The following is a 62,279-nucleotide window of genomic DNA, read 5'->3' as shown; positions in this document are numbered from 1 at the left end:
GAGCCAGCTAGATGAAAGGGGCACCAGGCCCTCAGTGCTGCTTTGCTTGGGAGCTGGAGAGTTCTCCCCGGTGTCCTGGGGCTGGATGCTGTCCCTGGGCACCTGGAGACTGAGGCTGGGAGCACCCCTCAGACCAGACCTTTGATCTCTCGCTGCGGCCCTTCCCAAGACCAAGCCCTGCTCCTGTCTGCCCAAAACCTGCTTCAAAGCCAGCTGGGCTGGATCAATACAGATGCTGGAAACAGGAAGAGCCCTGGTGTGCTCAGCTTCACACACCATAAACCACACAAAGACCCCAAACTTCTGAGACCTCTTCGTCTCTCTCTCCCTCTCTCTTCCCATACAACTTCACAGGCACCTCCAATATGTATTCCCTAATTCTTAACATAAACAGGGAATCTGATCATTTTAAAGTCACTTAGCACTGCAGGGTCCATTTTGTCTAACCCCGACTTTTCGAGACAAAGAAAGAGAAATCCATCAAGATAGAGAAGCTTCTACATCTGCAGTCACACTGCATTTAGAGAGGTGGCCAGGACCTGGACCCAGGGCGGCAGGCTGAGTCCACTTCGGATCCCGCACCTGGGCCCCTCAGGTGGTGTGGACTCAGGGGGTAATCAGAGGAACCTGCCTGAGCTGCGTCCCACCTGTGGACGGCGTCCATTCCGTGTGTTCAGGAAGTGTTCTCAGCTGGCCCAGGCAGAGTAGAAGCATGGGGTGGGGGAGATTTTGAGGAGTTTGGGAGCATACTTACTGTAGAACAAAAAAATGGTAAAGTGAATTGCTCTGGGAGTTATAAAAAAATAGAATAATTTTGTTGAGGAAGATGGGGTGATTTATGAAGTCTAGACTGCACACCCCCATCACCAACTAAACTAGCCCCCGGCAGTGGTTATTTCAGGTAGGAGGGGCGTCAGGCTCTCCAAGATCCACCTTGGGAAATCTACTTTGCACTCCTTCCCCCACCCCAACCTCCTATATCATTGCCTTCAGGACCAGCAGATGGGGGGGAGGGGATGAGACACGGGAGGGGCAGGCAGCCTTCGAGCTCACCCCCATCAGAGGAGGGGGCCACGTTTGCTTGCTCTCTCTTGGAGAGATAGAGTGACAACAAAGACACTGTTACCCTTTCTCGAAGGGTGAAGGTCTCCTGTCCCAGAACAGGTGGCTAAGCTCAGGTCTCTTTGTAAAACCCTCCTTCCGCAGAGGGAACAGACAGGATGGGGAAAGGGCTGGGGATATCGGAAACGTTGAGGGCAGCAGGTGGGAACGGTGAGGCTCCTGCAGTCAGACCTGACCTCATTCCAAACTCTGAGGCTTAACAGTTTGTGGGGATGAGAGTCTCAACCTCTTTGAATCTGTACTCTGTGAAATGGAGATTTCATCTGGTGTCATAGGGAGGATTAAGGAAGATAATTCTAGAAAGCTCATGGCACATAGTAGGTGTTCAAGAGATGTGAGTGTACCCCTCTCTCCCCTCAGAGACAGAAGGACTGCATTTTTACCACCACAAAGACATAAGAAAGACAAGAGATATGAGAGACAAGACAAGCACCATGGAAGTGCTGTTATTTCTAGTTACAAGTTAATATTGGTTTTTGCAAAGCTATATAACTTTTATTCCATTTGCTGTCACTTCTCCACTGCTGTCCTCCTAATCTTCCAAGTAGTCCTGTGAGTCTCGGAACTACACTGTTACAATGAAAAAGAAACACTGCTTACCCACAGAATCACTGCAATCCACTCTCACCTGGGGAAAAGAGTCTTTTGAAGGGAAATGACTTGTTCCCTGTATGTACATTTAAACATCCCTCTTGTGGCAACCTGACCTGCTAATGTTAAAGTGTACCTGGCCCTGCCCCTCCCACAGCCCCCTTCCTGTCCTTTATTCACCTCTCACCTGCACGGGAAGCCAGGCTTCCAGAACCCGAGCTCCTTCTCGAATTCTCACATCTGTCTGGGGAAGATAACTAGGTCTAACGGAGCTATTGACAGAGACCGGCGTTGGTGGCCGCTGGGCTCCTTGACCCGCGCGTCCATTCTTTCTGCTTCAAAAAGCCTTTGGAAGTGCTTTTACTGTAAATATTTGAAGTGTGAGTATGGGGCGGAGGTGAAGTCTGGATTCTCATCCCACTCCCTTGCTCAGACAAGGGAAGCCCTTTCCTCCAATTTTCCAGGAGCTGCAGGCAGCAGAGAGCCTGCGTTTTCCAGCCTGGGGCCTGGGGCTAGCAGGATCAGTGACCGGCCTCGGCTGACTCCCGCCCGGCTGGGCTTCCCAGGGCCCAGATGGGTGCCGTCTTCTGCCTGCCCACGGGCGGGTGTCCCTCGGCAGAGGAAGAGCTCTGTAATCGAGGACCATGGCGAGTGGACGACGTCTCCAAGCCGACCTGGGTCCTGCAGGCCGCTCGCACCAAACTCTCACCTAGACCGGGAGGACTGAAGGCGCGGGCTTGTGGAAGGCAAGCTCGCGCTCGGGTACACGTACGCCTCACTCCCCCACAAACAACACCTGCAACGCACAGAACTTCCCCGGAAAGGTGAGGGGGCTGGCGACAGGGACACAGACCCCTCGGGCGCAGGGCTTGGGGACCAGAACGGTCTTCGCTGAGCTGCCTGCACTGAGCAGAGCGACTCGATCTGGAAGCAGCGTGGGCTCTCCTTGCAGAAGTGGACACGCTCAAGCGCCGGCGAGGAGGAGGGAGAGGACGCACGCTGCTGGCTCTAGGTGACACGAACTCAGACCCGGACAGCGTGTGTCGCGAGCTGGACTCCGGCCGGGGAGCCCACACGGACCCCGGGGGTTGCCAGCCCCCGCCGCCAGCTCAGCGGCCGCAGGAGGGCGAGCAGGCACCCCAGGCTGCGCCTCCGAGTCTTCCAACCCCTGTCTCGGTCCCCGCCCCGCCTTCGCGGCTCGGCACCCTGGGCTGTTTAGGACCCCGCGGCGCAGGGGCGGGGCGGCGGGCGACCGGGACGGTGACAGGTGCGCCCCTCGGCCAATGGCGGGGCCGGAGCCCCTCCCCAAGCCCCCGCCGAGCGCGCCAATCGGCGGCCGCGCTGCGCTTCAAGTGCGCGGAGGGGCGCGGGTCCCCAGCGCGGCGCCAGCGGCCTCGGCGCGGTCGCCTGCGGGCTGCAGCGCTGAGCCGGGCTCTCGGCCCCGGCGCGCCGCGCACTCGCGTGGGAGTTTGTGCGAGAGCGAGTGGACGCGGCCCGGGGCGGGGCCCGCACGGAGGAGGCGCCCGGACCATGGTCACCCTCGGCTGAGTTTCCGGCGGCGACTTTGATTACTGGCAAATAATCATAACAATACCGAGCCCCGGGGCTGGCCGCCGCCACGCAAAGACTCCGCGGGCCGGCACGCGGCCGCGTCACGCACCTCCCCGCGCTGATCGCCAACCCCTAACGAGCCGATGGAAAAATCCAAAAATTTCCGCATCGACGCGCTGCTGGCCGTGGACCCTCCGCGAGCGGCCTCGGCGCAGACCGCGCCGCTGGCCCTGGTCACGTCGCTCGCGGCCGCCGCAGCTGGCCCCGGGGGCGGCGGCGGCGGCGGCGGGGCGAGCGGCGGGGCGAGCGGCGGCTGCAGCCCCGCGTCCTCGGAGCCGCCCGCGGCGCCCACCGACCGCCTGCGCGCCGAGAGCCCGTCGCCGCCGCGCCTGCTGGCCGCGCACTGCGCGCTGCTGCCCAAACCGGGCTTCCTGGGCGCTGGCGGCGCGGGCGGCGGGGCGGGCGGAGGCGGAGGCGGGCCCGGGGGGCCCCACCACCACGCGCACCCCGGCGCCGCCGCCGCCGCTGCGGCCGCCGCAGCCGCCGCCGCTGCCGCGGGGGGTCTGGCGCTGGGGCTGCACCCGGGGGGCGCGCAGGGCGGCGCGGGCCTCCCGGCGCAGGCGGCGCTCTACGGCCACCCGGTCTACGGCTACTCGGCGGCGGCGGCGGCGGCCGCGCTGGCCGGGCAGCACCCGGCACTCTCCTACTCGTACCCGCAGGTGCAGGGCGCGCACCCCGCGCACCCCGCCGACCCCATTAAGCTGGGCGCCGGCACCTTTCAGTTGGACCAGTGGCTGCGGGCGTCCACCGCGGGCATGATCCTGCCCAAGATGCCGGACTTTAACTGTGAGTACCGCGCAGCCCCCGAGCCTGCGGAGGGAGGAGGAAACGGGGGAGGGGGAGTGTTGGCAGAAGGTTCTCCCGTGCATCCTCCTCCACCTGGCACCTCCTTCCGCTGGTTCTCTGCTCCGAGCGAGCTGTGGCAGCGCCGCGAGGCCGCCTCGGCTCCGCCCGGGGCCTGCGAGGACTCGCGCGGGCTGCGCGATGTGGGATTGTCAGCGAATGATTAAAATGCCCACGCGCGGACTTTGCTTCGCTTCCTCTCTTAATGGGAAGGGGCAGCTGGAGGTGTGAGACTAAAACCTAATGATTAACCGGCAGGCTAGAGGAGCAGGAAGTGGGGGGGGAAGGCGAGCCGGGGAGCGCCCTGGAGTCAGGTGTGCCTGGGAATCGGGGGCCACCGAAACCAGGGGTTTATCCTCAGGGAAATGGACGTGACTTTGGTCCCGCATTCTGGGTTCTGGAGTGACTCCCGGTCCCTCCCAGGAGAGGGAGCGCTCCCAGAGTTAGCGAAGGAGAAATGAGCTTCAAGAGGCCCAGGGACGCAAGGCAGGGGCCCCGGGCGACCTCCTGGCCCTTTGCGGGGCTCTTCCCGCCTCTGGAAGGGCGCTGGGTCCGGGGTGCGATGCCCAGGAGGCGGGTGGCCTGACTTGAACAGAGAGATGGCACGCTCCGGAAGGCCGGGAGATGCGCCCTCCTTCAGGGGCTCTAAGCAGCAGGTGCCCTCCTCCGAATTCAGGGCGCCCAGCACAACGCGCACCCCTCCCCAAGACCGCAGCGCGGGAGGGCTGGCCATCCCCAACCCGAGAGCCGCCCAACTGTGGGCGGCGTGCTCGCCACCCAGGCGGGACACCTGGCCGAGGCCTGAGCCTCTCTCTCTCGGGCTTTCCTGGCGCGCGCGGGCGGGCGCGCCGGAGTGGAGCTCCGGAGATTCTGGATCTCAGGTCCGCTCGCTCCACCCCGGCTCCGCTCAGAGGAAGATGCTTGAGGCTTAACGATTTCAGCCGCCAAACACCCAAACAAAGAGACCCCATTGTTTCCGTCTGAATGGATTTGTTTAGACTGGGGAGATGCAGGCATGGGAAGGGAAAAAAAGCAAAAAGGAAAACAGAAATAAACATTTGCCAGAATTCAGATTCCTCTGCTAGAAGCTATGGTCGTGACTAAACAGAGAAAAGCTAGGATCCCAGAAGGCTGGAGAAGTCACAGCCGGGTGAGAAAATCCCAGCATGTGCGCTGTTGGCCCGCGGCCACCCCAGGCTGTTCCCGGCTCACCTCCCAGAAGGCCCTAATGGCCACCCATCCCTTCCGTTGGAGTCACCCCTCCCGACCCCAGGCAAAGAGGGCAAGCTTGCTCTCACTTCTGTGGCTTCAGGCATATCTGAGCTCCTGATCTGGGGTCAGCCAAACCCAAGGCACCCTTCCAGGCCTGGCCTCAGAGCCCAGCAAACCCCTTCTGATGGAATGCCACCCCACGCATCTTTCATTGTGACCTGCATCTCCCAGAGCCTGGCAGGCTTAGTCTCCCACCGATGGGGGGGAGCAGGCAGCAGTGATCTCCACACAGGCCTCCCCTGGGCGCTGGGTTCCCTGGCTACCCGGCTGTTTACCCTGGCCTGCGTGGAGCCCAGGATTGCCCAGAAAATTGACTAAAGCCACATCCCTTTGCCAACACACTTAGTCCATCTCTTATTCCTAATCTCGACCCAGAGTTAGCTAATTAAAACCCAGCCAGCTTTAAGTTCAGAAAAAGAATCTGAACACCGAATCCTAAAGGGCAATAACAAACAGGTGACCATGGCAGAATGGGCTCTGGGAGTCCCTCCTCTGGTCGCTGGAAACCTGTTTGGTTTCCTTTAATTGGTGTCTCAGCCATCAGATGGCATTTCCCAAATGGTCCCTTCAGAGCCAGTGTTTTAATTAAAGTTCTAATGTATTGTCAAGTTGGGAATTCGGGGCCTTGTTTAACTAAAGCGGGGGGCGTGGGCCTTCCCATAAAGCAAATTGCCCATCCCATGGGAGCCTGAGCTTGTCCTGCCCGGGGCTGGCCTCTTTTCTTTCCTTTCCTTTCTTTTATTGTCTAACACTTGTCAGGCTCCTGGGAAATCAAGGGAAGTCTCGCTTTGAGGTCATAAAATTCTCTGTGATGTAACCGTGTGAAATTATGTAAATAAAGCCAAGAGACCTCCTTGAACACGTAGAAAGCTGGATCCCCCTGTGCCTAGGCCTTTAATTTGCGTAATGAGAATTGTCCTGAAAGGCTTCCAATCTCCCAAGGCTCTGCCCCTCTGGACCCTGGGCAGGCGTTGTCAAGAAAACATTTTACATGGGGGAGAGTCTCTGATGAATACACATATTTAGGACCAGAATTTGGTCCTTTTCTTTCTTCCTTCCTTCCTTCCTTCTTCCCTTTTCTCCTTCTATTCCTTTTGTACGTGAGGAGGTGGCGGTGGGAATCCTGCACCAGTTCTTCGCTGGGCAGGAAGAAGTAGGAAGTGGTTCCGGTGGCCTGTGTGGATTGGGCCTGAGTTGGGGAAGGCGCCGGGAGGAGTGGGGAGGAGGGGGCCCCTGGGCCTCTGCTACTTGCCTTTCTGTCCACCTGCTTTCTACCAACGCCCACCCAGGTGGAGAGGACGTGCCTGGGTGATAGGCTCTCTTTAATCAGGACACCCGGGCCCCGCCTGGGATGAAAAGACTTGGTCCCTCTAAACCCAAACCATCTGGGCCCACCTGGCCGAGGGGTCCTGGGCTCCAGGGCTTCCTTGGGGAGGGGGCGCTGACACTAAAGAAAGAGCAGCGACTCTGCAGGGCCGGCGAGCAGCGGGCAGCCTGGCGTGAGGAGTGTTGCTGGCGCTGGGCAGCAGCGGGCAGTGGACTGATGTGGGCTCACCAGCCTCTCCCACCCCAGCCCAGGCGCAGTCCAACCTCCTGGGGAAGTGCCGCCGGCCACGCACCGCCTTCACCAGCCAGCAGCTGCTCGAGCTGGAGCACCAGTTCAAGCTCAACAAGTACCTGTCGCGGCCCAAACGCTTCGAGGTGGCCACGTCCCTGATGCTCACCGAGACCCAGGTGCGCTGCTCCCCCCGCCCTCAACGCGGCCTGGCCTCCCAGGGACACTGTCGCTTCTGCTCTCTTGATCCTCGGCCTTCCTGGGCACCTGGAGCTGTGCCCATTTGACCTTTAGGGTGTGGATTAACATCCCAGCCAGAGTTCCCATCTGCCCCCAGGGTTCCTATACTGGCACGCAGAGGTCTGATTCAGCTGGTTCTGTTGGGCCCAGGAATTTGCACCACCACCCCCCCATTCTGAAGCAGGTGGTCCCCAGGCCACATGAGAGAGATTCCACTCCAGAAGGAAAGGAGGGGACATCTTGAGATTTACAGACAGGTACCCCAGCAGCCCCGGCCCCTCGCACACACACCCGTGCGTGAGGGTGGAAGACCGCGGTGCTGGGGGTGGGAGGTAGGGGTCTTCGTTTGAGCTTCCTCAGAGCCCCCAGCCGGTCTTTGGGTTTTGCTGATGCGCAGGGTGGGAAGCGCCATCCCCCTGGAGCTTCCGAGTCCTCTAATGGGAGCCCCACGCCCGGGCCTGGTGATGGAGGCGCGCGCACGGCGGGTGCAGGCGCAGGAGCCCGGGGACTCGGCGGGGATGGAGGTGGCGGGTTTCTCACGCCGCTTGTGCCCGCAGGTGAAGATCTGGTTCCAGAACCGGCGGATGAAGTGGAAGCGCAGCAAAAAGGCCAAAGAGCAGGCAGCGCAGGAGGCCGAGAAGCAGAAGAGCGGCGCGGGCGCGGGCAAAGGCGGCGGCGCCGGGGACCAGGGGGACGAGGAGCTGCTGGGGCCGCCGGCGCCCGGGGACAAGGGCAGCGGACGCCGCCTGCGGGACTTGAGGGACAGTGACCCCGAGGAGGAGGAGGACGACGACGACGAGGACCATTTCCCCTACAGCAACGGCGCTAGCACGCACGCCGCCTCCTCTGACTGCTCCTCCGGGGCCGACTCGCCTGCCCCGCGGCCCGGCGGGCCCGGCCACCAGCCCCCGCCCCAGTAGGGGCCCCGCGGCCGGCGGGTGGCGGTACGGCCTGGATGCTGGGACCCCTCCCATGGCCCCCAGGTCCGCCCCCCAGGCCCGCGAGCGGAGGCGGCCCGGCCCTGGGGGCTGCCCTTGTGGGCCCCAGCAGCCGTCTGCTCTTCAAGGGACGGAAAGAGGGAGGCCCGGCAGGTTCAGACTTGAACTCTGGTTCTTTTTCGTTTAATTTGGTTTGCGCTGGGGGGAGGTGTTTCTGAGAAGGACTGAGCGTTCATCAGGGGAGGCTCCCAGTTCCCCTCCTGCCGAGTGGAGAAGGCGGAAACCTGCAGTGTTAAACCACCCCCGAGACTTGAAACCTCTGGACACGCCATTCTGAGTGCTGAAAAAAGAAAAAATGTTTTGTGCTGATGTATCTTGGGGGGAGGGGGGAGGGATTTATGCCATGAGCGTTCAAACTGCTGGAAACCCCAAAACTGTATTGTCTTTATTTTTGTATATTGTATTTATAAATATATATATAAAGAAATGTCTACTTACGCATGCTAAATTATCATTTAGCTTCTCCCATCGCCCACGATGGAATGTAAAATAAATTGTTTTTTTTTTACTGGATGAGAGTGCAAATCTTTTGAGGGGAGTTGTGAAAGTGGGGTTTACTATTTTTGTCGTTGAAATGATGGGCTGTATTCCTCAACTGACAGCAGAAGGTGAAAATCAGAATCGCGAATGGGTGTCAGGACCGCCACCTCTCTGGGCCCCCGAGGACGGTGAGGAACTTGATTCCGGCTGCTGGGGAGTCGCAGGTACGAAGTGTCGGTAAAAATACCCGAGGCCAGGTGTCAGCGCGCGTCTGCATGCTGGTTCACATCTGTCCCGGATGCGAGGATCTCCAAGGAGTAACTTTGGACGCCGTGTACTTATTTTCCTCTTTCTCTGAGGATCTTCTTGCTTCGCCGGCGCTCCAGAAGCGAAAACACACTATTTGAATGTTTCAGAAAACAAGCTCCAAACCACCAGACTTCACTGGTCTCTGGGGTCCGTGCGGCCCGGGGCGCTGCTCGCGCGCCTTTTCCGCATTGCCTCGCGTACCGCGGCGCTTCTCTTTCTCGTCAACCCCGGCGTCTCTGCCGAAAAACCTTCTCGGGCCGGCCAGGACTGGTTTTTCTGGATCTGGGCAAACGTCTGCGAGGACAGCACTGGGCGACAGGAGCGCTCCAGCCAGGCCGCGATGGCTGTGGGTTAATAAAGCTGGGCAGCGCGCGCCATCCATCACCCGGGCCGAGCCGGGCCTTCGCCCTGTGCTGCACGCATGCCGGGCTCGCCCTCCGCGCGGCTCCCCTTCCCCCACCGCTTACGCGCGGGCCTCTCCTGGGCCCGGAGGAAATAGGTGAGCCAGGGACACTGCTTCTTCCTCCTTCCCTCGTGCCTTCCTCCTTCCTTCTGTTTTTCATTTTCTCACCAGCAACTGGGCCGGGGTGCGCCCCCTCCCCTCCCCCTTCTCTCCCCTCCCCCTTCTCTCCCCTCCCCCTTCTCTCCCCTCCTCCTTCTCTCCCCTCCCCCTCCCCCTTCTCTCCCCTCCCCCTTCTCTCCCCCTCCCCCCTTCTCTCGCCCCCTCGTCTCCCCCTCCTCCCAGCTGATAAATGAGTTCAGAAGGGCCCGGAGTTTCATTTGGGTGATTACCGCGCAGGCGAGCGGGGCCACTCCTCGACTTCAGGGCCGGGGTGAGATTAATATCCTCTCTGGCAGCTCATTATCACCCCGGGCTCCTTCCATAAAATCCAACCTCAGCCAAGCCCGGGGGCGCGGCGCTGCTGGGAGCCCGGGCAGGAGCAGCTGTCGGGCGCGGGCGGCAGGGCGCGGGCCTGGCCGCCTCCGGGTCCAAAGGTGCTTTGGGGGGACGCGGACCTGGTTTGCAACTGGTGGGAAAGCCCGAGAGCCCGAGGAAAGGGGTGGGAAAATTAGAGAGAGGGGATGGGGAGGGGGAGAGGAGAAAGACAGATGCCTTTGGGGGTTGAAAAAGATCTGCAATCCGTGTGTATCTCGTTTTAATTTCTACCACATTGGGGAAGTTCAGCCTGAAGCAATCTCTGCCCCGGCTGGCTCCACATCTGGGGGTTATTCCCCGCCGCCCCCCTGCTCAGATGGTCCAGCGTCAGCGCCCCTACCTCAACACTGGGCCCCCCGGGGACCGGCGGCGGCCGGGGAGGGGGTGTAGCATCCGACCTGGAAGCTGGGGCGCCGCCGGCCTCGGCGGAGGGTCCGTCCCTCCACCCCAAGGTGCAGACCCTCCTGAACCAGGGAATCGTTCGCTCCCTCGGCGACAAGGGGCAGAGGCGCATTAAAGGAAGATAGAATGATTGTGACCCCCGCCCCCGCCCTCCAGCAGAGCGAGCCCGGGTTTGGCGCGGGGACTTGGCGGCCGGGAAGGCGGGACTCGCCCGCGGCCCCAGCGTCTCCAGCCAGCCGCTTAAGCGCGACGGAATTTATCTCGCTAATAAATTTAATGATCAATTCGTTCTTGTCACAGTAGCTCTTCCCCAAATCAATTATAGCAAATTTAAATATAATCACCGGCTCATCCTCACCCACTCCGGGCACAGCGAACAATTCATTCCGCATAATGAGCGGCCGCCAGCCCCGCCCCGCCCGCCCACCCGCGGCCCCCGCGCGGCGGGGAAGGAGCCCTGCCGCCACGAGGACCGGGTTCCCAGGACCCGGAGCCAGGCCCACGCAGCCCAGCCCTGAGGGGGACGAAGCACTGTTTCCAGACCAGCCCAAGCTTGGCCCTCGGGCAGCGGCGCGGGCCTCCGGCCGTGAAGCCCCAGTGCCCGGCGGTCTCCCTGCTCTCCACCCGGCGGGGGGCGCCCTGCCGACCCGGCGGCGCCGGGACACGGCGACCCCAAAGCGAGGGCCGCGCCCAAAGCGGACCCGACCCTCTGGGAACCCCGCCCGACCCCCTGCCCACCCCGGCGCCACCCTCGGCGCGGGTTCTCTTCACCTTAATGGGGGAGTCCTCCGTTCTCAGAAAGGGTACCTCGTCGTGTGCCAGGGTCTCCAGCGTGTGCGAAGAAAATGTGGTTAAAGACCTTCGTGTGAGGAAGAGACCAATCTATCGGTGCCCTCCAGGCCACAGTCCAGGGATCACCTGTCCAGCCCTCGCAGAGCTCTGGCCCAGGGTCCGAGGGCCCTGACCAGATGCCTTAAGGCTTGGAGTCTGAAGAGTGCAGAAACGCCTAGAACGTAGACGAAATGGGCCTGTTCCTTTCGCGGTTGGCCTTCCTGCACCCTATATCCAGGCGGAAGTCAGCTTGGAAAGATCCGCGGGAAAGACTTTTCTATGACAGCAAAAGCAAAAACAGGCAAATGGGATTATGTCAACATTTAAAACTCCTGCGCAGCAAAGGGAACAATCAACACAATGAAAGGCTACCTGGGAAGGGAGAAAGTACTTGCAACTCAAATATCTGATAAGGGATTAATATCCAAAATATATAAAGAACTACAATTCAACAACAACAAAAAGCCATCCAGTTAAAAATAGGCAAAGGAATGGAATAGACATTTCTCTGCAGGAGCCGTACAAATGGTCCACAAGCACATGAAAAGATGCTTAGCATCACTAACCATTAGGCAGATACAAACCACAACCACAATGAGCTCGCACCTCCCACCTGTTAGGATAGCTGTTATGAAAACAAAAACAAAACAAGATAACAAGTGTGGGCGAGGATGTGGGGAAATTGGAACCCTTGTGCACTGTTGGTAGGAATGGAAAATAGTGCAGCCACTATGGAAAATAGTACGGAGGGTCCTCAAAACAAACAAATAACAACAACAAAAACATAATTACCATGTGGCCCAGCGACCCTACTTCCGGATGTATATCCAAAAGAACTGAAAAGGATCTGGAAGAGAGATTTGCACAGCCATGCTCATTGCAGCATGATTCACAATAACCAAAAATGGGATACAGATGCGCAGTGGAATAGTATTCAGCCTTTAAAAAGGAAATTCTGACACCTGCTACAACAGGGATAAGCCTTGAGGACATGATGATCGGTGAAATAAGCCAGTCACAAAAAGACAAATACTGCATAATTCTACTTACATGTGGCATCTAAGATCGTCAAATTCTTAGAGACAGCACATAGAAGGGAGGTTGCCAGGGTCTTGGGAGGAGGGGGAAAAGGGGAGATGTTTAATGGGGAGGGAGTTTCAGTTTTGCAAGATGAAAAAATTCTAGAGAGCTGTTGCCCAGTAATATGTATACAGTTAACGCTACTGTACTAGCCACCTAAAATGGCTAAGGTGACTAAAGCGAGGACAGACCTTCTTACCTTCCTCCCTCCCTCCCCCTCCTCCTCTTCTTCCCTCTCCCCTTCCCTCCCCCCTCTCTCCCCCCCCTCTCTCCCCACCTCCTACTGAAAGGGCAGACTTGCTGTAGAACATCCAAATCCCGGAGAAGGCTTTGGAAGGGAGCACCTGGCCCCCAGGCCGCCGCGGACCTGAGCGGGCGCGGAGTTTGCGGGTCAGCCGCTGCCGTCCCTCGCGGTGTGGGGAGCCCGACCCGCTCCGGGCTGACTCTACGAGCACCTCCAGGTCTGCGGGTTAACTGACCCCTGCGGCCTCCCCTACGCTCCCACCCCCCCGCCAGGCCCCAGGCGCCGCGGGGAAGGGCCTGCGGGGGGGGGTCCCCGCAGGACGTGGGCGACCCCCACCCCGTATCAAAGTCCTGCGGTGCCCTGTGTCTCCCTCAATAAAACTAATCCCTTTGGAGGAGTGACTCAACCGAGAACGCTGCAGTGTTCCAGACTACAAGGCAAATATGTTTTTCAGATTTGGTTTTTATGGTCGGATTAAAGTTTATTTTCCATAATAGGCACCTAATAAAACTCATAAAGCCGGGCCGGGGCTCCAGCTGGTGGCCTCATTTAACACTTTCACTTCGTAAATCACTTTACGACGTGCCAGGTGTGTCCCAAACCGGACGCCAACGAGAACCAGCCCCCCGCCGCCGCGCCCAGCACACACACGCACACACACACACACACGCACACACGCACACGCACGCACGTCCCGCGCCCGCCCTCCGGGTCTGGGCCGCGGTCCGGGCGAGCGGGTGCCGGGCTGGCGGGTCACCCATCCAGGGTTCGCGGCCCGGCCCCCTCCCGTCCCGCACCCCGAGGCGGGGGGGACCCTGTTGAGAAGGCGGGGTTCGGAGGCCGGCGGCGTGGGGCGTGGGGAGGGGGTCTCCCGCGCTCCCCCCACCTGCCGGCCCTGCGCCGACCCTGCATTCCGCGGCCGCGCACCTGGCCGCCCCGAGTGTACACAAGGTGCCGGACAATGTGCGGCTCCTCGGGCCATTGTCCGCGGCGCTGGGCGGGACAAAGGTGCCCCCCGGCCGGCGGCCTCGGCGAGGGGAGGCGGCGCGGTTTACCCAGCTGGGGGCGGAACAAAGGGCCGCCGCCTTATCGCGGCCGGCGGGCGGGGCGGGGCGGGGGCGCGGGGTCAGGCCGGGGGCGCGGGGGAGGGCCGCCCGCCAGCCCGAGGGGTCGCCGCGGCCCCATCGCCGCGCCGCTGCCGCCCGGGGGCGTCCCTGCCTCGCGGCCCGGGCCTCGGGAAGGCGCGCCCGAAATGCCCCACGGGGATCCCGGAGGCGGGAGGGGAAGGCGGCTCGGTTCGCGGTGGTTCGTGCTCCGAGATGATCCGGTTCTAAAATGCTGGGGGTTTTCGCATGGGGTCACCTTTCCATTAACAGCCTTGCTTCCAAGCATGTTTTCTTCTGTGCTGAAACAGCATCTTGTAAAAGGATAAACAGGAAGAGTTAGGGTCGTCCTGGCTCAGGGGCTTGCGAGGAGAGAATGGCCCGCTTTCCCTTGTCCGTCCTAGGGGACAGGCCAGGTGTCCCTCTGGGGCCGGTCCTTCTAAGGAGACGCGCACACCTAAGGTTCTTAAAACAGAGACACCAACTCTGTGAAGTTTGCCGTTGATTTTTTAAATAGATAAATCTGTAAAGGGAATGTAAGTTGTGTCTGTTTCTTTCCCCCCGTGGGTCTGCAACCAGGCTTATTACCTTTCACCACCCTGCTGCATCCATCCTGGTGATTATTTATTCCCAGGTGCGTGGGGGGGGTGTCATCAGATTCCCACCCACGTGCCCTCGGATTAGGCACCTGTGTGACACTGCAGCCTTTTCACCCATGAAAGAGATAACAGCCAACTCAGAAAATCCATCCATCATGCATTCATTCAGCCAGCTGTTTTAGAATAGCTGCTCTCTGCTGGGCACCGTTCTGAGCACCAGGATGCATGCGTGAATAAAACAGACAAAAATCTCCACCCTCCTGGAGTTACATGGTAGTGGGAAGAGAAAGACAAGACAAACAGACACTAAATATGTGCCTTACCTAGTGTAAAACATGCATGAATCCATGAGGTTAGGTGTCAGGTAAAGTAAGAGTGAAGGAGGAAAGAGGTCTACAGCCTGAGCACGTCCTCACCGGAGGGCCCATCATTCTCAGCATCACCTGGGATGCAGGACTCTGACCTTCTTGTGCATGATGGGAATGTGAGAAATCGGGTTGTAGCTGCCTGCCTTTAAAGGGGTTGGAGGACAAGAATTAGAGACCTCTAAGAACTGTAGAGGGGACTTCCCTTGTGGTTCAGGGGTTAAGAATCTGTCTGCCAATGCAGGGGACGTGGGTTCAATCCCTGGGCAGGGAATTAAGATTCCACATGCCACGGGCCAACTAAGCCCGAGAGCCACAACTAGAGAGACGCCCGTGCACCGCAACAAAAGATCCCGTGTGTCGCAACTAAGACCCGATGCGGCCAAAAATAAAAATAAATAAATATTAAAAAACCACAAAAACTGTAGAGGATATTTACCCTGAGTCCAAGTGATCAAATATTCACTTCCTGATTCACAGTGTTCCTAAACCTGTTGGTAGAATAAATATTCCAGAAAACAGAGATGCACGTGTGCATGGTGGAAGTGGGAATTTGGGGACAGAAATAGATTACATGTATGATTTTTTCTTCCTTCCTTTCTTTCTTTCCACTGAGATATAATTGACATAAAGCATTATGTCAGTACATTATAATACATAATTGTATTAGTTTTAGGTGTACAGTGATTTCTTAATTTTCATAATTCAGGCATTTAAGACCACTCTGGAAAATAAAAGAGAAAACCGAAGTCTTCACATAAAAGGTCCAGTGTCAGAGAATCCGACCCCGGGCACAGAAGCTCACGGGTCCACGAGGGCTGGGAGTGGGCTGCGCCACCCTCCTGCACTTCAGGTGCCCTGTGCACCTGCCTGGGGCTTAGGTGCCTTCCCTTCACACACAGGGCGTCCCGTCTCCACACATCTGCACAGGCCGTGCTTCCCACTGGACTCACGTCCCCCTCATTTCCTGAGTCCCGTCCCTCCTCCCAGGCCTGTCACATCCCCCCCCAGTGGTCTATGCCCAGAGCAGAGGGCTGTGGAGAAGGGCAGGGACCCCAGAGCGTGGGCTGGCATCCCGCCTCACATAGTGTGTGGCCAGGGCAAATTCCTTGACCCTGTGCCCGTGTCCCCGTCTGTAAAAGGGGGACTGGGTCAGTCCCGGTCTCCCAGGGAGAGATGAGGCTTAGGCAGCAGAACGTGTGCCAGGCTCCACATACAGACTCAGGGAACAGTTCAACACACCAAGGTCCTCGCAGCTCTTCGTCTCTACATCCACAAGGCACAGGGGGCACCCCGGGTCCACGCGCTCCAGGGAGGGTCCTCGAAGTTGAAGTTCCAGGCTAATCTGGGGAAAAGATGTGGTGGGTAGGGGTGTGAGGGTGGGAGGAAGGCTTCGTAAAGACTCCTGGGGACTCACAGGAACCCAGGAATAAGAGCCAGGGCGAGAGTGCGTGGGTGAGATCCTGGCACTTACTGACTGGGAGGCGTGGGGCAAGTGACTTGCCCTCTCTGTGCCCCACGGTCCTCTGCCAAGTGGGGAACGGCAGCCCCTGTTTCGCAGGGTGGCTGTCGAGAAGCACACGGAGCAGGAGGGAAGGGCCGAGGGCCGCCCCAGAGGAGGTTCCGCCACATCAGCCCCTCCCACACAGAGCCCGGTGCCTTCTCGCCCGTGGTGTCCCCATTCTCCACTCGCTGCCCTCCTGGGCTTGCCTGTTGGCCGGCACGTGGACCCAGGGCCACCCTTTGTCCACACCGGCATGATCACTTCTCTTGGGGACTCCTGCAGAACGGAGAGAGAGGCAGAGAGACAGAGACAGACACAGAGAAGGAGAGAGAGCGCGCGAGCCGACAGCTTCCCGTGAACCTGCCTCTCTGGCCAGCCTGGAGCCCTGGAGCCCAGCCTCCTTTTGAGCCATGAGGCGTTTGCAAGTGGGGTGCGCCTGGACCCTTGAAAAAGGCCCGTCCGCCTGCTGCACTGGAGAGGCACGGGCGAGCTGGGTAGATGCGGGCGACACGCAGGTTGACCGCAGCCACAAGAGAGAGTCCCAGAGTCCCACCGGAATCGCCAGCCCACAGAAAGATGAGCTGACGGCTGTTGTCACAGGTCACTGCGTCTGGGGGGCTGCTTACACAGGAAAATCCAGCTGATCCAGTATGTGCTACGCACGCAGCTCAACCATCCAAACCACGGCCGCACAAATAGCTCCGCGAGCTCCCGCCACCACCTGCTACCTGGACCCACACCTGCCTGATCTAAGTGATACTTAACTGAGTAACGCTGCTGTGCCTGACACAGTACCAGGCTCTGGGCAGAAGCAGAGAACGGCAGACCATGCTCCCCGTGCCGTGGGCCTCAAGCTGGAGCAGGTTGGAGGCAAGATGCCCAGGAGGGTACCCAGGAGTGAGCAGCGCCCTGGAGATGTCCACAGACCGCCGTACCTGTTGGTAACCGTGGGGTCTTAATTCTCACCGCCGTGGGCTGCGCCCGCTGGCCTGTTAGCTACTTCAGTGCAAGGGCTGTGTAGGCTATTGTATCAGTTAGGACCCGGCCGGCCACACGCCGCAGGAGAACCAAAGGAACAGTGGCTTTCACGGACAGAAACTCATTTCCTCTCCTGTAAACCCGGGCTGCCAGGGGCTGGTCTGGTGGCCCTGTGACCCCCAGTGGCCACGGCCCTTTATCTCGTGGCTTTTCCTCTGTGGTTCAAGGTAGGGCTTGGGCTCCACATCCCGACCAACACGACCAAGGGCAGGTGCGTGTGTGTCCTCCCCAGGGGTTCAGGTGTGGCCCCTTCGCTCACATCCCACTAGCGAGAAGTCTCTCTCTCTCTTTTGTTAATTTGGCTGAGCTGCATGGCTTGTGGGATCTCAGTTCCCCGACCAGGGGTTGAACCTGGGCCCTGGCAGTGAGAGTGTTGAGTCCTAGCCACTGGGCCACCAGGGAACTCCCGGGTGAGAAGTCTTAACATGGCCATGCTAAGCTTCGCCGGAGGTCGGAAAGTGAGTCTTTATTTCCATTTGTCCACAGGCCTCACTAAAAATTGGGGTTCTATTCCGAGGGAGGATGGGGTATGACTGGAGGACAGCTAACTCTGCCCTGGGTATTTGTTTTGGTTCTTTGTGTGTGTGCGTGTGTGTGTGTATGTGTGGCAAAAAACACATAACAGTTATCACTTTAACCATTTGTAAGTGTACAATTCAGTCGCACCAAATGCATACAGCATTGTGTACCAACACCTGTATCTATTCCCCAACTGTTTCATCACCTCTGTCCCCATTAAACACTTACCCCCTTCCGCCTCCCCTGGGGAACCTCTACTTTCCAGCTCTGTGAATTTGCCTGTTCTAAGTATGTTTTGGTCCTTTTGTGCATTTCCCACTGTACCCAGTATAGAGACGAGCACATCAAAGGGCTCCAGTAAATTAAGCTGGTTTTTCCCACTTCAGCAAAGGTACCGCTCTCCTCCTAGGCATTTGAACCAAAGGCTCTGGGTCACACTCAGTGCTTCCTCTATCCTCCTGGCCCAGCTCCCCTGCGGCCGAGGCTGCCCGTGGGACACACACGCTCCAGGGACCTGCCCCAGCATTGCCACCTTCACCATCTCTCCCCCGACGCCCCAGGCTGCCCCTCCCAGGCGCCAGCATCTCTAGATGTGACTCAAGTGCATGCTGCTGACTAGGACACCCCTCCCCCCAGCAGGAGCCTGAGGGCGAGGGAGCCAACAGAGCCCCGTGGTAGGAGTCAGAGGCCAAACATCTCACTCTGAAACGTAAAACCAGTGCACCAAAAAATGTAAGTTCTCTACTGTACAGCACGAGGAACTATACTCAGTATTATGTAATAACCTGTAAGGGAACAGAATCTGAATCTCTATATGTATAACTGAATCGCTGTGCTGTACGCATAAAACTTACCCGGTATTGTAAATCTACTCCAATAAAAAAATTTTTAAAAAAAAGTCCTCTTGCTAAATTTAAAACCAGAAATTCAGAAATCCTTCCGGCTACCTTGACCTATTTCCTTTACCGACTTTCACAGGTAAAGGAAACACCTGAATCGTCACACACTGCACTCTTGGCAGCTTTTCAAAATTGCTTGAAAAAACCAGGGGTGCTCGTGACCCTCCTGAGTCCCTGGCGGTGGCTCTGGGATCCTCCTGCCGGCAGCCCCTCCTAGGGTGGGCTGGGGGTCTCCTCAGGGCCATGGACGCGCCCCAGTGCCCCCATAGCGTGAGGCCTTCTCTCTCCTATCTTCATAAAACAAAGTAATTCGCTTTTAATGACTGCCGGTGTTTTCTTTCCCAGTTCTGTTTGAGCAGATAATGTGTCGGAGGCCGTCCCAGCAGGGTTAAACCACCGTGACCTTCATAATCAGAGAACAGAAATAAATTATATTTACTCATAAATGTTACCGAGTCTCCGGTGCCCAGATGCCTCCTAATCACAGCGGGGGTGATAATATTTTGCTTTTATCAGGCCTCTCACTCACAGGTAACAAAGTGCTTTATTATCCCACCGAGCAGGTAGGGAGCCCTCGGTCGCACGGTTTCCCAACCCGGGACGCGCTCGGGGTCTCCCTGCTGGTGGCCCCATTGGGCCGCTGGAAAAGTTGCTCCCCCGAGGGCCCCCCAGGCCTGGAGATCGGGGTGGCAGGAGGGTGGGCAGGGAGCAGAGACCCCGCGAGTTCCCTCTGGGATCTTGACAGGCCCACTTGGCCTCTGCTGTCAGGGTACAAGTCAGTGGCTCAGGCCCCTGCAGGCCGGGCTGACCTTGCAGGGGGAAGTGGTCAGATCACTACTGACTCTCGTGCGGGTTGTTTCCGCTCCCACTCGCTTCACAGGAGCCGGGCCAGGAGCTCAACGGGGAGGCGGCTGGAAAGTGCAGGTCTGCACCGGCCTGAAACCCGGCTTCTTCCAGGCCCGAGTGGCCAAGTCTCCATGCAGGGAGGACAAGGCCCAGAGGAGAGGTGACTGGACAGGGACACTCGACAAAGCACCCATCCCCGCGCCGGTCCCCGATGGCACAGCCAGGCCACTCACGAGTCCAGGGAGTGCAGGCCTCACTCCAGCCCTGTACTGCGCTGCGTGGACGGACCAAGGGCACGTGGGACAAAACAGCAAGCCCAGCCCCAAAGGCCACCTTGTATTTTCAGCTTCTCTGTATTCACGGCTCTGGGGGGATGTTCGTGGTGGGGACGGCAGAGCCACTTTCCCAGGGCAGGCCCGGGCCCTGCTGTCGGGCACCAGGCCAGGACGCCATGGCCTCTGTGGCTGATGTATCAGTTAGCCCCAGAGTAGCTAAAGTAGTAAAGCAGACGCTGGCTGCCCTATTAAATCTGATTTAGAAAACAGAGAGGTTTAAAAAAATCTCATCGTCCATTTAAGTAAAAACGCGTTAAGGATGCTAATGACCACTCTGTGGGTCTGGCCGGCTAGCTTGGGACCAGATTGAAAAGTACTTCCTCCACCAGTCAGAACTCTGAGGGCAAGGATAAAATAAATCTCAAATAATTACATTGTATTTTCGATGAGTTAAGTAAGTGTGCTTTATGCCGTGGACATGTGAACTTGCTTCTCTGCACACAGTAAGCCCTGGATAAATACTTACTGGGAAATCTGTGTTTGTAATGCATTGTTTTCGCATCTCGTCTGGTAATTATGCCCTTGGGCACATCTGTTCAGAGTTGGCTCTTTGTAGGAAATCAGAGCTTTGGCCAAGCCTGGGCAAAATTAAGTAATGACAGTAATAGAAATAATCTTAGCCCTCAGTTTTAAGGTGTGCAGTGCCGGGCACCCTTGTACAAGCGCTGGACTCCGGGATGTTGGGAGCTGGGCTGGCCTTCAGCGCCTTGGTTTCACCTTGTACTTTTTTGCAAGCTTTGTTCTACTCTCATTTAGGATAATTTCCCCAGAGACAGTAAAAATGTCCTGGATTACCCATCAGCGTTTAAGAATTATAAAGTAGATACTAATTCAGACCTTCAGAATGATATTCACGGGAAATCCTGGGTTGAGGAAGAAGCATGCCTCCAGAGACCCCCTATTTGCACTTCAGGGGGAAGTAACCGGAGAGAGAGGTTCTGCTCTCAAACAATTGACAAGCACCTCCTTTGTCCAGACGGGAACCTACCCGGTGACTGACCTGGACACAGTGCCAGGTCCTTTGAAGGACACAAAGCTCATCATAGGTCGTAAAATCGCAGACTCCTAGAGTTAGACGTGCCCTTACTGCTGCCGAGGTCAGGCTGTCAGCAAAACTGATAAGCACGCCTTCTTGGCCAAGTTATTGATACAAACGCGGGGGAAGGGGGAGTGCCGAGCGTAGACACGGACCTGGAGCTGCTGCTGGGAACCTGCCTGGGCCTGTTGGACAGATGACGGGTCTGCTTCCCGGTGCTGCTCATCCGCGCCCATCGCCCACCGACCTCTTGGCAGCTGTGCCCTTGCGGTGACAAACCAGGACAGCTGGTCACCCTGCCTACTCTTCTGAATGGACAGGATTAAGGACCCATGGGAAGAGAAATGCGAGCAGTACGGACTGAAGTCGTTGTTAGTGGACTCATCCTGAGTTTAGAGAAATTACCGCTGTCACTCCAGGCACTCACAGACCTACTTAACAATTAGAGAAAACCTCGATGGCAAATCCAGTTTATAGGTGAGAGTACTTCAGAGACGCAGTGACTGCTGTGTGCTGGCAGCAGGCTGGCCTTGAGCTGGGCTGGTGCCAGCAGTGGCCGGGCCCGATGTGCTTGTCCCTTCTGCACCTTGTGACTGACCAATGGGCAGGCCAACAAGAGCATCCCCATCACCTAGTCGAATAGGGACTGCTCAGGGACCGAGCAACAAAACTGCGCTACGAAACTCTACCCCACACCTGGATTTACAGAAGCTCGGCCAGCGCAGCTGGGGCTCCCCTCCACCTGGCAGGGTCTCCCCCCGACAGGCAGGAGAATGGGTCACCAACCTGGGAGCACGGGCCCCACCCCAGTCCGAACCCCGCACAGGCTCTGCTGGGAACCAGTCTCGTGCACTTGCCCCAGCCAATGGTAGCGTCTCGCCATCTGCCGTTCAGAGACTCGCCTGTCACTGCTTCAGTCGTTTTGCAATGGGTAGTCTGATCTTCCCCAGGAAAAGGGAGAGGGGTATAAGAAGACTCATTCTAAAAATTTATGTATTTTTATTTATTTATCTTTGGCTGCGTTGGGTCTTCATTGCTGTGCGTGGGCTTTCTCTAGCTGCAGCAAGCAGGGGCTGCTCTTCGTTGCAGAGCGTGCGCTTTGTTGTGGCGGCTTCTCTTGCTGCGGAGCACCGGCTCTAGGCGCGCGGGCTTCAGTAGTTGTGTCTCACGGGCTTAGTTGCTCCAGGGCATGTGGAATCTTCCCGGACCAGGGCTCGAACCCGTGTCCCCTGCATTGGCAGGCAGATTCTTAACCACTGCGCCACCAGGGAAGCCTCAAGAAGACCCTTTTTTTTTTTTTTTTTCTTTTTGCGGTATGCGGGCCTCTCACTGTTGTGGCCTCTCCCGTTGCGGAGCACAGGCTCCGGACGCGCAGGCCCAGCGGCCATGGCTCACGGGCCCAGCCGCTCCGCGGCATATGGGATCCTCCCAGACCGGGGCACGAACCCGCATCCCCTGCATCGGCAGGCAGACTCTCAACCACTGCGCCACCAGGGAGGCCCAAGAAGACCCATTTTTAAAGAAGAATGCCAGTTAATAATGTAGGAGGGATGACAGGACTAGAAAATGACCATTTTGCAAGTAATAATTGATCCTGGCAAGGATCATTAATGCCTGCCTGACCCACTAGGCGAAATATTGGTGGGAACAGGAAACACACGTTTTGCCACGTTTTTCCTTTGTAAGATGTCCTTAACTTTTGGTGACTAATTTCCCTTAATAATTACAAAGGTAAAAACATACCTTTGCCACGGGGAGGTCTGCTGGCCTCGACTGTAATTAGTGTGGCCAGTTGTGAGCTTCATACTGTCTGTCCCGAGACGCCAGTGTCACTGGGCTGTGATTTTCCCAACCATGTTTACGTGAAGCCCACCAGGATTTGTTGTGACAACGGGCCAGGACTCTTCAAAGCCCAGTTTCATGAGAAATTTTACACGGGGGTGGGTGTTGTATACTAAAAGGAAATGTAATGTTTGAACCTTGATTGTATTCTGTCTAGGAAAAAAACAGCTATAGAAAATTCAGTTTTGAACAACTGTCAGTATGAAAACGGAATTGTCTGCTGGACTCTGTCACTAAATGCATGTTCATGTTCTCAGGTGCGGTAATGGCATCACCAGTAATGGAGAATGAGGGGTTGGGAGTCAAGTGTCATGATGTCTGTACTTCCAGTCGATGTCATCAAAACGTGTGTGTGCATAAATGAATGTGGATTCGATATAAAAAAGAGAAAAAGCAAATGTGACAAGTGTTAACAATGGGCAAACCAAAAACTAAAAGCGGAAGAACTTGCCCTCTTTCTTTGGAAACACTTCTCACAAAGTGAAATGAAACAAATAGTCCATTTTAAACGATTTTCTATAGAAAATAATTTTTAAATGCTCTTCATCATTTTTACCTCGGCCTGAAGTGAATCCCGCCCGAGTTTCATATTTCACTGGGCCCTCGAGGGGCGTCCCCTCCACTACTCTGGTCTGCAGGAGCAGACCCAGGTGGGCGTGAAGCGCAGGAGAGGGAGGAAAGGGACCACTGGCTGGGTCCCCAGGGCGGGGATAAAGGACACAGACCACGCTGGGGGCGGGAGTGGGGGTCTATCTCCTGCAGACTGGATATTTGAGAGTGGGAAAGTGCCGATGCGATAACCCCCCGAGGCCGTGGCCATGTGTCTTGCTGTGGACGTGCTCAAGGTCAAAATCACTCTGCTCCCGAGGCCGGTGGACACACACAAGGCATTGTTTTCCAAACACACACAACCCTGGGTGCTCTGAAGTCACCTCTGCAGGCTTAGAACATTTTAAACTGATCCCCATTTTCCCTTTCATCATCTTATCATGCAAACATCATTTTTCATCATTTATTCAGCGCCACTCAAGATAAATGTCATCTTGTGAACTTGACCCCTTTCCCGCCAGCTCTGTCAGTGTAGAATATGATATGATACGAAATGTAAGGGTGAGAAAGAGAAAACTCCCGATTCCCAGGCCAATATTACCTTCCCAAGAAAATCTAAGTTCTACTGAACTTTCGTTACACTCTCTGGACATGTGTGCGTGGAGGTGTTCCCTACACACCTGCTCGTGCATCCTAAGTGCTTCGCACTCGGGGAAGACGTGAGGCCCCCAGAGGCCCACGGCGTCTTTGTTCACGTACGGTTGCTGCCGGAAGTCGCCTCCACTGTTTCAGAGCTACTACCCCAGGATGGGTCTGGATTGCTGGTGGATAATCCCTGAAGCCCAACTCCCGGGCCTGTTTCCAGGCCCTCCCCAGGGCTCTGCTCTCTGCACTAGGACCCCAGCATCCTGGTCTTGGCCTTCTCCTCATAACTCAAGTCTCCTCGAGGGGTTCCAACTCCCCGCCCTCAGGGCCCCAGCTCCAGTGGTGTGTCTGCACCCTCAAGGCCGACCCCGATGTTGACAAGCCACCGGGGGCGTCCCAAACTGCCCCCACCCCGCCCCTTCACCTCTTCGCTGAAAGGCACCAACTTCCGGCGCACGTCCCTCAGAGACGTCCCCAGGACTCTTCCTTCTCACAGCTGCTCTCCTAGGCCGGAATCACCACTTACTTCTGCCTGGAAGGTCACAAGAACCATCTACCTGGTCTCTGCCACCAGCCTGCCCACGTGCTGACCCACCACCTTCCTTTGTCCAGCAATATTCTTGAAAACACAACTTCGATGATCTAACGTCCTTGGCAAGAATCCTTCAATGGTTTCCTATGGTTGAGCAGATAAATCCCCAACTCCTCAGCATGGAGAGAGTGGTCCTTCACAACCAGGTTGCAAACGCCTGTCCTGCCGTCTGTCCTGGGTCCCAGGGCCCCGCACGGCCAGGCTCCGCACTCTCGACCCCCTGCTGGTGCCCTTGTGTCCTCCGAGTGCCCCCTCAGCCCCTCTTGGAAGAGCACGTCATGTCCCAATGTCACATCCTTTGAAAAGCTCTCCGTCCCTGAGCGCTGGGAAGAGCTGGCTGTCCCCATCACTCGTTGGTGCGCTTTGCCTATAGGACCTGTCCTGTCCAACTTAAATGATGGTTTTGAACCCTTCAAGCTGCCCCAAGTCTCAACTGCACGTGTGGCACCCAGGAGGCCCCCAGCAAACGCTGACTGCGACCAAGTCCCCACTCTTACTCGGGTCCTCCTAAAGAGGCTTTGAGCTGACGTAATTCAGAGACACCACAGCCTGAGCACACACAGTCACACACACAACTGGAAAAGCTGAAACTGAATTACAGACGGGCTGAGAGTCAAGAGCAAATGTCGGGTGCTGAATCCCGCCACACCAAGGAACACCTGAAGGGGATGCACAGCATCCTGCTGGGACACCTCGGCCGGGATGCTGTCTGTGCCCACAGGTCAGCAGCCTCGTGCCCAGAGCTGTGACTGATGCCACTGCCACCCAGGCCCAGGACGCAGGCTCTGGTCACGGTCAACAAGCAGGGCCTTCCCTCCATCCCTTCTGGCTCTTCCCGCTAACCCAGGGGCACCCTCACCAGTGAAGTAAACCAACAGAAGCAGTGTCACTGCTTTACAGTGAGGCCTAATTATTATTATTATTATTATTGTTATTTTTTTACAAAAGAGGCAGAAGTGATTTGAATTAGGTTAATTATTTTCATGAAAAGACACTGGAACGTTTTAGACCTCTGAAGAATGCGTTCTGCATTATGAATGCTTTATGAAAATTGTTTATTTTGCAATAATTTAAAACTTAAGGAAAAACTATAAAAATATACTTCATGTGTATAAACTTCACCCAACAATGAACATTTTGCTTCATCTGCTTTCTCTCTGTCCATGAGCAGAGGAAGGGAGGGAGAGAGCCGCTATATCTTAGGTGCATCCTGAACATTCATCCCTCGCAGGCGGTCTGTCCTGTGCGTGTTTATATCCCGAGAACACCGCTCGGCAGGCGGCACCTGCTGTGTCCAGTGTCTGTCTGGTGACTTCAAAGTTGTTCGGGAAGGTGCATCACACCTGGACTTGATGGGTCTAAGTGACAGACACTCACGGGGAAGATGTCCTTTCCCACGTCAGAACTTCAGGTGAGGAACCAGGATCGTCCCCCCGCTGTGCTGCACCCACACCTGCAAGGCTTGAGTCAACTGCTGACTCTTCCAGAACACGTGACTTCCAAGTGCTTAAAATAATCAATCAAACCTCAGGAATGTTTAACTGACGGTTTCAAACTTTTAACCAATACATAAAAGATAAATAAAAACGCCATCCATTTCTTTGTAACTGCACCCTCTAGAGGCTTACTTTGTCGATTAGAAAATTAGGCACTGGCACACCCCCTCGCTGCCCGGGGCCCGCCCCTCCCTCCCTCTCCCCCGCCTCCTAGAGATATAAATATAGGTATTTGAAGACGGTTCAAAACACAAATACCGTAAAACCTTGGACCAAAATAGAGTATTTTTTTTTCTTTTTGCGGTACGCGGGCCTCTCGCTGTTGTGGCCTCTCCCGTTGCGGAGCACAGGCCCTGGACACACAGGCCCAGCGGCCATGGCTCACGGACCCAGCCGCTCTGCGGCATGTGGGATCTTCCTGGACCGGGGCACGAACCCGTGTCCCCTGCATCGGCAGGCGGACTCTCAACCACTGCGCCACCAGGGAAGCCCCAAAATAGACTATTTTAAATACGTCAGACTGTGCTGCGGCCCCACATCGCAGGCGAATGAGCACCCCTTGGCTCCCAGCCCGGCTACAGCCTCAGGGACGCCCTCCCCTGCAGGGCCCCGGCGCAGAGCTCGGCTCTCTCCCGCAGCGTGCTGGCCTCCTCGGCGCCCCCGTGGGCCTGCCCGCCCTTCAGCAGGAAGTGGCTGATGAAGAGCTTCAGGCCCTCCCGCAGCAGGCCCAGCGCGGGGCTGTCGGACACCCTGAGGAGGAAGGGACACGCGTCAGTGACCAGCCGGCCCCCATCTCAGCCCTAGGGACCCCGAAGCAGGGGATGTACCTAGTTTCCCTCTGGTCAGAATTCTCAAATAAGAACTTAATATCTTATCTGTCAGAAATCATTTTCTGTTTGCTATTAGGCAAGTCTCATGTTCCCCAAATTAATGTTCAGGATATTATTAAAATTAAAACGGAAAAGCTACATGTAAGTACAACAAACTTGCTTTTATAAAACACAGGTGAAAACAATTTCTCTCCTCTTTTCCACGTTTTATCGAAAGAGCTGGGAACAAACCTGGCAAAAATTAAACCAAGGTCTTCAACTTCCGTTTCCATGAGCAGCATATGTAACACTTTTCGTAAAAAGTGGACCCTGGGTTTGTCCAATTCACTGAATTCAACGACCTAACAGAGTCCGGATAAAAAATAATAAAAGTTACACTGTTGAGCCAACTCTGCAGTGATTTCTGACTATAGTTTGAGTAAAAAAGGACCGCTCCCCTTGCCCCTTAACTAAGGCTATTTCCAGTTTTATACAGTGAACAGCTGTCATTTGACACGGGGCCTTGGGACCGCTGGTGCACTGCTGCAGGGCGCGCACACCACTGGTGAGGGCAACTCGGCAGTGCTGAGTCAGGTCCAGGGGGCTGATGGGTACCTAGCGAATCAGGAATCTCATTCCTGGAGTTGAAATGTAGATTATCTCCATGCCTTAAAGAAACTATCCCCTAATTAAAGCCATACACACACACACACACAATTTAGATCCAGAAGAGACTAATTCATATATATAACAATCACGGTATACTTATACGGTGGAATACTATACAGCAGTAATAAAATCTAAGGACAAAACTGCAGATTATCAACATGGATAAATTTCAACCTTATGCCAAATTAAATAACTGTAAAAGGACATCAAAAGCCTGGTTAACCACATGCAGACACCTACAGCCAGAGTGCTGCCTACAGCCAGAGACCCGTGAGGTATGGAGGGGCGGGGCTGCTTCAAGGAGTCTCCAGGACCTGCTGCATCTGAGGGACATGCCACATCCTGTTCCATTCTGAGCTCAAACTCAAGTGAACCGAAGGCAAGACTCCCCCCAGCAAGGAGAAGGCACTAGCTCCCTGTGTTGTAAATTCTCCCCAGTTCTGGAATGTGGGACGAGGCTCTGGCCCTCATTTTCAGTACAGTAGCCAAAACCCAAGGGCACATCTCTAAGGAACATGCAGTTAACTCGACAGGCGCTCTGGTGAACAAATACATAAACACAGACAGGAAACCGCAGCCAAGCCTGTCCCAAGGATCAGGAAGCAGAAGGCAAGAGGCCGGGCCCCCAGCTATCCCTGACCCTCAGCTTCTCTCATAGTCCACACCGTCAGGACCCCCAGACCCCCAAGGTCCTACTGCCCAGGCCACCTTGACCCGCCTCTCATGTCTAGGCTTCACTGTCCACCCTGGACCACCTCCAGAGCATCTGCATTTCATCGTCTCTGACGAGTCAACGTGGGAATTCGACAGGGGCGAGGATGCCCCTGCTCTAAAAGATGTGCCACAGCCAAGGGAGGAGCGGCAGAAGCACAGCTTCTGTACAGCTCCCACATCCCCACTTCTTCCTGACGGAGCAGCGGCCACCGCGGGACTCATGATGGCCTGTACACGGACCGCAAGTCCCGAGACTGATTCATGTAAAGGAGCAAACAACTGTAATGGTGCCTTGAGCCACCAGGCAAATTTACACTGCGTGCTCATCTGGCGATTTCCTATGACGGTCTGATAATGAGAGTGTTTTTCAGGTGAGTCAGGGTTGAAGGAAACGCACATTCTTAAGGTACCAAACATACAGAATTACACCTGGCCCCTGAACTCGGCTTTGGACTGTGCAGTCCACTTACGTGAGGACTTTTTTCACTAAATACGCACTGCAGGACCACACACTCCAAAGCTGGTTGAATCCTCACGTGTGGCACCAGGATATGGAGGCCGACTGTAAAGTTACACTAGGACTACGACTGTGCAGGGGTCGGCGCCCCTGACCCCCACGTGGCTCAACGCTCAACTGTACACTACCATTTTCAGTGCTTCAAATCATCTCGCACATTATACACACCTTTAAAATGGAAAGTGGCAGTGACTTTGTCTTCAACAAGTGGGCCACCAGGTGAACCAAATTAGAAAAGTTAGTGGCTGGTAGAGTTTCTAAGTCCCGAAATTTGTCCCATATGCTGAACTGGAATGTCATCTAATATAAAACAAAGGAAAAAAAAAAGTAAAATTCAACAAATTATTAGAATAAATCACTAAAAATATAATCCAAAGGTACTATACTTATTCATTTACTTAAAATACCCTAAAAATCAAGACCTTTTAGAAGCAACTACACTCTCCTTTCCTATATACAGTAGTTTGAAATAGCTCCACAGTAATTTCTTTCTATTGCAGTATTTTCCCTTAAATCAGCAGAAACATTAGAAAAAGATGGTGCAACATAAACCAGAGGCACTCGCCGATTAAGCAGGTCGTGACCCCTCATCTGTGACAGGGAAAGGTGACATGGGGACACGGCTCAGGTGGTGCCCACCCTCTGCACACAGCTCTTGGCCGGGGTGGCCTGACCCAGGGCCCACATCCCAGGTGGGCCAAGCCAGCCAGAGTGGTTAGAGAGGAGAGTGGGACACAGGCAGCCTGCCTCCCAGCTGTCACCTGAAAGCTCCTTGCGTAGTCACAGAACTTGCCCGCCAGGAACGCGTAGAAAGGGTTGTACGTTCTCTCTTGCAGACAGCAGTCTATGAGGACGTGAACGATTTCTCTCTCCTGCTGATCCTTAAGCCCCAGCCTGTAAGACAGGAAGAGCGAGGACTAAACCTCAAATTTGCCAAATTTTAACAGCTTTAAGACAGAAATCTTTCAGAGGAACACATCCTGCCTGGCAGTTTGGTTAAGTGGGCCGGGTAGCAGGACTGGAGCTCCAGGCCCGGCCCCAGCCTCTGGCCTCAGGGTTTCCAACAACGTGGCAGAATGAGGTGACCCCAGGCTCTACAAAGGCCTGTCACTGGTGACCGACCGACTAGAAATAGGGCCTCAGCTGTGGGCCCTTCTTGTTTTTTTTTTTCTAAAACGTATGGTCTGGTTTGCAAAATCTGGTTTGGTTTGTAAAAATCCATCCTTTTAGTGCATAGTGTTGACTCTGGACAAGGATTCGTAGCCCTACAGCATTTCCCCTGCATTTCCTTCTGAATTTGAAGCAAATAAAGGAAAATTAATTATTAGACTTTTTAGACGTACTTTGTACACAGATGCTTTTCAATCTCATTACAACTAATTACAGAAGTTGTAATATAATTACAACTAAATTAAACAGGAAGTTTAATTTAGACGTAATCGGAAAGGCAACTTTAACAGGAAGGTTTTAAGCAATTCATGACAACAGCCACTGGGAACTGTCAGGTGGTCACCTGATTTTTTCCAATCAAAACAGATCATAAACTGTCCTGATCTGGAGCTACCAGCGGTCAGTTAGCAGGAGCTGGACTACAGCCCGTGGCGCGGGGCAGCGGGTGGGAAGGGGCAGGGCCCCGGCCTCCACAACATGGCACCCAACTCAACAACAGAGCAGAGGCTCGCACACAGGCTTACTTCAGGAGCTTCTCGAACGCATCCAGAAAGTCTTCACTAGTCATAACTGTACAAAATATGTTTCTCCTGATGTCGGTGTTCATTCTCTGCTTTCGAGCGAGCTCCAGTATCTTCGAGCTAACCTGGAAAGAGGGACGACCGGGCGTAGATCATACAGACGTTTCAGTGAATGTTGTTCTTTGGTTTAGCATAGTTACTAAGTTTCTAAGAAGTAATACGTGTAAATCTGTGGCTTGACCCAAGGCTAACTGTAAGGTACGTGTAAATACATGTATGTAAACGCGGAACCTTTATTCTTGAGCAACCCCCCCCACCCCCATAAAGGAAAAATAACAAGAGGTAAAGCAAGCCCACGAGGAGAAAACCGCTTGATCTGGGAGGCTTCGTGGGAGCAGTGGGTCCGCCAGTCCAAGTACCAGTGGAATGGAGAGGTAAGCGCTGCAGCTGAGGGGAGGGGGGCCAGGACGGCCAGGAGGGCGGGGAGGCCAGGATGCCTGAGTGATCGTCCTGCGTTGCCCTCACTCCGCTAAACGTTTAAGTACCTTTCCTAACATTTTGAGACTTTAAAAGGAAATAACAGAAATGGAATTAAATGATATCACAAAGCAGTAGCTATTTCTATAAGGTCTTCACATAAACCCAGGGAAAGCCGCGTGGGGACACAGGTCACACGCTAGGTGGTGGCGAGCACGGGCCGCGTACCGTCCCCGTGAGCTGCTTCCGCGGGGTCTTCTGCTGACTGCTGTCGATCATCGGGGCGCCACTCCACGCGGACCCCACGACCCACCAGCGCCCGGTCCGCTCGGCGTTCAGGACGCTGTCCCAGGAGACGCGGAGCTGAGTCTCTGTCCCTGAGCCAGCGCCTCGCAGCTGATTGAGAAAACAGCAGCCAGTGGAGGCCGCGGCACCTCAGAGCCTGGGCAACAGCGACCCTGGCTCTTTCCAGCTCGGATAACAATGTTTCTGGTGCGTGAAAGCTGTGATGGGTCACTGACAGCTGGGACAGTTAACCAGTTAGGAATAATGCCAAAGTTCGAGGTAAACTCTCAGTGTGTGTGTTTGGGCTTTGTGGGTCTATCATCCAGAACACTTGTCTTAGAACAGCTGTCACGGGGCGGGGGTGGGGAGAGAGGCTCAGACTCAGGCAGGAGGGGCGCCCCAAGGGCCGGCAGTGAGGACTCCACCAGCAGGGGCCTGGGACCTGCCACAGGAGGTCACTCTGGGTCTGACTGGTGCCCGGGCCGAAGGGCACGCCTGGGGGCGCCACGCTGAGAAGCTCTGGGGAGCTTAAACAGATGAGCCCCTCCACTCCCCAGGCTGGCCTCTCTGATCCTGGTGGGACCCCGGCCCGGGCCCTGTTCCAAAGTGATCAGAGGTCCTCCCGCGATTCTCTGGCGCGGCCGAGGGCAGAGGGCTCAGCGTGGGGCGCACGCAGCTCACACGGAGGGTCACCCCACAGAAACGCGCAGTTGCCTTTCACATCTGGGAACCCCCGCTAACCGGGCGGGCACCTGACCTGTGGCTCCACCGCCCTCCAGAACTTCATGGGGGTTGGCGCAGACCCGGCTGCCTGCGCAAATGAGCCCTCACCCCGCCCAGGAGTTCCCATGACACCTCCCATGAAGGAGGGTGCCTACCAGGGCTCTCTGCAGCTTCCGCAGCCTCTCCAGGGGCTCGGGGTCGTAGCCCGGGATCTTCCGCATGTCGTTGTTCTTCAGGGCCAGCAGCGTCTCCAGCATGAAGCGAACCTGGAGACAGACGGGAAGAGCCATTATCTCAAATGCCAGAAACCAACGATGCTTCACCGTGGGGAGAAAGACACCACCTCTGCACACATGGTCACCGCCGCCCGAGGACGGGGCAGGGGCACCTCTGGGAGAGGCCGCACCGACCTCAGCAGCCGCCCAGGCCTCCCCGGCCGAGAACAGAAATGCCTCCCCCGCCCCACAGGCCGAGAACACGCCCGGGCCGCGCGCCCTTCCGCCCCCACCGGCCCCTGGTCTCAGTCGCCCTCCTCTCCCACCACGTCTGCAACCCCTTCCCACTCCTGGCTTTTTGCTTTCCTAACTTTTAAACTGGAAATGACATCGTACTTAGAGAAGACTTTCAAGAACAGCACAAAGACTTCCCACAGACTCTGTCTGAGATTCCCCCAATGTTCACTTCAGCTGAGACATAACTCACATGCCAAGCGCCCACTGGGCACACTCGGGGCTGTGCAGCCGTCACCACCATCAGTTTTAGCACGTTTCCATCAGTGCTCAAGGACTCCAAACCCACCCAGTCACTCCCCAGCCCAGCTCCTCCAGCTTTAGGCCAGCCCGAGCCAAATGCCTGTGTCTACCGTGTCTGTTTTAAACGTCACCCCTGAGCATTCAACACAGGGACAGGGTCTTCGCTGGGACCCGCCCCCATGATCTTCCTCTCCCACCTGGAGCCGCACCCCGCCCCCTTACACAGCAACTCCACCACCACCTCTGCGGCCCCCAGGACCCTCAGGGGGCTCGGCCCACACCTCCCTCCTCACAGCTAACCCGAGCCCGCACCTCAGCATTTCAAAAATGGGCCAGTCTTCCTGCCCAGTCTGTGTCTCCTGAACAAACTACTGCCCACCTGCAGGCCCAAGCTGGTACCTGGGGTGACCTCTGACCCCGCCCTCTCTCCCCTTCCCTCCACCAAGTCTGGCCACTTCTGCGTCCTAAACCCATGTCCACTGCAACTCTGCTGATCATCGCCCCACCCCCCGAGGTGGCTTCTCTCTCTTTCCTATGCTTGTAGCCAAAGTGACCTCAGCATGAAAACCTGCTCAGAGCCCTTCATGTGCCTCTGGGATAAAATTCCAGTTCCCTGCGAGGTTTATGAGGTCCCGAGGCCGGCCCCTGCCCTGCGCCCCGATGCCTCCCCACAGGGACACTTTCCTTTTTCCTCAAATGAGCCCTCGCCCCGCCCAGGGGTTCCCATGACTCTCCTTGCCCCTCAGTCTGCAGACCAGCAAACGAGGTAGCCACCACGAGTCCCACTTTTCAGACGGGGAAACCGAGGCCTGGAAGCCTTGGTCCCTTCACTGCCGAGTGGAAGAGCCAGAAGGCCGAGCGGGCTAACCCCCCGCCCCTCGCCCCAGGCCTTCCCAGTTAACCGCTTCTGAATGGCTGAATGTTACGTAGATCGATTCTTAAATTCACAAGAGTAAAGAAACGAGGTTCGCTCACACCATGAAGATGAAACCACAAAACCAGATGAGGCAGAAGATAACAGGGATCATTACGAGACGAAATGCACTATTTACCCCAGATACTCATGTCTAAGTTCTGGTCAGTGTGAGCGTTTAGGCAGTTAGGAAGCAGGTCACGTGACACACTCATACCCTGGTCTGGTCCCGGAACTCGCCGCCTGCCCCACTGGCTTTGGCCTGGGCCTCAGTGATCAGCTCCTTAAGTGACAAAGCATCATCTTTTCTCAAGGAGAAGCCCACATTTCTCAGCATTAACAGGATCAGTTCGATATCTTTTTCTGTGAAAGTTCCAATAAGTTTTCTCAAAATGTCAAAGATGAGGAGAGACTGCACCACGCGGAAGTTATATAAATGGGCGATGATGGCGAACAGGTTGTCACACTCTTTCCCGTCACATCCGCTTTTATAGACGTCAGCAAACTTCCTCACCACAGCCTCCAAAAAGTGCGCACCGACCTGGATGAAGAACAGAAAAAACATTACTGCAAACGTGTAAGAATCAAGTTAGCAAGTCATTCTCAGGGGTCCTTCTTTTAACTTCAACGCATGTTGAAAGAATTAGTACTTTTAAAATAAACACATAAAACGTACATGTGGCAGGATACGAACTCCAGCAGGGCAAAACCTCTAAAAACACAAGTCTGAGTGCCCAGGGGTTTACAGAGGAAAACACACCACACACGACGCAGAGCAGGGTGCCAGGCGCACACCTTCCCTCGAAGTGCACCTTCTTGTCCTTAAAATCAACGAGATGCTGTTTCTGGCCTGCAGCCATTCTGGTTCCTTGGAAAAATGAAATCCTTAAGAATGTTAAGGGCACATCCGTATCTCTAAAAATGCACTACTATCTAACACGGCTCACTTCTCCAGCTTGGTTGGGCCTGGAGGGAGAAGACGGGAGTGGGCACCCGGCGGTGTCAGAGCGATGGCGACTCTCCAGCTGAGACACGGGGACGCGGATCCCCGCAGCCGTGCTGGACCCTTGAAGGCGGACCGGGCCCAAAAGTCACCCAGCGACAGAATTAGAGGGTGTGGCCACTCACTGGATGGGAAAGATCAACCTTCTGTGTAACAGCAGCTGATCGAGCTTCTGACGGGGATGGTTCATCTGTGAGCAGCAGCAGAAGTGCGGGCTGGGTGAAATCACTGTAACCTACAGGGCTTCCCCGCCGTCCAGCGGTTAGCGCTCCGCGCTTCCACCGCAGGGGCACGGGTTCAAGCCCTGGTCGAACTAAGATCCCACATGCCGTGGGGCAAGTAAGCCCGTGCTCCAGAGCTCCTGCGCCACAACTAGAGAGAAGCCCGCGCGCTGCAATGAAGATCCCACGTGCTGTGACTAAGACCCGACCCAGCCAAATACACAGATAAATAAAAATAAATTTCAATAAAATTTTGACAGAAAGCTCTTACAATATGACCTCGGCTAGAGGAGAAGATCGTGGCCCAGAGGTTTCTCTAGGGAGGGTGACGGAGGCTGCAGTGGGAGGAAGGGCGGAACTCCAGCCACACAGAGGCTCACAAGCACCACCTTGGTGAGCACTCCTGTAGCCAGGCTCCTGCACACGCTCCCAGCCTGAAGCCGCCAGACCAAGCCCCCAGGGGAGGGTGGGCAGGCAGGTCGCCAGGTGGCTGGCCTCCCCGCCCAGCACTGCCCTCACTGCTGAGCCTCTAGCAGATGGAAGGAGAAGGCCTTCTAGCAAGTCTGTGCTCTTTAAAGTAAGCCCCGGACAGGGCCACTCTGTAAGACCCCAAATGGTTTTCAAGACCATAATCGTGAGCAAGTCCTACAAAAGTGGGAGGAGTGTGAAGAGTGCGCGGCAGGGGGAGGCAGGGCCCCGGGGACCGTCCACAGCCCGGCCTTCAAGGGCTTTGCTGTGTTTGCAAAGTGGGGCTAAGTAAATACCTGCCCCACTCATCCTGCTGGGAGTCCCAAGGACTTACACCAGGGGATCAGACTTGCAGTGACATTTTGCTGCCAAGGCCTGTTCTTGGGAGGAGGGCAATCAGAAGGCAGAGAAGCTCAACACCACCACTAAAAGATACTGTCCCACGTAAAGATCCTAAGGGATTGTCAAGTTCTCTGGTGAATATGAAGGTCGTCTGGAAAATCACACCTCGCTGGCCTACTCACCCACTCATGTGTCTACCTTCGTGTAAAGTCCTGTAACCAGGCCGATGTCCCTCAACAACCCTGCAAGCAGCCACACGGAGGGAGTGGATGCTGACCAGGAAGGTTATGATCTCACTGTGGGAGGTGATAGAAGAGGACCCGGGACGAGGTGGGCCTCCCTGATGCCAACACAAGGGTCACTGACCAAGGACCAAGAACATGGGGCGGGCCGGATGGCACGGGGATCCTATTTCCTCAGCAGCACCTACTGGGTACCAGGCACCGCACAGGAGGTGCTTTAGACACGCTGTCCACTGAATCCCGACAAAGGCCCCACTTCACAGACACGGGCAGGTCTGTGGCCCACCCAGGGGCACCAAGGCTCCAAGCCCAGGCACTGTCATGTGTCCCCTTGCTTCATGCCCAGTTTTACCTCACATTCTGATGGCCTCTCGCCCAACACAAAGCCCTGTGCTCTGAACACCTGAAACAGTCACTGTTACCGTGGGGAATACAGAGAAGATGAAGGCAAGTCCACGATGTCAGTCCAGAGGGACAGAACTAACAGACAATAAGGTCATGTCAGAGAGGACCAAGCGCAAAAGCAGAAGTTGGCCAACATCACATAGCTGCCGAGCGTGGTTTAGGATGATACAATACAGACAAGGTGGCCTTGAGCCGTGTCAGCTGATCACTGACACAAGCAGCACTTGGACAGCTAATGGCTGGAGAGAGGCAGCCCTACCTCGATGCCAACTGTGCAGTGAAGAATGCTGACCAGGAGGACATGCTCCATCACCAGCCTGGCGGGCATGGCCGCGTCCGGGGCGCAGGCGCTCAGGAGGACGCCCGTCAGAGTGTCATTCATGTCCTTCCTGCTGTGGCCCATGTACAGCTCCTCCAGCTGGCCACTGATGGAGGCCAGGTTCGGCTCACTCAGCCTGCAGACAGTTGGAAAGACAGAGCGACAGTGCTGTTTCAAATCAAGAAGTGTTTTATTAGGTCAATTAAAAAAAACTGAAAAAGTTATTAATACTTCCAATAGATCCTCTTTTGTGTATGTATTTGATGCATGAACAATTCTTATTCTGTCCCAATAATCCAGTATATATGTACATAACACAGAATCTTCTGGAATCTTCAAATAACATTAACTGCGGTCCTTCCAGCTGAAATGCAGCCACAGTAAGGCACATGCAGGATTCCCTTCAAGACCACAGAGACTGTGATGAGGATACTCCACTGATATCCTTACCTGATCTCCCCAGGCAGAGGGAGGGAACCACCGTTAGCACATCCGTATGTACTGTTGGAAACAATCCCAACGTTTCCATTTTCTGCTGGCACAAAAATCTTTTATTTCCTACCATGGAGATAAGGGCTCTGCTGGGTGGGGATGGGAGGACGTACATGCACTGTAGCTGTGCTAACTCTGAACATCAAATGGTACGTTCAGTAAAATTCCAGGATGTACCTAGAAGAGTGTTTTAACTAAAAAGAAATTTAAAAAAAAAAGGCAATGCAGGCTTTGGTTTAATTCCCAGAACGATTCCTGTGTTTTCAGAAAAGAGACAACCTCTTGAATTGACACAACACACTGCCTCGAGGTTACCTGTTAATCAGACCTTTGACCTGTTTCTTGAGCCTCTCTAGTTCTTCCTTTTTCTGGGCATCCACTGTCTCCTCTTCTCGCCTCACGTGGGGTGGGATGTACTTTCCACCATTTTCACAAAGACTCTGCTTGAAAGGACAGAAATAAATTACAAAAAAAGTACACTGACTACACCCCACCTTTCCCCTTGCTACACTCACACTTAGATATTAAATTCCCAAGAACTGGGAGAGCCTGTCACTACTGACTACGGCTGCTTCATGAGCATCAGCTATTTCCCAAGTGCTCACCCTAGTCCTGGACACGCACGCCACGGCCCGGACGATGGACATCATTATTTACATTAACATCAACACTACATTTCACCACCTCACTTTTCCCTCTGTAACTCTTCAGACTTGGCTGCGCACCCCGCCCCCTTGTCTACCCGACAGAGCCCTGTATTCTACACTTCTGCCAGCCTCAGTTCACAGTAGGCACGGCAGCACACAAACACCTAAATTAAGTGCATCACCAGTTTTGGAGAAAAAGCGGTCCAAAGTAATTTCAAACCTCTCAAAACCAATATCTAAATTTACATGATAAAATCAAAATCAACCCACTGCTCACTATTTTCTAGATTTTCAACTGAGAGGATTACAAGTCATCACCACCGACCAACACTCCCTGACAAGCCTTTAGGAGACAGACATCTGTAAGGTGTGCTCCTTGCTGTCAGGCTTTAAGCTTAGCTGGAGAAAGCACATTTTCATACACAGAAACTTAATCTTGAGACACCCGTTAGTATGTCAGTTACACCTCCACAGGCTATGAAAGAGACTTGGGAAACGGTCAAAACTTAAAGTGCTAAGAGAAAACTGATAGCACTTGAGCACTGCTCACAGAGTGCCAGGTGCTAAGACACCAAGGACAGAAATGAAAGACCCTCCATATCCTTCAGGAGGGGAAAGATCCCCAAAGATGTCTGACCTTAACAGATAAACACAAACAGGGAGAAACCGAGGAAAGGCCTTGCAGACAAGAAATAATACACTCAGAGGCAGAAGGGCGAAATGGTGAGAAGTGGAGAAGGAAACACAAGCAATGCCACAAGGCCGCCTTCAACGTGCGTGTGCAGGTAAACCTGTTTTAACAGGCAAGGGGTCGGCGCGTGAGGCCTTGCTGCTCTGCTGTGGGTTCTAAATCTGGTCGTCAGTGTGAGACTGTATCCAAGGGAGTCTCGGAGATCAGCTCTGTGTTTTAGAAGGATCCACTCCAGGAGCAGCTGGACAGAAAAAGGACTAGGTGTGGGCAGAGGGGACGCAGGGGCGTAGCAGGAGTCCCCAGGGTACACGGGAGGTGGGAACAAAGCTTGGGGGAGGGGAGTCAAAGTCAGGTTTGGAGGCTGTGGCCTTGGGACAACGGTGGGAACGGCCGGCAAGTCCCTGGGATACAAAGGTCTCCAGGGATGTTTTCTCCCTGTCTCTTTATTGTGGAAATTTAAATAACCCGACAGACCCACGCTCAGCTCAAACAATTATCAATACATCAACTGTGTCACTTCTGTCCCATGCTCTGCCCCCACCCGTTATTCTGAAGGAAATCCCAGAGGACTCAGATTGTTCACAATCTAATACCGTATCGTTTGCGTCAACATCCTCTGCGGAACTTTCACTCCTCTTTTCATCTTCGGCAAAACGGACTCTCTTCTTCCTCCCTTCCTCCTTCGCTCTCCCTTCCGCTCCTCCGGCTTCTAGCTGTCCCTCTCCTGCATCCTGCTGGCCCCCCTCCTCGCTCTGCGCTCCCGCGTCTGCTTCCCGCTCGCCTTCGTCTTCCACATCCTGCTCCTCCCGTTCGTCCTCGGTGTCACCTTCGGGGAGTGTCTGTCCCGCATTCTCCTCCTCCTCCTCACTGCTGCTTTCATACCAACCACTACTTTTCCCAGAGTCCAGGGCTCCCAGGATGTAGTCGAGCCCATCGCGGGCAAAGCTAAGAGGCACGGAGCTTCCGTCGCCCTTCTTTCTGCGCTTGTTCAAGCCGAGGCACCGCTCCAGCTTTCGGATCTCTCGGTCCTCCTCCTCGTTGGCCGCCAGAAGTGCCCGTTTCCGGGCAGCGGCGGCGGCTGCGGGGGCCTTGGCCCTGCCGAGGGGATCCCTGGCCTGGGCCTGGCCGGCCTTGGCCGGAACCGGGGGAGGCCGCAGCCCCTCGGACGGCCGCGAGGCCCGCCGTGGGGACGGCTGGCCATCCTCCTCCTGCGTCGCCTCCGCCCGGGGGCCGCTCGCTCCCCCGGCTCCGCCGCCGCCCGGGCCCGGGCCCTGCGCGGGGCCGGCCGTCCTCTGGAGCCGGCGCGCCTTCCTCAGGTGCCGCTTCTCCTTCCTCAGCTCCCTGCGGCTTTTCCTCCCGCCCGGGCGCACGCGTCCATGAGCCCGGGACTCCTCGCGGCCGCCGGGGGTCTCGCCCTCCGAGGTCGCCTGCACGAACTCCTCCACTGCTAGCTTTAGCCGCTTCAGGGGCCCCTCCCCGCCGCCCCCAGGCCCGCAGCGCGGCCCGCGCCCGGCTCGGCGCTTCCCGCGGGCCATGTGCCCCCGGAAACCGCTCGAGAACAGGGAAGCAGCTCTCGTAGACGCCACTACTTTCCAAGACGCGCCGACGCGCGACTTCCGGTCGGGGCCAGACTTCCGGGCGGAGAGCGGCGCGCTGCGCGGGGCGGGGCGGCGCCCCCTGCTGGCGGGAGGGCGGCAGCGCAGGGAGCCGCATGGCATCAAACGGTGCCTGCTCTTAAAAAGCTGTAAACTTTAACTTCCGAATGAGCACAAATACATTCTCGTTTAAAAACGAAAACTTTAGAGATTATGGTAAAGAAGGTTCCTAACGACGTTCCAGAGTAGTAACCGCGCTTACGGGGTAGGGGTAGGGGTAGGGGTGGGGGTGGATCCTTGCGGACGCCTGTGCGGGTGGAGCGCGGGTGGAGCCATGGGAGCCACGCGGTGTGTTGTTGCGTGTTGCTCACGGGAAGCTTGGTCCTGAGCTCACTGCTCCTTTCACTCAACCTCCGGTCCCTCCGAGCTCCGCGTAATGACGCACCTGTCCCTTATTAGGATTGCTGGGATTCCCTGGGATGATGTTCCCTGATTACCGGTCCATGGACAGCCGCGCCCCTGGGGTGACTGGTACCCCACCCCCACGCTCGAGTTCAAGTCCGCTGGAATTTGTGGACGTGCCCTCGTGTGGAAATAGGGCCTTTGCAGATGCAAAGTTAGGAGAAGGCCTTGCTGGATTGGGCAGGCCCTACATCCAAAGACAGGTGTTCTTAAGAGGGAAATTGGGGCTCACAGCTCACACACAGGTAGAAGGCCATGCGATGCCCGAGGCAGTGATGGCGGAGATGCTCCTCGAGCCCAGGGACTCCAAGGATTGCGGCCACATCAGAAGCTGGAGGAGGCCTGGAGCAGGTCCTGTCCTGCAGCCCTGGGAGGGACCCACCCGGAGGGACCCACCCCGCCTACACCTTGATTTCCGACTCTCAGCCTCAGGACCGAGACTCTATATGTCTGGGGGTTTTTTTTTGTTTTTAATTTTTTGCTGTGTTGGGTCTTCGTTTCTGTGCGAGGGCTTTCTCTAGTTGTGGCAAGTGGGGGCCACTCTTCATCGCGGTGCGCGGGCCTCTCACTATCGTGGCCTCTCTTGTTGCGGAGCACAGGTTCCAGACGCGCAGGCTCAGTAGTTGTGGCTCACGGGCCTAGCTGCTCCGCGGCATGTGGGATCCTCCCAGACCAGGGCTCGAACCCGTGTACCCTGCATTAGCAGGCAGATTCTCAACCACTGCGCCACCAGGGAAGCCCCTATATGTCTGTTTTAAGCTGCCTGGTTTGTGGTGTTTTGTCAACTGGGTGATTTGTACTGGGAAATGAATACAACAGACGGGAAGTTGGGAGCTGGGGACCAACAGTAGTCAGGGCTTAATGGTGACCAGCAAAAAAATCTTCCTGGAGGGACCAGAGTGACACCTGGATGGAAGTTCAAGCCAGGGCTCCGGGCTCGGTTCAGACCCTGACCTCACTGTTGTGTGACCTGCTCAACCCACTGAGACTCAGCATCCCCGTCTGCAGAGTGGGGTGATCAGAGTGCCCGTCCCACAGGGCTGTCATAAAATTAATCAGATTTTTTTTTTTAGGTAAGAAGTGGATTTATTTATAGAGAAACACACTCCTCAGAAGGTGAGAAAGGCCCCAGGGTATGGTGTTGTCAGTTTTTATGGGGGTGCATAATTTCATAGGCTAATGAGTGAGAGGAATATTCCAGCTATTTTAGGAAGGGGTGGGGATTTCCAGGATTTGGGCCACCGCCCACTTTTTGATACTTACGGCTGACTTTGGAACTGTCGTGGTGCCTGTGGGTGTGTCATTTAGCTTGCTCATGTGTTACGGTAAGCGTGTACTGAGGCTCAAGGTCTAGTGGAAGGCGACTTGTCCGCCATCTTGGACCCATTTGGTTCTAATCAGTTTATGTCATGTCCTCAGGCTATGTCATTCTTGTGCCCTGCCCCCTCCCCTCCTGCTTCATCCCCGCCCCACCCCGCAGAGATTTTACTCCCATATTCTTATGGGAAGCTGAAGGGCAATGGTCCGTCTTCTGTAACTGCTTCAAGCCTGGGTAGGGGCGTTGACCCTGCCTGTCAGGGAGTAAAAATCTCTGGGTGCCTGATCTAGGGGCCCCAGGGGCAGGACAGCTCCTTGTTTTAAGTCAGTATGGGCTGTATTCCTTGCATAGCCATCATCTTGGTGTGAAACTGTTGTAACTGCTTCCATAGCCTTTCTATGAATCTCCTTGGTGATGAAGCACTTTTTGTAACAGCATCAGAGTACAAAAATAGCTATAAATAACAAAGGACTTAAAGGGCATGGTTAAACATCTGATTACAGGGCTTCCCTGGTGGCGCAGTGGTCAAGAATCCGCCACCAATGCAGGGGACACGGGTTCGAACCCTGGTCAGAGAAGATCCCACATGCCCCGGAGCAGCTAAGCCCGTGTGCCACAACTACTGAAGCTGCTCTCTAGAGCCCACGAGCCACAACTACTGAAGCCTGCAGGCCACAACTACTGAAGCACTCACGGCTAGAGCCTGTGCTCCACAACAAGAGAAGCCACCGCAATGAGAGGCCTGCGCACCACAACAAAGAGTAGCCCCCACTTGCCACAACCAAAAAGAAAGCCTGTGCACAGCAACCAAGACCCAACACAGCCAAAAATTAATTAATTAAAAAAACCCCAAACATCTGATTACAGTGTAATCGATAAAGAAACATGGTTACAATAAGCAGGATTACGAATGATTACATTTAACTTAACATACCAAATAATCCTAGTTAAATATTTCTCTTTAAGATACCTCAGGGGCCCTCTAAAGTACCTCAAAGTTAGCTGGAATTCAAAAAAAAACTTAACTAAAATTTGATATTTGGGAAGTTTGTCAAAAAGTTTTAAAACACTTGGTCAAATAAGATCATAGGTCACTGTGAGACAATACTTATTCCTTAACCAAAGTTACAAAAGATCTCAAAAGCAAATACAGATCACTTAAAGGCAAAGAAGCTCATACTATTTGTTATTAAAAGCAGCATTTCAAGAAAACTTTGGAGGGAGAAACCAAATCGAGTCTTGTCCCAGCCCACTCCCAACAAAATCCACTTACCCAACTAAATTTAATCCAATCTTAAAAAATCCTGATCATGGGCTTCCCTGGTGGCGCAGTGGTTGGGAGTCCGCCTGCCGATGCAGAGGATATAGGTTCGTGCCCCGGTCCGGGAGGATCCCACATGCCGCGGAGCGGCTGGGCCCGTGAGCCATGGCCGCTGAGCCTGCACGTCTGGAGCCTGTGCTCCGCAACGGGAGAGGCCACAACAGTGAGAGGCCCTCGTACCGCAAAAAAAAAAAAAAAAAAAAAATCCTGATCATGCACAACTCTTTTCAGTATTTTTTTTCTCATTCCTCCTACCTTCTTTTACTGAAAACATACATCTTACTTTCCTTACACGTTTTTTATTCCACATTGAGTTACTTTTCTTGTTGACAAATTTATAACAGATAAAGGTTTTATTTGACCTTCAGTAAACCAAGGTACAACAGAAGTGTTATACTCAACATTGATGACTCTAAAGACATGTCTATGTTAATGAAACCAACAAGCTCAAGCCTCCTCCAGTATCAGATATCAGTTTAGTACTGAATATTTTCCAGATGACATGGACCTGGAATTCATTCTGGCCAGATTATTTTCTGAGTATACATAAGTGCTTAATTTTTTAAAAAAGCCAATTAAGTAGAGCTCTTTTACGAATTAATTTTTGGCAATACCATACACTGACAACACATGTATAGATACATGTGAACACACAAACCAACACAGAGGCCTCATAGCTCCCATTCCAAAATTTCAGTCCTGAGTCAGGTACAACATAAAACCCATCAGTTACAAGGGGTTGGATTCAAATTGGGCTTCTGGTAGATGGAACAAATCAAGGTCACCTATCCAGATGGCTAAACCCTTTGTACTAGTGTTTACAGAAAAGACATTTAGGATTTCTATTTATCCTTGACAAGTAAAGTTGTAAGTTACTCTATTAAAATTTGCATTTAAAAAGATGGCAGACCCCCACCCACCCCCATTTGCACTGAGAAAAGAAATTCTGGAGTTTTGTCTCCTAGAATAAAGATAGAGTGGAATAGAGAGAAAGGAGAGAGAGACAGAGAGACCTACATTATATATGTATATATCTCGAGGGGGGAGAGAGTGGGCAGGCAGGGAGCCAGAAGGAAGCAGGGCTGGGCGGCGGCAGCTTGGACCTTCACCCTGTCCCACGGGGGCCGCTGTGGTGAGGGTCCTGAGGCTGCCACCCACCCTCCCCTCCCACCATGCCCACCCACCCTCCGGTGCAGACGCCCACACCCACACTCGGCCTTTCAACTCAAAGGTCCACCTTGGGGGAGGGCCTAAGTGGGGCTCGTGCCTTTGCCCAAATCCCCTTGCCTCGGACCCTGCACTTTGACCCAGGCTGGAGCTAAAAGACCCTCCACCTGGCCCAGCCAGCTCTGTGGGAGGGAGCTGGGGGTCCTAGTCCCAGGGGGCCTCCCTGGTGACATTCCCTCAGGGCCCTGACGCACTCACCGAGACCCCCCCCATCTCCCTCGGACTCTGGAGCGGGGGTCTGGCTGGAGTCCTTCCAGCCCAGCTGCCAAGTGACCTTGTCCCAGCTCCCTCTCCCCAAGCTGGCTTGAGTGTGCGTGTGTTCGTGCTGAGGTTCTGTGTCATATTGCAAATATAAACAAATAAAGGAAGACAGTTTAAAAAGATAAAAAAAATAAAAAGATGGCAGAGATAAGGGTTCCTGAGAAAACCAGATAGGACATTTGCATCTCAAAGGTACAGGCAAGCTCTTCCTAGGATGACTTTGTTTTCCCTTTGTTTAATACCTGCAAGCCTCTTAAGAGAAATAGGGAAGGGACTTCCGTGGTGGCGCAGTGGTTAAGAATCCTCCTGTCAGGCTTCCCTGGTGGCGCAGTGGTTGAGAGTCCGCCTGCCGATGCAGGGGACACGGGTTCGTGCCCTGGTCCGGGAAGATCCCACATGCCGTGGAGCAGCTGGGCCCGTGAGCCATGGCCGCTGAGCCTGCACGTCCGAAGCCTGTGCTCCGCAACGGGAGAGGCCACAACAGTGAGAGGCCCGCGTAATGCAAAAAAAAAAAATCCTCCTGTCAATGCAGGGGACACAGGTTCAAGCCCTGGTCTGGGAAGATCCCACATGCCGCGGAGAAACTAAGCCCGTGCGCCACAATGACTGAGCCTGCGCTCTAGAGCCCATGCTCCACTATAGAGTAGCCCCCTGCTCGCCGCCCGTGTGCAGCAACGAAGACCCAACGCGGCCAAAAAAAAAAAAAAAGATAAATAGGGAAGGTTTTGGGAGAGGTAAAATAAAATTAGTGAGATTTAAAAATTAACTTCTTTCTTTTGTTCCACAATAGAACTGACACCATCCCCCCTGTTCTCCCTAAGCAGCTCTGCGGGGCTCTTGGTTTCTGGTCTGTCCCTCTTCATCAGCTGCACTTTGGGGCTGTGGTCTCCTCACGTGACTACGTGTGAGGGCTCGTTTGGAGTATTAACCGCTCCATCGCAGGCTGAGCCGTGAGCCGTGTCTGATCCGCTCTACATGGAGAGCTCCCCAGACCACTGTGTCCTCAGCTCCTGGAGTGAAGTGACGGGGAGGAAGCGTCTCCCAGCCGGAGCCCCCAGGCCTGGGGCGAGAAGCAGGAGGGGGGGTCCCGGGGCGCGCCCCCCCCCCCCGCCTTCCTGAGCACCTCCTCCCGGGCCCTGGCCGAGGATGTGGCTGATCCCTGCCGGGAGGGAGAGGGAAGGAGTGAGCACTGTGGGCTACACGCCCCCCCAGGTCTCCCCAGGCTCTCGTTCCTGGTAAAGCCCTGCAGCCTGTGCCTCTCTCTCATTCAGCAACTTCTCTGGTGCTAATAGCAGCTACCCTGTTTTAACAGGAACCAAATGAATTACATTCACTCATTCCTGCCGGGGGCTCTGAAAGAAGGGGTCTGGCCCCCAGCAGCTGCGCGGAGGCAGCCAGCTTCCAGAATCCTCTGCACCTGCTCCAACCTGGGACCAAGCTTGCTCAGAAGTTTCTTTGCTCTGAAGCCACGACTTCGAAGACTTCGTGGCGGATTGATGTGGGCAAATCTTGGGGTTCTTTTTCAACCCCAAGATCCTAACGTGAAGGAGGACTTTGCAGCGATTCTGGCTGCCTGGCACTTGGAGAAGCTGTGTCTCTCCGAGCCTGGAGGGGTCTGCAGGCGTGAGGGCGCTGGACGGCTGGTACCTTTCCCTGGTCCTGGTGAAAGGGGCTGGCTGGGGAGGAACAGGAGGCTTTAGCATCTGGTTGCAATCATGGAACAGTCCATGAATGACACAGGGGCTGACGCATGTGCAACAGAGGGCCCACGGCAGGTAGTAGGGCAGAATGCTGGCATGTGTGTGCGTGTGTGTGTGGGCAAGAGGGGCTGGAGAAGTGGGCGAGGCCAGGCCTGGTGTTGATGCTGGGACCAGTGGGGAGCCGGTGCGGTGTTCTGGGTGGACCCGTGGCTGGGGGGGCGGTAACTGGAACGGGGCTGCGTTTTGAAGCAATGGCCCCGCAGCTGGCGGGGCTGACTGAGGTGGATCAGAATTGATGGGCAGACAGAGGCTGTTGCATCAGACACTTGTTCCCCAGCCTGGAAAAAACTGCTGGTTGCTGACAGCTCTTTAAAATAATAGCACGAATGCTCTATTAAGAGTAATATGATATACAGTTGAAGTGTAACCTTTCACTCTGTGTCTTAGTCCGTTTGGGCTCCTATAACAGAACACCATGACCTGTGCGGCTGAAACTTCAGACATTCGTTCCCCATGGTTCTGGAGGCTGGAAGTCCAATAACAGGGTGCCGGCAGATCCAGTGTCTGTGGCGACCCGCTTCCTGGTTCAGCGATGGCTGTCTTCTCGCTGTTTCCAGCCCTGGGGGAGGGGGGGAGGGAGCTCCCTGGGGTCCCATTTATAAAGGCCTAATCCCATCATCAGCGCTTCACCCCCATGACCTCATCACCTTGCAAAGACCCCACCTCCTAACACCTTCACTTTGGGGGTTTGGATTAAAAATATGAATTTGGGGGGAAATAAACATTCAGTCCATAATGCTCAGGTTCACAAACTTTTTGTTTCAATGTGTCAATTTATTGATTGCTTATTTTAAGATATTGTTTTTTCTGGTACAAAAATAATTCATGCTCACCGTAAACCCCAGAAATATCGTAGTTAAATGTGTAATGTAGAAACGGGAAGCCCACCTCAAGCTCTTCCTCCCAGAAATACATTTCCTTCCAGATAGTCAAGGCATACATTAACTTGCATTACGATTACTCTTTACCAAAATAGGACGCATCGCTTTGCAGTTTCCCTTTTGCTCTTGATGATACAGCTCAGGTTTTTTTCCCCACGTCAGAAATCTATGTCTCGACAGCAGCGTTGCCTGGAGGCCTGTTGGAAACGCAGCATCACGGGCCCTGCCCAGACGCCCTGGGCCAGAATCTGCATTTATCAGCCTTCCAGGATCCCGGCAGCCTCTCCAGCACATTAACACCTGAGAACCGCCGATTCTGGGTCCCTCACTCTTTTCAACGGCCTTATGGGCATAATTTATGTAACCAATCTGCTAATGGTGAATATTTGTTTCCTTTTAAAAACATCTATGTGTATTTTGCACTATTAAAAAATGCCACAGCAAACATCCCTCTGTGTGTGTGTGTGTGTGTGTGTGTGTATGTGCGCACAGGACCGTGCAAGGGTTTCACAAGGTTATCATCCTAGAAATGGCTTAGGGAAAGTGTATAAACACATATTTTTGAATTAACAGATAATGCCAAATTTCCAACCCCAAAGCTGTGCCAACCCGTGCTAAAATTGAGAGTGTGAGCGCCTGTCCCCCACACCTCCCCTTCGGTGACCCATCCCAGCTGTTCCTCTCTGCCCATCTGATAGGTGAGAGGTCAGCGACCCTCTTCTTCAGCATCCTCACCACCCAGACTTCCTCCCCAGCAGCCCTCCCACTGACCCTGATGGAGAACATTCAGTCAGACCCAGGCCTGTCGGCTCTTTCCTCTCCACCCTTATGGCCACTGCCCCAGTGCCGGGGCCCTACCTTGGTCCTCTCCAACCCACTGGCAGCCTGGGCGCTCGCTTCAGCCCTTGTGGTCCACCCCCCTGCCCCCTCGTCCCCTCCCTGCCCCCTCCTCCAGGGCTGCTGGGTCTGGCCTCCCTGGCGTCCCACACGCCCTTGGCTGGAACACCCGTCTTCTGCTGCACGAGGCACCTTTGCTGGAGCAGTTTCCCTGCCTACTGCTCTATGTAACCTTCGTCTTAGAGGAATTCTGTGGTCTCCTCTGTGTCTGCGTCTTGCAGCTCAGATTCTACTTCAACTTCCTGCAGCGTGTTTCTATCCCCCAGGGGCTAGTTCACGCAGTAGGCAGTGAACAAATGAGTGAATGAATGAATGAGTAAACGCCTTCAGATCCTACTGGGGCCAAAATGAACTTTCACAGCCGGCACGTCCTCCGTCTTCTCCTTTTGCTACGTTAATTATCAGTGGTGCAGCCGAGCCAAGAGGGACAGGGGCCAGGTAAGCAAGAGCAAGGGGGTCAGACTGGACTGGGAAGAAGGATGCCCCATGGGAGGGGCTCCAGTGAAACTGGGCCTGAGCCGAGCTTGTCCTCTGGACGGGAGTGTGTGGTTTATTCCGTTAGCTGCAGGCTAGGCTCACCATGTGACACCACTCACAGATGACTATGGAGCTGTCCCTGGGTCACAGACCTGCACTGACATCTCCGCCCAGTAAAGGAAAGGGAAAAAAGTCATAGTTATATGTTGAGATTTTCAGTATTTTTAGTTTATAAGCCAACTATTCATCACATTAAGACACTGATCTATAAATAAATTTGAAGGCAGTGATACATCTGGGTCTTTGCAGGCCTCAAGTTAGGCAATGATCTGTAAATATATTTGTCTGTGTCATTGATCCCTTCTTTATTAATGTCGTGGCTTTCACTGTGGTTATCAATTTCATTCCCGATTACCAAAGTCCTTACAAAACCTTTGTTCCCTGGCGTGGCCTGCATCTGTCAGTGCTTATGCATTTGAGTAACATAAAGTTACATCCACCTCTGGCTGTAGTTCAGATGCGTCGTTAATTTTCATTAGCTCTTCCTGTTCTTTCTATATACTTCTCCCCATTTTCATTGTGTTTTTCTATTATCTGGAGATGCTTCTCCTATATGGAGTGCACATTACCTAAATGCTCTTGCATTGAACGTAGGTACATTTCCGACATAGGGACACTTTACCTTCTCTGCAAAAGTTAAGCCTATTTCGTTAGTTATGTAAAATTTCTCATTACTTTTTATTACTGTCTCTTTTGTTGTTGATTTTACAGCAGGCTTTATGGTCAGGCAGTCCTGTATCCATGCAGGGCAACCTTAGATGAGGTTTGTTTCCCACGAATATTCTCGCATGAGGCCATCCAGCCTAATGCATTGTGTGGACTGTGACTGGCGAGATGGGACCGAGGATGTCTGCTGTTTTTACATGTGCTTCTAAATCTCTTTGTCTTTCTAGATGGCTATCATACTTATCTTGATTATACTATATTTTGCTTATATTAGAGCAAACTAGTAAAACTTGAATGCAAAAAAACCTCCCATACGTACAATAAAGAAAAAAAAACAGAAAAAAGAAAAAACATAAACAAAAAACCTTGAATGCGGCTCTTGCAAATTGCCTAAATGCTACTTAGTATCACCACTGGCTACAGGCACCAGCCCTTCCATATCGCTCAGATCACAGACTAAATGCAGACACTGTCTTCCTTAGGAAACCCTGGGAATATAACAACAACCAGGCATATTTTTTTCTTAAGATTTTTTTTTTGATGTGGACAATTTTTATTGAATTTGTTACAATATTGCTTCTGTATTACGTTTTGGTTTTTTGGCCGCCAGGCATGTGGGATCTTAGCTATCCGACCAGGGCTCGAACCCGCACCCCCTGCATTGGAAGGGGGAGTCTTAACCACTGGGCCGCCAGGGAAGTCCCAACCAGGCATGTTTTATTTTTTCTAAATGAAAATAGTTTCCTTTTGACTATGAGAAGTTCAAAGTCACATTTCCAGATAATATCAAAAAGTTTGATAAAGAAGGTTGTAGAAGACACTGTTGTCTGTTCCTCCCCGTGTCCTCCACGCAGCAGGTACCTGGGGCGTCCTGGAGCAAGGGGCTTTCTCTCCGGTCCTGCTGGGGCGGGGAGGTGGGCTGAGGGCTGGAGGGTGGGTACCCCCAGGGCATAGCCCTCGGGCCACCACGTCTTCTTCCTCGCCGGACTCGGAAGGCTGCTGGGCATGCGCACCGCGTGCAGCTGCGCACAGCCTCCTCCGGGCGCTCGCGTCCTGGGCCAGCTCCCCACGTCCCCAGCGCACTTCAGGCGTCGGTCCTCAACCAGACCTCACGCACTAAAATCCTCGTCTCAGGGTCTGCTTCTGGAAGATTCCAACTTAACAGAGTAGTCAAAAGAAACAAAACCTGCTGCTAATAATCAAACAACGATCCAGAAGTAACCAAGGGAGAGTATTCTTCTTAATTTTTCTAAACCCGAACTTGGTTTCCTCCTCCCTCAGCCCCAAACTCTTTCTTACACACACACACACACACACACACAGTTTGGGAAAAGGAGGGTGGGGGTCCTATTCCATTCCTTCTGTTTCCCGAAGCCCTCGTGTGCCCAGGAGAATGGACCACCGTGCGGATGACGACTGCGTGAGGACCCCAGGAGATGCGCTCCAGAGCCGAGGATGGATGACTCCCCAGAGGCAGGGGTGGTGCGCAGACAGCACCGCCGTGCATTTCAGGTGGCTCCTTCTCCCTCTGTCCCCGGAGCCCACAGAGCTACACCCCAGCTTCCTGTTCGTCCTTCCCTCTGCCTAGTGGGGCCGCCTTCCCCCGTGCTCGTGGCGACGCTGCCTCACCCATTTAGCCCCAACCAAATATGACCTCTGTTTTGAAATTGATCTTGAGTCTCTCCTTGCCTTTCCCCAGATGTCCCCCTCACTCAGAATTCCCCAGCACCTGCATGACAGCCCTTGCTTGTCTTCCCCAAGGCTGGGGACCTGGGTCACACTTTTCTGATTTCTCAGGGCCTGGCATAAAGGCCTTCAGAAAACACCTGTTTCTTGGTTGATTGAAGTGGAGAGGTTTTCAGTGTTCACAGCAGCAGAGCTGGGAATCCCTGGTCGAGTCACTTGGATCTCGAGGTTCACGTGGGAAATTGCGGGCTCATTTTGATTATTTCAGTTATCCACACTGCAACACTTTTAGTTCTTCAGGAGAATTTTAAGAGGTCCTTTAAAAAAGCATCCAGGGCTTCCCTGGTGGTGCAGTGGTTGAGAATCTGCCTGCTAATGCAGGGGACACGGGTTCGGGCCCTGGTCTGTGAGGATCCCACATGCCGCGGAGCAACTAGGCCCGTGAGCCACAACTACTGAGCCTGCGCGTCTGGAGCCTGTGCTCCGCAACAAGAGAGGCCGCGATAGTGAGAGGCCCGCGCACCGCGATGAAGAGTGGCCCCCGCTTGCCACAACTAGAGAAAGCCCTCGCACAGAAACGAAGACCCAACACAGCCAAAAATAAATAAATAAACTAATAAACTCCTACCCCCAACATCTCCCTAAAAAATAAAAAAATAAAACATCATCCAGTGGTCTTGCAGTAAACTCTTGTGCTAATGATACTTAGCACATAATGAACTTTAATTTTTCCCACATCAATCACAATAAGCATGGCTCACATTCATGGCGTGTTTGCCATGAGGCAGGCACTAGTCTAAGCTTTTAGAAACACATCAATTCACTTAGTGTCCCCGAGATCCCAGGAGGCTGCAGGAAGGGTGTGCAATAGACATAGAATTGCAGTTGCCCCTCACCTTGCTGGTGCGGGGGTGGCAGAGCTTGAGCGAGTCAGCGCGGAGAGTGCTGGCCGCATCTCCCTGGCAGGCTACCCGTGACTCCAGCGAGGCGTTTCCAAGTGTTCCCTGAAGGATAAAGAGCTGCACGAATGGTGTCGTACTGTTGAAAAATGGGCCCCTCTAAAAATACTTATCATTTGTATTCACCCAGCAAGACTGCTGCTACGAAGCATTTTTCTTATGTTGCTTCCATAACATTTAAACTGCATTTGAAAAAAAAAAAAGACAAAGAAAGAGTAACTACCCAGAAGAAAACCAGTATCTATCACCTGGCAAGCAATTTTATTGGACGTTGGACCCGTGGCTTGGGAGATCTGGGACTATGTGTAGACAGACTAATTTTCCTATTAGCATAGAGTGAATCTTTAGCCCCAAACACTGCCTAAACATGAGCTTTTAAATGAGGCGTGTTTTAAATAGCACGGTTGAAAAAGACACAGCAGTAAATCAAAAGGCCATTGTAAATCAAGGTCTCACATTACCGAACCTCGTGTCTCCTTTGTGAAATGTGTGATTAATCTTCCAGTTGCCTGGAAAGTGATCCTTCCTGTTGGAGAGATGGAGCGTGGCTCTGAAGGTCCCCTCACCTTGGCGACGCTTATTAGGCCTGATTTTGATCCAGCCACCTGCCACCTTCCTGAAGACCACAGAGACCTGCCCATGTTCTGTCATTCAGAGCAATTTATACAGGTTTTCAAAGAGTGGGCATCTATACCAAGATGCATTTGCTTCTTCTGTCTTATTTCTGGTCAGTTGGGAATAGCTGGCTTTTGCCACGAGAAAGGCATTTCTCTGACTGCAAACTCTGTGCCACCACTAGAGTCTTTTTTTTTTTAAATAAATTTATTTATTTATTTTTGGCCGCGTTGGGTCTTTGTGGCTGCGTGCAGGCTTCCTCTAGTTGTGGCGAGCAGGGGTTACTCTTTGTTGAGATGCGCGGGCTTCTCATTGCGGTGGCTTCTCTTGTTGTGAAGCACGGGCTCTAAGTGCGTGGCCTTCAGTAGTTGTGGCTTACGGGCTCTAGAGCGCAGGATCAGTAGTTCTGGCGCTTGGGCTTAGTTGCTCCGTGGCATGTGGGATCTTCCCGGACCCGGGCTCGAACCCATGTCCACTGAATTGGCAGGCGATTCTTAACCACTGCGCCACCAGGGAAGTCCCCCCACTAGAGTTTTACAATATCAGGTGTTCACCCTGAGAGCCCAAGAGTAAGAGTCTCCATCCAGCATCTGCTGCGGGGTGGGAAAGGGCAACTATCTGGGGTTGGTGTCGGTCAGGGCTTATTTTCAGGATTTTACCCGGAAAACGAGGCAAGTCTAACATTTCATTTCTCAGTTAATTTCCCCAAGAAAATAAATAGAAAACAAATTATTTAATTTGAGTGTATTGTAATTTAATACTCCCAGCTACTGTAATTTAACAGTCCCAGCTAGCGAGCATTCACTTATACTTGATAGAGCAGTTGATTGAAAATAGTGTAGAACTTTTCACAGCATTTATTGATCTATTTCTGGCATATGAATCCCCAGACAGGAACTGTCTATGGGCGAGATTTTACGACCTCAATATAGATCCAAAGCTTTTAATGCACCTTTTGCCTTTATCATAATGTCACTGAGGAAATCAGAGTGGGGAGGAATGGCCTCCTGACATCAAATTCCATGTTTAATTATGTTAAGATGGTTCTGTTTTACACAGTCCTTACATCTAAAGATTTCAGAATAGTTCTTAGCTGATCTGGTCACGTGGCCTCTAAAATTAAATAAACAGGAAATCCTCCTTCGTGTGGATGATGCAGAACTACTACTGTGTTCCCAGGGGCCTCAGGACACAGCTAAACCTACCCATCAGGTACTGTCAAGAGAAACAGTAAAATATCCTCACGCCAACACCCAAATAGGCATTCTTGTCAGCCTAACTCTGGCATCTGATTTGATAATACTAAGCAACCTTATTTAACTAATGAACTTATTTTATTATTTGGTGAATCCGTTGGTATACATTTCCAGAAGCCTTGCTTAGTTCTTTTATTTTTATTATTTTTTTTTATTGAAGTATAGTTGATTTACAATGTTGTGTTAGTTTCTGGTGGACAGCAAAGTGACTCCGTCATACATAGATATTCTTTTTCAGATTTTTTTCCATTATAGTCTATTACAAGGTTTTGAATATAGTTCCCTGTGCTATACAGTAGGACCTTGTTGCTTCTCTATTTTACACATAGTAGTGTGTACCTGTTAATCCCAAGCTCCTAATTTATCCCTCCTCCCCCAGCTCAAACACATTCTAAAAAAAATCTACATTTTCTTACTCCCCTCACCCACATTTTGTGACTTTGATGTCCTAGTTTACATCTTCATGTTTATCCTTTTGCCGTTCATTGTGGCTATAATCACTTTCACCAACTTTTTTTTTTTTTTGCGGTACGCGGGCCTCTCACTGTTGTGGCCTCTCCCGTTGCAGAGCACAGGCTCCGGACGTGCAGGCTCAGCGGCCATGGCTCACGGGCCCAGCTGCTCCACGGCATGTGGGATCTTCCCAGACCAGGGCACGAACCCGTGTCCCCTGCATCGGCAGGCAGACTCTCAACTGCGCCACCACGGAAGCCCCACAAAATTTTGATTTTTTTTTTTAATCTATGTACTGGCTTATTTAAGTGATCTACAATTCTTTTATATATTTGCTTTTCTTATTGTGACTTTTCCTTTCTTATAGATTCTTGCTTCTTTTCTATTTAGAGAAGACATTTCAATATTTCTCTTAGGATAGGTTTAGTATTAGTGTATTCTTTTAGTTTTTCCTTGTCTGAGAAATTCTTTCTCTCTGCTTCTATTCTAAATGATAATCTTGCTGGGTAGAGTACCCTCTGTTGCAGGTTTTTCTCCTTCAGGACTTTGAATATAGCTTGCCACTCCCTCCTGGCCTGCAATGTTACTGTAGAGAAATCAGCTGATAGATAACCTTATGTGGTTCCCTTAGTAATTAACTCTTTGTTTTCCTCTTGCAGCCTTTAGACTCCTCTTTAACTTTTGCCATTTTAATTATAATATGTCTTGATGTAGGTCTGCTTGGGTTCATCTTGTTTGGGGCCCTCTGTGCTTCTGGTACCTGATGCTTAGTTCTTTTATGATAGTAGAGGATGTCCTTAAAATATCCTTTAACAGAGCCCTAAATGGGATAAGGAATAGGGTTTAACCCTGGGCTTGTCCCTATTGCTCTTATTCTACGCAGAGGAACAGGATGATGGTGCTGTAACTGAGTACTTGTCGAAACCATTGAAAAGTAGTTTGCCTTTGGTGCCTCCATAATCCTATTCCATGGAAGATACAGCTGTCCTTCATGAGGATAGGGAAATAAGTCAGGGTTTTAGACGTTTAGAATACAGCCTCAGCCTTGCTGTGCAAATACCAACACTTGGTATGCTGACATCTAAAGCATAGGAATCTCTTTTCAAAAAATAACCTAGCATAAGTGTATTACAGTAACCTGATCAATTTTATTTATGGCTTTATAGAGATAGAACTGTTATATATAAAAAATGAGCATATTTGATGTATACACTTTGTTTAGTATGGACATGTGCTTTCACCTGTGATACCATCACCACAGTCAATAAACTTATCCATCACCTGCTAACTTCCTCATGCTCCTACCTTTTTTGTCATAAGAACACTGAACATGAGATCTACACTCTTAAAACTAATTTTCGGGCTTCCCTGGTGGCGCAGTGGTTGAGAGTCCGCCTGCTGATGCAGGGGACACGGGTTCGTGTCCCGGTCCGGGAAGATCCCACATGCCGCGGAGCGGCTGGGCCCGTGAGCCACGGCCACTGAGCCTGCGCGTCCGGAGCCTGTGCTCCGTAACGGGAGAGGCCACAGCAGTGAGAGGCCCGCATACCGCAAAAAAAAAAACAAAAACAAAAACTAGTTTTCAAGAATAAAATACAGAATTGTTAACTGGAGGCACTAAGTTGTACAACGGACCTCTGGAAACTGTTTATCCTGCACAACTGAAACTTTACGCCTATTAACAACTCCACATGTCTCCCCTCCCCCAGCCCCTGGCAACAACCATTCTACCCTCTGCTCCTGTGAGTTTGATTACTTTAGATTCCTCAGATAAGTAGAATCATGCAGGATTTGTCCTTCTGGGACGGGCTTACTTCACTGAGCGTGATGCCCTCCTGGTTCATCCATGTTGTAGCATAAAACAGAATATAATGTATATTCTTTTTTAAGGCTGAATAATATTTGATTGTATGTATACATCACATTTTCTTTATCCATTCATCTGTCGATGGACACATATGTTGTTTCCATATCTTGGCTATTGTAAGTGATGCTGCAACAAACTTAGGAGTGCAGATAGTTTTGAGCAGTCTATCACATAAATACTGTCAAAAGCCTAACCTAAGTAACTCAAAATGGATCATAGACCTAAGTGTAAAATGCAAACCCCCTAGAAGATAACATAGGAGAAAACCTAGATGATCTTGGGTATGGTGATGCCTTTTTAGATACAACACCAAAGACACGATCCATGAAAGAAATAATTGTTAAGCTGGATTTCATTAGAATTAAAAACTTCTGCTCTGCAAAAGGCAATATCAAGGGAATTAAGAGATAAGCCACAGACTGGAAGAAAATATTTGCAAAAGGCACATTTGATAAAGGGTTATTATCCAAAATAGACAAAGAACTCTCAAAATTCAACTCAACTCAAAGAACTCTCAAAACTCAAGAAAACAACCCAACTAAAAAAATTGGCCAGGGCTTCCCTGGTGGTGCAGTGGTTGGGAGTCTGCCTGCCGATGCAGGGAACACTGGTTCGCGCCCCGGTCTGGGAAGATCCCACATGCCGCGGAGTGGCTGGGCCTGTGAGCCATGGCCGCTGAGCCTGCGCGTCCGGAGCCTGTGCTCCGTGACGGGAGAGGCCACAGCAGTCAGAGGCCCACGTACCGCAAAAAAAAAAAAAAAAAAGAAAGAAAGAAAGAAAAAAAAATTGGCCAAAGACCTTAATAGATACCTCAGCAAAGAAGATATACAGATGGCAAGTAAGCATATATGAAAGGATGCTCCACATCATATGTCATCAGGAAAATGCAAAGTAAAACAACAATGAGACACCACTACACACCTCTGAGAATGGCCAAAATCCAGAGCACTGACACCACCAAGTGCTGACGAGGATGTGGAGCAGCAGGAACTCTCACTGCTGGTGGGAACCCACATGGTGCAGCCACTGTGCACGGCAGTTGGTCGGAGTCTTTCAAAATGAAACATACTCTTACCATATAATCCAGCAAGCATGCTCCTTGGTATTTACCCAGAAGAGTTGAAAACATATCTCCCCGCAAAACCTGCACACAAATACTTAGAGCAGCTTTATTCATAATTGCCAAAAATTGGAGGCAACTCATATGTCCGTCAGTAGGTGAGAGGATAAATAACCTGTGGTGTATCCAGAGAGTGAAATATCTTTCGGTGCTAAAGAGAGATGAGCTGTAAAGCCAAGACAAGGCATGGAGGAACCATAAGGTACATCACTAAGTGAAAGCCAGTCCGGAAAGGCGACACACTGCATGATTCTGACTCTATGACAATCTGGAAAGGGCACAACTATGGAGACGGTAAAGAGATCAGTGGTTTTGGAGGGGAGGGGTTGGGAAAAGCTGAATAGGTAGAGCGCAGAGGATTTTTCGGGCAGTGAAAATACTCTTGATGATATGATAATGATGGATATATGTCATTGCACATTTGTCCAAATCCACTGAGTGTACAACGCCAAGAGTGAGCCCTAGGATAAACCATGGACTTAGGTGATTTTGATGTGTCAATGTAGGTTCACCTTTGCTAAAACAAATGAACCATTCTGGTGAGTGCCGTCAACAAAGGGGAAGCTATGCCTGCGTGTGGGCAGCGTGTGGGCAGTGGGTGGCCGGGTGGCCGTATGGGAAATCTCTTCGTCTCAGTTTTATTGTCGGCCTAAACTGTTCTTAAAAAAGCAAAGTTATTTAAAAAAAACTTAGCCTAGGCAATGGATATTGGAGATGAAGATCTGAAAAATTAATTTAGTTTTTATATCTTTTAAGATTCACTAACCCGTTTTCAGGCAATTGCATACTTAGACTAACTTACTCTGTGCTGCCCCCCATAGAAAACTCTTCAGAACCATAACTTAGTGTCCTGCCTATAGGTTTTGCAGGGGGCTGATAGAACCCCTGCAGCTCATCTCTGTGCTTCCCAGGGGTTTGCCATGGACTGCGCTGTGGGCCGACCCAGAGACGTGTGCACCAGATGCCCCTTCAGGGCCGGCCCCTGCTGCCGAGAGCCTCCCTGTCTGCAGGCATGCCCTTCCCTGGGTGGTCCACGTCTAGCGATGGGCTGGGGGAGGGGGTTTTGGGGGCTCCTCTGATGGGCCATGGTGGCCCACTCCGCCCTGCAGGCTCCTGGCCTGAGGCACAGCTCCCCAGCCCTGCTTCCTCCCCTTTTCTCTGTGAGGATCTCCAACACAAACCCCACCCCAGCTCCTGTTCCTGGACAGCCCGCACTCGGACACGGCCCCTCTCATTCCCCCTCCGTACAGACAGCGAAGGTACAGCGCTCTCCCTCTGTCCTTTCACTGGAGCATCCAGACTGCTGTCACCCGGGGCTTCCCCTCATTAAGCTCCAGGGCTGCTTCCTGGAAGGGGAGGGGGCGAGGGGACGGGTGCCCTCAGTGTGTCACTTGCTCTCCATTCTCTGATTCACATTCTTGAGTGACTTCCCAGAAGGGGAAGGAGCGAGCACGAAGTAAACTCTGTGTATGTCATATCTGAAAATGATTGTATTCTACCTCACGCTTGCTTGGTGGTTTGGTGGGCTGCAGAATTTTAGGTGAAACAGAATTGTTTCCCTAGGAACTTTGAAGATGTTGCTTCATTATTTTCTAGCATCTAGTGTTGTTTATGGAAAATCAGATGCCAATCTGATTCTTGTCTCTTTGTGTGTTCTGAAGTGATATATTGAGATGTGGGTCTCTTTTTCATGTATTGTGCTGAGAACTCTCCATTTTAAGACTTTTTTCTTTTTCTTTTCTTTTTTTTCTGTGGTATGTGGGCCTCTCACTGTTGTGGCCTCTCCCGTTGCAGAGCACAGGCTCTGGACATGCAGGCTCAGCGGCCATGGCTCACGGGCCCAGCCGCTCCGCAGCATGTGGGATCCTCCCGGACCAGGGCACGAACCCGTGTCCCCTGCATTGGCAGGCGGACTCTCAACCACTGCGCCACCAGGGAAGCCCCATTTGAAGACTTTTGATTCTGGTAATTTCTGATAATCTCTCTTTTAACAACATTCACCCCTCAGATTCTTTACACTCTCTTTCTGGGACTCTTATTGGTTAGATGTTGAAATTTTTTGGATTGATGTTCTAAGTCTTTTATTGCTTCCCATATTTTCCATCTGCCTTTTTCCCCAGCTCCATCTTACAACTTTTCTATTAATGTTTTCAATTTCAGCATTCTTTTAAAAGTTACTTGTCCTCTATTCTTTCTTTTTAAAGTCATCCTATTCTTGTTTTCCGAATGCATTTGTTCCCCAGGATCTCTAAGATACTATTTGGAGTCTTTTTTGAAGTTCTGTTCTGTTTCTTGCAACATCTCAGATCACTCTAGGTTTTTTTTTTTTTTGCGGTCCGCAGGCCTCTCACTGTTGTGGCCTCTCCCGTCGTGGAGCACAGGCTCCAGACGTGCAGGCTCAGTGGCCATGGCTCACGGGTCCAGCCGCTCTGCGGCATGTGGGATCTTCCCGGACCGGGGCACAAACCTGTGTCCCCTGCATCAGCAGGCAGACTCTCAACCACTGCGCCACCAGGGAGGCCCTACTCTAGGTTTTTAATATTCTGTTTTAGTTTATTTCTATTTTGAAAAACATTTTTTGTGTAATTTCAGAAGCATTGTACACTTATGGAATTGGAAGATGAAAACTGAAAAATGCAACAGTTAAAAAAAAAGCATGTCACACCACCTAGAGATTAGCACTGTTCGAATCTGAGTACATCTCTTTCCAGATACACATATATATGCACATGTATAAACACACATATGTTGGTGTATTTACAAACACACTGTGTATATATATATATTTTTAATTGAAGTACAGTTGATTTACAATGTTGTGTTACTTTCTGGTGTATAGCAAAGTGATTCGGATATATATATATATATATATATATATATATATATATATATATATATATATATTCTTTTTTATTTTGACTGTGCTGAATGGCCTGCAGGATCCCAGTTCCCCGACCAGGTTTTTTTTTTTTTTTTTTTTTTTTTTAAAGTTAAAAATTCCTTAATTTTTTATTCCTGGTACCACTACCACAATTTACAGGGCAATATACCTGATGTAATGAAAAGAAAAAGAAAAAGACAAAGCTACAACAGATAAAAGACCTCAGGAATGTACATCTAATTGACACTACATTGCATTAATCAATAGCTGCACTTTTTGCAAACTGTGGCTATGACAGTCCTGAACAAGAAGGGTTTCCTGTTTAAGCTGCAGTAACTTTTCTGACTATGGATCATCGTTCCTTCTGTGGCAGATTTTTACAGTTCCTCTAATGCATTTGGGACGACTGTCTCAAAGTAACCTGCAGCTTTCCTGACAACTCCTCGCTCTCTCTCCTGCTAAGAACTGTAGCCCTTTTCTTCTGAGTTTTTAGAACCTTCTGCTACCATATCCACCACTTCCACCACCAGATCCATAACCACCACCATAGGGACTTCCCGAGCTTCTTCCACCAAAACTGCCCCCCTTCATGGGTCCATAATTTGATTGCTGTTGTCCACTATAATTTCCAAAATCATTTTAGCTCCCACCACCACCATAGTTACCTCCAAAATTTCCTCCTTCATTGTAACCATCATATCCTCCACCACCGCCACCATATCCACCACCTTGGTTTCCATATCCTGGTCCACCACCACCATAGCCTCCTCTACTACTGTAACCAGGACCACCGCCATAGTTACCACCGTCGCCTCCAAATCCATTATATCCACCATCACCTCCTCCGTAACTACCTCTGCTGCCACCACCTCCACCACCATAGCCTCCTCTTCCACCAAAGTTTCCACCACGGCCAAAGTTACCTCCACCACCTCCAAAGTTTCCTCCACGACCCATAAAGTTGCCAGATCCACCTCCACGACCTCTTTGTGATCCAGCAGATTGCATTTCTTGTTTAGAAAGGGCCTTTTTCACTTCACAATTATGCCCATTAATAGTGTGGTATTTCTGAACAACAATTTTATCAACGGTATCATGATCATCAAAAGTTACAAAAGCAAATCCTCTCTTTTTTCCACTCTGCCTGTCTTCCATAACTTCTGTGGTTTCAATCTTGCCATACTTTTCAAAGTAGTCTCTCAAATTATATTCTTCTGTATCTTCTTTAATACCACCAACAAAAATTTTCTTCACTGTTAGATGGGCACCAGGCTTTACAGAATCCTCTCTAGAAACAGCTCTCTTTGGTTCCACTACACGCCCATCAACCTTGTGTGGTCGAGCACACATTGCTGCATCCACCTCTTCAACACAAGAGTAAGTCACAAAACCAAAGCCCCTGGAACGTTTTGTTTGGGGGTCTCTCATCACCACACAATCTGTAAGTGTGCCCCATTTCTCAAAATGTTCTCTTAAGCTATCATCTGTAGTTTCAAAGCTCAGACCACCAATAAACAGTTTTCTCAACTGTTCTGGTTCCTTTGGATCATGGCCCTCCATTTTGAGACCGGACTCGCCTCTTCCAACTCGAGTTCAATATCCCCGACCAGGTTTTGCACCCAGGACCACAGCAGTGAAAGTGCCGAGTCCTAAACCACTGATCGTCAGGGAACTCCCTACATACAATATATCTATTGTTTTCAGATTCTTTTCCATTATAAGTTATTACAAGATGCTGAATACAGTTCCCTGTGCTAGGTCCTTGTTGTGTATCTGTTTTATATACAGTAGGGTGTATCTGTTAATCCCAAACTCCTAATTTAGCCCTCCCTGCCACCCTTTCCCCTTTGGTAACCGTAAGTTTGTTTTTTATGTCTGTGAGACTGTTTCTGTTTTATAAATAAATTCATTTGTATGATTTTTTTTAGATCCCACACACAAGTGATATCATGTGATATTTGTCTTTCTCTGACACACTGTGTATATTTTAAATTGATATGGGATCATAGGTGCATATGATTTCTTGGTTCCCTTTTTCTTGTTTCCCTTATTCTTTCTCCTTCGTATTTCTGGTTTCCCAGTTATGTCCGGTCGTTCTTTGTTGGCCTTCAAGCTATGGAATGGCTCGTGTGTCCTGTGGAGGCTCATCAGAGCCAGGTTTCACTGTAGGGTGAGCAGGATGGGAGACCCCTGGGCTTATGATGTGAAGAGACTTGCACTGTGAGTCATTTGGAAACCGGGAAGCAGAGTCCAC

The 62,279-nt window shown here is 52.7% G+C and overlaps 3 protein-coding genes across 3 annotated transcripts; 1 reads left to right on the top strand and 2 right to left on the bottom strand.

Moving 5' to 3' along the window:
• Positions 1 to 3,407: 3,407 nt before the first annotated feature.
• MNX1 (motor neuron and pancreas homeobox 1) lies at positions 3,408 to 8,154 on the top strand (the record flags this gene model as incomplete). The annotated part of the gene is made up of 3 exons (XM_082632603.1): positions 3,408 to 4,110; positions 7,013 to 7,173; positions 7,792 to 8,154. The coding sequence occupies 3 exons, from the start codon at positions 3,408 to 3,410 to the stop codon at positions 8,152 to 8,154; spliced, it is 1,227 nt and encodes a 408-aa protein (XP_082488729.1).
• A 17,271-nt stretch (positions 8,155 to 25,425) lies between these two features.
• On the bottom strand, positions 25,426 to 39,852 carry NOM1 (nucleolar protein with MIF4G domain 1). Its single transcript, XM_082632593.1, has 11 exons — positions 38,857 to 39,852; positions 37,241 to 37,365; positions 36,374 to 36,569; positions 33,651 to 33,974; positions 31,924 to 32,034; positions 30,989 to 31,156; positions 30,287 to 30,408; positions 29,354 to 29,486; positions 28,761 to 28,892; positions 26,945 to 27,054; positions 25,426 to 26,633 (listed from the first exon to the last, which is right to left on the bottom strand). Exons 1-11 carry the CDS (start codon positions 39,796 to 39,798, stop codon positions 26,459 to 26,461), a joined length of 2,538 nt encoding a protein of 845 aa, XP_082488719.1. The 5' UTR covers positions 39,799 to 39,852; the 3' UTR covers positions 25,426 to 26,458.
• Positions 39,853 to 60,132: 20,280 nt separating this feature from the next.
• On the bottom strand, positions 60,133 to 61,618 carry LOC309810177 (heterogeneous nuclear ribonucleoprotein A3-like). Its single transcript, XM_082632023.1, has one exon. The coding sequence runs from the start codon at positions 61,583 to 61,585 to the stop codon at positions 60,665 to 60,667; it is 921 nt and encodes a 306-aa protein (XP_082488149.1). The 5' UTR covers positions 61,586 to 61,618; the 3' UTR covers positions 60,133 to 60,664.
• Between the last annotated feature and the right edge of the window lie 661 nt (positions 61,619 to 62,279).

Source organism: Mesoplodon mirus, assembly GCF_964341445.2.
Source record: "Mesoplodon mirus genome assembly, chromosome: 9".
In the NCBI taxonomy this organism is placed as follows: Eukaryota; Metazoa; Chordata; class Mammalia; order Artiodactyla; family Ziphiidae; genus Mesoplodon; species Mesoplodon mirus.
Note: the sequence above shows the minus strand (reverse complement) of the source record. Positions and strands in the feature narration are given on the sequence as shown.

Coding starts and splice junctions, on each gene's coding strand:
- LOC309810177 (XM_082632023.1), bottom strand. CDS start 61,585: ATGGAGGGCCATGATCCAAAGGAACCAGAACAGTTGAGAAAACTGTTT.
- NOM1 (XM_082632593.1), bottom strand. CDS start 39,798: ATGGCCCGCGGGAAGCGCCGAGCCGGGCGCGGGCCGCGCTGCGGGCCT. Junction 36,570..37,240: donor GTCAAAGGTCTGATTAACAG/GTAACCTCGAGG, acceptor AACTGTCTGCAG/GCTGAGTGAGCCGAACCTGG. Junction 30,409..30,988: donor GGAAGCAGCTCACGGGGACG/GTACGCGGCCCG, acceptor CCCTCTTTCCAG/GTTAGCTCGAAGATACTGGA.